At 42.5% G+C, this 72,089-nt stretch overlaps 1 protein-coding gene across 1 annotated transcript; it reads right to left on the minus strand.

The window, feature by feature from the left end:
* Window positions 1–2,830: 2,830 nt before the first annotated feature.
* LOC139381740 (golgin subfamily A member 7B-like) lies at window positions 2,831–50,334 on the minus strand. Its single transcript, XM_071125483.1, has 5 exons — window positions 50,258–50,334; window positions 25,361–25,486; window positions 24,742–24,894; window positions 7,746–7,847; window positions 2,831–2,975 (listed from the first exon to the last, which is right to left on the minus strand). The coding sequence occupies exons 1-5, from the start codon at window positions 50,267–50,269 to the stop codon at window positions 2,892–2,894; spliced, it is 477 nt and encodes a 158-aa protein (XP_070981584.1). The 5' UTR covers window positions 50,270–50,334; the 3' UTR covers window positions 2,831–2,891.
* Window positions 50,335–72,089: the final 21,755 nt, after the last annotated feature.

Genomic DNA, 72,089 nt, shown 5'->3' on the forward strand with positions numbered 1-72,089 from the left:
CTGTGAACCACATCTGTCTAAATAAGCTTTATACAGGCCTCGTTTGGAGCGACGAATAATCTGCAATTAGCCAGGCAGTTTAGCAGTGCTACAGGCCAGGGCAGGGACTAGCATGGCTATATTAAAGGGATGGAGGTTTGCTTGTGATTCCAATGAGCTGAGACCACAGAGAACACTGCTTGGCTGAGTTTGTGGGAGAGAGAGAGGGAGGGGAGAAGGAGAGAGAGCGAGAGAGAGAGACAGAGAAAGAGAGAGTACAATGCATTCGGAAAGTATACTTTTTCAGCCTCATTCTAAAATGGATTCAATCGTTTTTTCCCTCATCAATCTACACACAAACCCAATAATGACAAAGCAAAAAAAGCAGAGTTTTAATCCATTTTTGCAAATTTATATTAAAAAAATAATTTTGAAATATCACATTTACATAACTATTCAGACCCTTTATTCAGAACTTAGTTGAAGCATTTTTGGCAGCGATTACAGCCTAGAGTCTTCTTAGGTATGACGCTACAAGCTTGGGGAGTTTACAAGCTTTGGGGAGTTTATCCCATTCTTCTCTGCAGAGCCTGTCCAGCTATTGTCAGGTCTCTTCAGAGATGTTCAAATGGGTTCAAGTCCGGGCTCTGGCTGGGCCACTCAAGGATGTTCAGGGACTTGCCCCAAAGTCCGTGCTGCGTTGTCTTGGCTGCTTAGGGTCGTTGTCATGTTGAAAGGTGAACCTTCGCCCCCAGTCTGAGGTCAACGATCTCTGTGTTCTTTGCTCCGTTCATCATGCCCTTACTCCTGACAAGTCTCTCATTTCCTGCCGCTGAAAAACATCCCAACAGCATGATGCTACCACCACCATGCTTCACTGTAGGGATGGTGCCAGGTTTCCTCCAGACGTGACGCTTGGCATTCAGGCCAAAGGGTTCAGTCTTGGTTTCATCAGACCAGATAATCTTGTTTCTCAAGGTCCGAGAGTCTTTAGGTACATTTTGCCAAATTCCAAGCGGGCTGTCATGTGCCTTTTACTGAGGAGTGGGTGGAGTGCTGCAGCGATGGTTGTCCTTCTGGAAGATTCTCCCATCTCCACAGAGGAATCTGGAGTTCTGTCAGAGTGACCATAGAGTTCTTGGTCACCGCCTTTCTCCCCCGATTGCTCAGTTTGGCAGGGCGGCCAGCTTTGGGAAGAGTCTTGTTGGTTTCAAACGTCTTCCATTTAAGAATGATGGAGGCCACTGTGTTCTTGGGGACCTTCAATGCTGCAGACATTTTTTGGTACCCTTCTGCAGATCTGTGCCTCGACACAATCCTGTCTCTGAGCTCTATGAACAATTCCTTCAACCTCATGGCTTGGTTTTTGCTCTGACATGCACTGTCAGCTGTGGGACATTATATAGACAGGTGTGTGCCTTTCCAAATCATGTCCAATCAATTGAATTTCCACAGGTGGACTCCAATAAAGTTGTAGAAACATCTCAAGGATGATCAATGGAAACAGGATGCACCCGAGCTCAATTTTGAGTCTCATAGCAAAGGGTCTGAATAACTTTGTCAATAAGGTATTACAGTTTTTCATTTTTAATACATTTGCTAACATTTCTAAAAAACACTTTTTGCTTTGACATTATGTGGTATTGTGTGTAGATTGATGAGGGAAAAAAATATTTAATACATTTTAGAATAAGGCTGTAACGTAACACAATGTGGAAAAAGTCAAGTTCTGAATACTTTCCTAATGCACAGTATGTGCCTGTGTGTGTGTATGTGTGTGTATGTGTGACCTGAGACCACATGGATATGTGGCTGCCAGGATATTGTATGCAGGAACTCAAGGCCAGTGGCCACAGGTGTGTGTGTGTGTGTGTGTTTGCGCATTTGCCTGTGTGTGCATGTGTGTGTGCGTGAGTGTATGTTTGCATATGCGCCTGATTGTATGAGTCTGTGTGTTTTGCACATGCGGCTGCGTGTGTGAGTGTAACCTTCAGCTGCGATGTGGATCATCAGCACCCAATGCTCTGAATGAGCATTAATAAATAATCCAAGGTGTTTCAGTTTGAAGTCCCAGACAGATACATGTAATATTACCAAGAATAACTAGCAGTCCTTCACAAACACACTGAAAGCTGAAGCAGTAGGTCCAAATAGAACAGGGCAGGACATGTCAACATTCACAATGCACTGACCTCGTTCTCGCACTGCCTGAAATTAAGCGTCTTTTCCAGAAGATTACCAGTAAGTTGCCAGCATTCAACGTGATAGTTATACTACTGCTGTAGTTATAATGTTGCTTCAAAATAGTTAATCCTAGTGATAACAATTGTTTCTTCCTGCTCATGAACGCAACTGAGGATGACAGTGATGTATTGGCTATGGCATAATGATCAGAATTAAACTCATGGAAACACAGGGAATGGTGAAAAAATAGAATGGTCATGGGTAAAGGAGTAGATGGTTGGGAAAGTGTGCAGAAATATGAGTGTAAGCATACTGTTAGATATTCAAAGATGTGTGTTTAGAGTGTTTGACTTGGTGTGTGCCTGCTTGAACATTATATCATTGCATGTGTCAGCTCCTGGCCTCATGGTACTTCAGTTTCCTGTTGAGAGTAGCCTACAAATCCTGGCCTTTCTCTCTCTCCTTCCTGACTCAGAACTATAGATAGTATATACATTCAATATCTATTTCCTGTATCACATATACATCTATACTCAGAACAATAGATGGTATTTTGATTACATACACATCTATACTCATAACTAGAGATAGTATATTGATTACATATACATCTATATTCAGAAGCGTGTGCTCTCATGTTTCAGCATGCGGATGTTGGTGAGGGATCCGCTGCCTCTGTGGTGGTGGTGGTGTTGTTGGTACCCATATCCCTGGTGCTGTTCCTCCAGTCACCGCTGGCTGATTCCAGACGACACATTGCTGCTGGGGCTAGAGCCGCTCGAACCGCGGTCTTCAAACACACTCACCTCGATCTGGAGGGCACAGGGGTTAAGGAGTGGGAGGGAGGGGGTAATATATGTACACAGATTGGGGATAAGGGGTATACTCTAGGCCAGGGGTAGGCAAATAGATTCAGCCATGGGACAATTTTATTCTGAAAGAATGGTCGGGGGGGACGGAAAATCATTCTAATAATTTGTACACTGCAAATTGACCAAAACTAAGCCAAATAATAGATTGTATTTTAAAATAATAATAATTTCATACCTTGATTACATTGAGACACGATCACATATGTCTCTTTTTTTGTGGGAATACTTGGGAACAGATTTCCTAAATCAAACACATTTTTGCTGTATTCCTGGTGATTTAAGTCTTCATTTATTTTTATTATTTTTATTTTTTATTTTTTTACCTGTAGGCTGCCACTCAAAATAAAAATAACAGTAAGAAATAAATACAGCATTTAGGTAATAATACATTCAGTATAAACAGGAAAAGAAAACATAAAAAAAATTGGGCCTCCACCATCAAACTCCCATTCAATTCCCCCAACCCCACCCAGCACATGTCTCCATCCAGAAGTAATTACAGTGCCTTTAGAAAGTCTTCATCCTTTTAAAGAAAGGGTAACCCATTTTGAATGTTGTATTGCTTTTGCCTCCAGTATTTATGCTGCAATGGTTTATGTATCAGGATGCTAGAGTAAGTTTATTTTATTTTTATTTTATTTCACCTTTATTTAACTAGGCAAGTCAGTTAAGAACAAATTCTAATTTTCAATGACAGCCTAGGAACAGTGTCTGGAGTATTTTTCCTGTGTTATCCGTTGTCCTGTGTGAATTTAAGTATGCTCCCTTTAATTCTTTCTCCCTCCTCTCCTGGAGGACCTGAGCACTGGGACCATGCCTCGGGACTACCTGGCCTGATGACCCAATCCACCTGGTCGTGCTGCTGCTCCAGTTTCAACTGTTCTGTCTGCCTGCCTATGGAACCCTGACCTGTCTCTAACTCTGAATGCTCGGCTATGAAAAGCCAACTGACATTTACTCCGGAGGTGCTGACCTGTTGCACACTCTACAACAACTGTGATTATTATTATTATTTGACCCTGCTGGTCATCTATGAACGTTTGAACATCTTGGCCATGTCCTGTTATAATCTCAACCCGGCACAGCTAGAAGAGGCCTGGTTCCTCTCTAGGTTTCTTCCTAGGTTCCTGCCTTTCTCTGGAGTTTTTCCTAGCCACCGTGCTTCTACACCTGCATTGCTTGCTGTTTGGGGTTTTAGGCTGGGTTTCTGTACAGCACTCAGCTGATGTACGAAGGGCTATATAAATAAATTTGATTTGTATAGCACTTTGTGACATCAGCTGATGTAAAAAGGGCTTTATATATACATTTGATTGGTTGATTTGATTTTTGTGCATCTCTGAGTGATATTCTATTGATTCCCTGTGTAAATATTTGTTTTCATGTGTATCTGAGTTATTGGTGTTCAAGCAGGCAGAAATCCGGTCGGTATTACGTAGCACTGTGATAAAGTCGCCTCACTACACTGGAAGTTAATAGGAATACAACTTTTAGATCGTGAAAACGTCTTTCATACAGATTTCAATACTCGGGAGGATGTCTTTTCTCAAATGAGCCATTGATCATATTTTTGCAATATTCCTATCTCAAGAAATGTGTAATTTAACGGAGGGTCTAGAACATTTTTCCTATGAGTCTGCTTTTTTAGTCCAGGGTGCATTGCATGTTGGATTTGTCAGAGATATTATAGGAAGGAGATAGGAATCCAATGAATGAAGGAACGTATACAACCCATCCAGCAGACTGTCGACCAATTGCGTCCACGTTGTCATGCTGCGTCATGCAGTTGCAAAGCTAATCGCCACGCAATCCCTTCTCATACAGTGTATACTGTATGTTGAGAAACATGCTTATTTTCCTCGAAAGTATGTAATGTCATGATTCCAAAGCTGTATGATACAGCAAATTAATTATCGCACATCTCAGAAAATATTTGTAATATTGTACTTCTTGTTGACGAAATTTGTGCTAATGTTTAATGTTTGGTCTAATGCCCAATAGACTCCCATTTACTCCTTGAAGGATAGAGCTCCTTGTCCCAGAATCACCGTTGTGAATGTTAGACTACACTCTGTAAGTCACATCGATCTACAGGTTGAACATGGCGAGATTGTAAACTCCTAAATTGATAATGCCGTTTGTTTAGGCAATTTTACAGCTAACTAGCTACGTTACATGCTGATATAGTCTTTTGAATTATTGTGTGTAGGTATGTTTGCTATATATCTAGCTAGCTAGCCAGTCAGACCATAGAGAGCATTGAACTGTGGATTTTGTAGTTGACATGAGCTGAAACAGATTTCCACAGTGATTTTCCATGTTGCTACCAACCTTATTATAACGCTAAAATGAAACATTTGTTCACAAAAAAGTTGGTGTCATTTAACACTGTAAATTAAAGGAATTAGTGGTTTTGGGTGGATTTATCCTTAAACTTTGTCACGACTTCCTTCGAAGTCGGTCCCTCTCCTTGTTCGGGCGACGTTCGGCGGTCGACGTTGCCGGTATTCTAGCCATCGCCGATCCACCTTTCATTTTCCATTTGTCTTGTCTTGTCTTCCCTCACACCTGGTTTCAATTCCATCAATTACATGTTGTGTATTTAACCCTCTGTTCCCCACATGTCCTTGTCCGGTATTGTTTTTTGTAAGTGCTTATGCACGTTATGTCTGGGGTTTTGTCCCATTGTTTATATGTTTTTTGTTACACAGTGATTTTTATCATTAAACTGCGCCGTTGTAACACAGTCTTTGCTCTCCTGCGCCTGATTTCTCTACCGCCAGTATGCACGCTTTACAAACTTATTATACATTTTGTTGTGTTACATCCTGAATTCAAAATGTATTCAATGGATTGTTTTCTCACCCATCTACACACAATACCCCGTAATAACAAAGTAACAACATGTTTTTAGAAAATTTTGCACATTTAAAAAAAATTAAATACAGAAATATCTAATTCATATAAGTATTCACACCCTTGAAACAATACATGTTAGAATCACCTTTGGCAGCGATTACAGATGTGCTTTTCTGGGTAAGTTTTTGCAAACCTGGATTGTACAATATTTGCACATAATTATTTAAAACATTCTTCAAGCTCTGTCAATTTGGTTGTTGATCATTGGTACACAGACAGTTTCAAGTCTTGCTATAGATTTTCAAGCCTATTTAAGTCAAAACTGTAACTAAACCACTCAGGAACATTCAATGTCGTCTTGGTAAGCAACTCCATATTTGGTGTGGTGTTTTAGGTTATTGTCCTGCTCAAAGGTGAATTTCTAGGATTTTGCCTGTGCTTCGCTATATTCTTTTTATCCCCCAAAAAATCCCTAGTCCTTGCCAATGACAAGCATACCCATAACATGATGCAACCACCACCATGCTTGAAAATATGAAGAGTGGTAATCAGTGATGGATTGTGTTGGATTTTCCCCAAACAAAACACTTTGTTTTTAAAACATAAAGTTAATTTCTTCAGCACATTTGATGCAGTTTTACTTTAGTGCCTTATTGCATGTCACGTTCTGACCTTAGTTCCTTTATTATGTCTTTGTGTTAGTTTGGTCAGGGTGTGAGTTGGGGTGGGTAGTCTATGTTCTTTTTTCTATGTTGTATTTCTGTGTTTGGCCTGGTATGGTTCTCAATCAGAGGCAGCTGTCGATCGTTGTCTCTGATTGAGAATCATACTTAGGTAGCCTATTTTCCCCATTTTGGGTGTGGGTGATTATTTTCTGTGTCAGTGTTTGCTCCATACGGGGACTGTGTCGGTTTCCATTTATTCTCTTATTCTTTTGTTTTCTGTGTTCAGTTATATTTCATTTAAATTATATTATGAACACTTACCAAGCTGCGCATTGGTCCAATCCTTTCTACTCCTCCTTCTTTAGAAGAGGAGGACTAAAATTGTTACAGTACAGCAAGTTAGTATAGGCTACCATTCGTCTGATCTCTCATTTAACTGGACCCAAGTCACAGTAGTAAATAGATAAGCTAATGTAGATTCAGCGAAAAAAAGTGGATGCAAAACATTATTGCATTCAAACGATCTGTTTACAGGTCCACAACTATTTGCAATTGATTTTGTCTTGCAGAAACGGTCAGAAACAGCAAATGTCACTTAAAAACATTCTGCCGCCACAGATATTTTATAAAGTTCGCCATTACTATTTCCCCTAGATACTGTATTGCCCTAATTCCAATACTTTCAAAGTATACAGCAAATAAGGGCATTATTTGTCACCATAAAAGGTGAATTATGGGTGTTATTCAAGTGGAATTATAATGTACGACAGGACTTGATTTATAACGGGCACGTGTATGTACGGGGTGCGACAAGTTTATAAAACTCAATATTTTTGTGCGTGCGCAGTCTTTTCAGAAATGTACAGTAGTGTTACATTTATGCAACGGTTATAAATTAGGCCTAAGAGGAGAGAGCAGGGCCAAGGGGGAGAAAAGGAGGAAGAAAAACAAGGTCTTAATAAAACTAAAACTATCTTTAGTGAGCTACAACCACACTGAAGTCGCCCTAACCCTCTAAACTTTTACTCTACGAGGCTTTGCCTAGTCACTTTAATCACCAGCAGTCAACTTTCAGGAAATCTATGTCTTGTAAGACACCTAACCCTAACCTCTATAATCAAATCGCTAACTTTTGGTAAGAAGACCTGCGGTGACAATAGATCAATGTATTGCTCAAAAAGGATACGACTCTCATGCCTCTCTCAACAGGATCGGTCAGTAGCAGACCTCTGGGAGCGTAGATCTTCTCATTCTGTTCCTGGATATACCCTGAGATCTTCTTCAATACCTGATAGAGTGAGGGGAGAGAGAAAGAGGCAGAGGGAGAAGAGGGAGATAGAGGAGAGAAAGATGAGGGAGAGATGGAGAGGATGTTGCTTAGAATAAAATATAAGATGTGAAATGAGGACAAGGCTATAAATCCCTGCCCCTTGCTTTTGCATTTGCACCCCTCTTTACCCTCCCCCCTCATGTGCCCCACAGAGTGGAAGAAATTATAGATGGAAGAAATTACTTGCACTAATTCTTTCTGTCTATGTCTGCTTGTCTTTCTGTCTACAGCTGCTTGTCTCTATCCAGTCTAAAGCCCAAACATAAGCAAAACCCAGTGTATTTCTATTATGCTCTAAGGATACTACGTTAATCTAACACACACTTCCAAAGAACTCATGTTGAGTGAGACCCAATGAGTTAGATAATTCAGAATTGAAGACTCAAGAGTTTTTCACCGTTTGAACTTTTCTAAACATTTCTCTCTTTTCCATTTAAAAGCTTTGGTCCATAATTTGGAGACATTGGTTGGTAATTGTTGAGATGCCCTTTTTTCAGTGTAATTCCCATTTTTGGATGAACTGTCTGCAGTGTTTGGTTGAACTTCCTGGGCCCTGCTTCCTGTCCAAAGGGTGTACTTGTACATCAGCTGCCTCACGCTACAGAAACAGGAGATAAGCTCCTGCTCCTGCCAAGGCTTGTGCAAGGCTAGTTACTGGGTTGTTAAATCAAATCAAAATCAAACAAATGTTATTTGTCAGATGCGCTGAATACCACAGGTGTAGTAGACCTTACAGTTAAATGCTTACTTACAAGCCCTTAAACCAACAATAGAGTTTTAAAGAGATAAGAATAACAAATTATTAAAGAGCAGCAGTAAATAAAACAATACCGGGGCTACATACAGGGGGTACCGATACAGAGTGAATGTGCAGGGGCACCAGTGTCGAGGTAATATGTACATGTAGGTAGAGTTATTAAAAGTGACTATCCATAGATAATAACAGAGAGTAGCAGCAGCATTCCATGCAAATAGAATTGGAAGCCATTTCATTAGCTGATGCAACCCGTCAGGATGCTCTCGATGGTACAGCTCTAAAACCTTTTGAGGATCTAAGGACCCATGCCAAATCTTTTCAGTCTCCTGAGGGGGAATAGGTTTTGTCGTGCCCTATTCACATCTGTCTTGGTGTGCTTGGATCATGTTAGTTTGTTGGTTATGTGGACACCAAGGAACTTGAAACTCTCGACCCGCTCCACTACAGCCCCGTTGATGTTAATGGGGGCCTTTTTGGCCCTCATTTTCCTGTAGCCCACGATCAGCTCCTTTGTCTAGCTCACATTGAGGGAGAGGTTGTTATCCTGGCACCACACTGCCAGGTCTCTGACCTCCTCCCTATAGGCTGTCTCATCGTTGTCGGTGATCAGGCCTACTGTTGTGTCATCAGCAAACTTAATGATGGTGTTGGAGTCATGTTTGGCCACGCAGTCATGGGTGAACAGGGAGTATAGGAGGGGACTAAGCACACACCCCTGAGGGGACCCAGTGTTGAGGATCAGCAATGGGCGATAATTGTGCACCTTATTTCACAATTGAATTTAAATTAGGCCTAACTGAATGATAAGGAGGGTGAAGAGGTTGACTTAATTTAGAACGACAATAGTGTAATGATGAGTTTGTGTTATGCCTATTTATCAGCAGCAAATAATTTGACTGCGCGTCATGGCGGTTGATACCATTCTCTTTTACATTTTACTTTGTACAAATAAGCTGTTAGTGACTGTTTTATTTACTATAACTCTATTACTAATCAAATGTATTGTAAGGGAAACAAAAACATGCTACATTTTGCAGTAGGCCTTTAGAAGAATGCAACACATATCATTGACTCTATCCAGCGAAGGGAACGATGCTAGCCCACTGAATGAATAACAAATGGATGGATGGGCAATAAATGTGCAAGTTACTTTACAATCTAATTTAAATTAGGCCTAACTGAATGATAAAGAGGGTGAAGAGGTTGATTTAATTTAAAACAACAGTAGTGTAATGATGAGTTTGTGTTATGCCTATTCATCAGCATTGGCGCTCATGTTAATAATTTGTTTTATTCACTGTAACTTACTCATTTAATTTAAAACATGCTATGTGTTACAGTAGGCCTTTAGAATAATGCAAAACATACTGTATCCTTGACTCTATCCAAAACACATTTCACACATAATAAGAGTTAGCCTAGAGACAAGATTACATGGACATAATCTAATGGGTGACACTATCAGGCCTATCAAATTGTATATGAAGAGATCTGTAATTTACAGATGCAGGGAAAGGATCATCACTTTATCGAATCACATGCAGGTAAAACATTTTGATTTCAATATAGTACCAGAAAGAGCATATTCTGCAGTTTCTATTACATACCTTAGTCAAATAATCCTCATAAGTCAAGAGGTGCAGCTCTATTTCCAAATGTAACTTGTTTAAAGAATATCCAAGCTGTCCATGCATTCAGCACATGACCACTCTGGCTATTAAGCAAAAACGAGTAAATTAATAAACATAAAATTAAAATATGCTATTTATTTTCTAAAATCATCCTTTAAAATTGTTTATGCACTGGTGGTTTTATTTAGGAAAACAGCAAATCATTTCAACTGTCCACCTGGCTAGTTATATTATTATATTATTATTTGTTTCAATTTGTCAAAAGAAGCTGTAACGGGATATTTTGGAATATATTTCCACAAATATTTCAAATATTTATTTTTGCCACAACTTTGGAAGTATGCTTGAAGTCATTGTACATTTGGAAGACCCATTTGCGACCAAGCTCAGGACTGATGTCTTGAGATGTTGCTTCAATATATCCACGTAATTTTCCCCCCTCATGATGCCATCTATTTTGTGAAGTGCACCAGCCAATCCTGCAGCAAAGCACCCCCACAACATGATGCTGCCACCCCCGTGCTTCACGGTTGGGATGGTGTTCTTCGGCTTGCAAGCCTCCACCTTTTTCCTCCAAACATAACAATGGTTATTATGGCCAAACTGTTCTATTTTTGTTTCATCAGACCAGAGGACATTTCTCCAAAAAGTACGATCTTTGTCACGATGTGCTTTTTTATGGCGGTTTTTGAGCAGTGGCTTCTTCTTTGCTGAGCGGCCTTTCAGGATATGTCAATATAGGACTCATATTACTGTGGATAGAGATACTTTTGTACCCGTTATCTCCAGCATCTTCACAAGGTCCTTTGCTGTTGTTCTGGGATTGATTTGCACTTTTCGCACCAAAGTACATTAATCTCTAGGAGACAGAACTTACTCCTTCCTGAGGGGTATGATGGCTGCGTGGTCCCATGGTGTTTATACTTGCGTACTATTGTATGTACAGATGAACGTGGTACCTTCAGGAATTTGGAAATTGCTCCCAAGGATGAACCACACTTGTGGAGGTCTACAATTTTTTTCTGGGGTTTTGGCTGATTTCTTTAGATTTTCCCATGATGCCAAGCAAAGAGGCACTGAGTTTGAAGGTAGGCCTTGAAATACATCCACAGGTACAAGTCAAATTGACTCAAATTATGTCAACTAGCCTATCAGAAGCTTCTAAAGCCATGACATCATTTTCTGGAATTTTCCAAGCTGTTTAAAGGCACAGTCAAATTAGTGTATGTAAACTTCTGACCCACTGGAATTGTGATACAAGTGAATTATAAGTGAAATGATCTGTCTGTAAACAATTGTTGGAAAAATGACTTGTGTCATGCACAAAGTAGATGTCCTAACCCGACTTGCCAAAACTTGCCAAATTTGTGGAGTGGTTGAAAAACGCATTTTAATAACTCCAACCTAAGTGTATGTAAACTTCCGACTTCAACTGTATGTTTGCTGCACCTTGCGGGTTGATATGCATCTGATGCATACTGTATGCTAAAGGGGACACCCGGCAACATTCTCTAGTGGGTACTTATAAAGTGAAAGGCTAGGCTGTTCTAGTGTAAACACACACAGATCATGCATGCACGTACTAGCTCATAGACGCACTCACACACACACAGTAAGTATTCCTGGCTGGGTATACATTATCTTTATCATCAGTCATCTGTCATTTACTGAGATTTTATCAAATCTAGTATAAATAAACAACTTTCCTCACATGGCCAATATGATCTCGAGATCTCCATGTTGCACATATCTTATCTGACAAATATATTATCTTACAATGACATGTAAGGAGAGCACAGAGCACACTTCTGCTTGGCTCAAACCTGAATGGCAATGCATCTAGTGTGTCTTGATTCCCTTCCAGTACTTTTGCATGGTTTTGATCCAAAAATGCTTTAAAAAAACAAACAGAAACATACATAGAGATGAATTCTGTGTGTCTCGATTTGCTGAAAGAACGTTTATGAGAACATTACAGAAACATGGAGATGAAAGTTGTGTGTGAGAAATAGCGAAGAGGGGCAGGCTGGGACTTTTTGATCTCTTAACGTCTTGCTCTGTCTGACCTACTAACACACACACAAACACACACACACATGCACACACAGCTGAGGAGAGGATGAATTAGTGTGTGTGTTTGTGTGTGCATGTGACCGTAGGGGCATCAAGAGAAAGATTAATCCCTTCATCAGTTGTGTTTGTGCCTGTCATTCGCTTAGACGGAACACACACAAAAGCCATGTTATGGTTGGAAGGGCTGTCCATGCCCACCGGCACCCAGGTGCCAGCTGTATGACACACACACACACACACACACACACACACACACACACACACACACACACACACACTAGCACAAGCACAAAGCAGTGGACAGCTGAAGTCAACATAGTGTATCAGAGGCTCAATCAGACCTTATCACAGAGCCTTTGGCTGAATGTGTGTGTGTGTGTGTGTGTGTGTGTGTGTGTGTGTGTGTGTGTGTGTGTGTGTGTGTGTGATGTATACGTGTGTCCAGCTGATAAGAGGCCACACACCAGTGAGCATGTATGAGTGGACAGATTCCCAGGACTACCCACGGTCTAGATCAACATCTTTGTCATCAAAGCACACTGATTACGCATAGCGTGTCAGAACAACTACAAAAAACAATGTTCTCTCAGCCGACACTCATAACTAATTCAGGTTATTGAACCAATTCAGTTTATTTCCCTGCGTCAAATGGCAGGTTTCCAAACTGGTATTGGTAACCAGTCAAACCTTAGTACACGTGCTATCTTAATTTGACCAGTTTCTCACAGCAGGAAAATATTCATGCAGCAACAGAAATTGTGAATTATATGTGGATTATAATAAATGTATATTTTTGTATGGGGTGAATACAATTTTAGTTAGGATATATCAAGTCTGACATTTTAAAGTGGAAATTACACACTTGAGAAGCTTTTTTAAACCTTGAATACTATAAATTCCATTTCCTGCTGCAACAAAGTGATCAAATTAAGATAGAACACCTGTAGGTGGACGTCACAATAAAACTTGCTTACTTTAAGAGTCAGCAATTGCTGTGCACTTGCACACTGCAAACTAGCCATACAGACAAATGCAGAATGTCAGAACAGTTGTAATTCAACTGTATACTTCACCATGCCACAGTTCACACCTCTGAAGAGGTGAGGCATTTCTGACACGTCCATCCTGTGATCCCTACCCCTTTCTCTTTGGCAGAATGTCTCAGTGTTTCATGTGAACTTCCCATGCCCATAAAATACCAGCCTTTAGACCAACTGTTCTTAGTGTCACCCAATACTGACGCTACATTGGCACTCTCAATGTCAAATTAGTTCAAATAATCTTGCTCCTCACAAACACAAGGCTACCAGTATGTGTGTATTTTCGTGTGTGAGTGGGGTGTGTGTGTGGGTGTGTGCGTGTGCGTGACAGAACCTCTCTGATCAACTCACCTTGGTCTCACAGTGTATATAAAACCCCATAGAGCCTGATCAAACTGTGACATTGTTAGATTGAAGTCAGCAGAAGCATGGCCCATCAGCATTGTAACTGTCCACAGGAGCATGGAGTGCTGCATAAGCAATCCAGCCGCTGTGATTGATGTTAGGTTAGCGTAGCATGTTAACGAAGATGCTACGCTAAGATGCTACGCTAACGTGACATCAATAACAGCATGGAATTAAAAAATATATATATTTCACCTTTATTTAACCAGGTAGGCCAGTTGAGAACAAGTTCTCATTTACAACTGCGACCTAGCCAAGATCAAGCAAAGCAGTGCGACAAAAACAACAACACAAAGTAACACATGGGATAAACAAAAGTACAGTCAATAACACAATATAAAAATCTATATACAATGTGTGCAAATGGAGTAAGGAGGTAAGGCAATAAATAGGCCAATAGTAGCAAAGTAATTACAATTTAGCAAATTAACACTGGAGTGATAGATGTGCAGAGGATGATGTGCAAGTAGAAATACTGGTGTGCAAAAAAGAGCAAAAAAAGTAAATCAAAACAATATGGAGATGAGGTAGGTAGTTGGATGGGCTATCTGCAGATGGGCTGTGTACAGCTGCAGCGATCGGTAAGCTGCTCAGATAGCTGATGCTTAAAGTTAGTGAGGGAGATATAAGTCTCCAACTTCAGCGATTTTTGCAATTCGTTCCAGTCATTGACAGCAGAGAACTGGAAGGTGTTGGCTTTGGGGATGACCAGTGAGATACCTCCTGGAGCGAGTGCTACGGGTGGGTGTTGTTATGGTGACCAGTGAGCTGAGATAAGGTTGATCCTTACCTAGCAAAGACTCATAGATGACCTGGAGCCATTGGGTACAAAGCATACAGGTCGTAGTGGTAGGTGGTATATGGGGCTTTGGTGACAAAAAAGGATGGCACTGTGATAGACTGCATCCAATTTGCTGAGTGGAGTGTTGGAGGCTATTTTGTAAACAACATCGCCAAAGTCGAGGATTGGTAGGATAGTCAGTTTTACGAGGGTATGTTTGGCAGCGTGAGTGAAGGATGCTTTGTTGCGAAATAGGAAGCCGATTCTAGATTTAATTTTGAATTTTCTAAGAACCGTCCAGAGTAGTGATGCGAGACGGGTGGGCAGCGATCGGTTGAAGAGCATGCATTTAGTTTTACTTACGTTTAAGAGCAGGCCACGGAAGGAGTGTTGTATGGGATTGAAGCTCGTTTGGAGGTCTATTAACACAGTGTCCAAAGAAGGGCCAGTTGTATACAGGATAGTGAGATCAAGGTGAGCTGGATCAAGGAATCACCCGCAGCAAGAGCGACATTATTGACATATACAGAGAAAAGAGTCGGCCCAAGAATTGAACCCTGTGGTGCCCCCATAGAGACTGCCAGAGGTCCGGACAACAGGCCCTCTGATTTGACAAACTGAACTCTGAGAAGTAGTTGGTGAACCAGACGAGGCAGTCATTTGAGAAACCAAGGCTGTTGAGTCTGCCAATAAGAATACGGTGATTGACAGAGTCGAAAGCCTTGGCCAGGTCGATGAAGACGGCTGCACAGTACTGTCTTTTATCGATGGCTGTTATGATATCATTTAGTACCTTGAGCGTGGCTGAGGTGCACCCGTGACCAGCTCGGAAACCGGATTTCACCTCAGAGAAGGTACGGTGGGATTAGAAATGGTCAGTGATCTGTTTGTTATCTTGGGTTTCAAAGACTTTAGAAAGGAAGGGCAGGTTGGATATAGATCTGTAACAGTTTGGTTCTAGAGTGTCACCCCCTTTGAAGAGGGGGATGACCGTGTCAGCTTTCGATACGAAAGAGAGGTTGAACAGACTAGTAATAGGGGTTGTAACAATGGCGGCTGATAGTTTTAGAAAGAAGGGTCCAGATTGTCTAGCCCAGCTGATTTTCATGGGTCCATGGGTTTTGCAGCTCTTTCAGAACATCAGCTATCTGGATTTGGGTGAATGAGAAGCTGGGGAGGCTTTGACAAGTTGCTGTGGGTGGTGCGGAGCTGTTGGCTGGGGTTGGGGTAGCCAGGAGGAAAGCATGGCCAGCCGTAGAGAAAGACTTATTGAAATTCTCGATTATCGTGGATTTATTGGTGGTGACAGTGTTTCCTAGCCTCATTGCAGTGGGCAGCTGGGAGGAGGTGCTCTTATTTTCCATGGTGCAGAGCCGGAGCGCACTGCTTAGACCACTATGCCACTGCAGTTCACAATGTTCTAGCAAGCCGTGAGAATACTTGATGGTAATAGCGCATCGTTTTTTATTATTTTGTTAAGACCCCTAGATCTTGACATTGTGTGAAGTTGAGGCGATTATGAACGACAGACCAATTACAACTGTAACAAATGACCCTAATGATCTAGAACCCCTGACTCCGAACCATCTGCTCCATCTGAAAGCAAAGCCAGTCCTGCCACCAGGACTATTCCAGAGAAGCAACCTATACTCACGAAGGAGATGGAAGCAAGTACAATATATCATTGACCTCTTCTGGAAGAGATGGATCAGGGAGTATCTTCCACTCATGCAGGACCGGAACAAGTGGAACAAAACTAAGAGAAACTTCAGTCCTGGTGACCTTGTTGTCATCGTCGATGACACCACCCCAAGGAACTCTTAGCTAATGGGGCGTGTGGTGGAGGCTTTGCCAGGGGTCAATGGTCTTGTCAGGAGCGTCATGGTTAAGACCAAGACCAATACCTTACAGAGACCTATCAATAAACTCTGTCTGCTCCTTGAGGCGGTGGAGTGAGATACACACACATACATACACACACAGTGCTCCATCTTTGAATCATGTATCCCTTCTTATTCGTGCATGTCGTACTCTTATATTCTTTGATGTCGTAGTCATACATTTTTGGGCGTCAAACTCTTTACATTTTTGGAAGTTGAACACCTGAACACTTCAACTCAGACTGAGATCTATGGACTCCTTTCCTATATGGGACCTTGTATATTTGTATATAGCTATGAACTGTAATAGTTATCTGGTGTAGAATGATTTGTTGTGCATTAAGTGCAGTTAACAATTAGGGGCCGGTATGTTAGAGCCGATTTGGACATATTTGTATAAAAGACAGAACATACAGAGCTCCCATGTACGTTTGTGTAATAAATTAAATATGAATGTATATGATGAAATATTAGGTACCTTTATGATTTATATTTACCTGATTGAGATGTATTCATTTGTTGTTAGTGTAACTTTGTTTCTGGCCCCCCCTCTTGCCCATTCATTGTACTGTGGTAGGTGTGTTAAAGGCAGGAAGTTCAAATCAAATCAAAGCTAATTTGTCACGTGCGCCGAATACAACAGGTGTAGTAGACCTTACAGTGAAATGCTTATTTACAGGCTCTAACCAATAGTGCAAAAAAGGTGTTAAGTGAACAATAGGTAAGTAAAGAAATAAAACAACAGTAAAAAGACAGGCTATATACAGTAGCGAGGCTATAAAAGTAGCGAGGCTACATACAGACACCGGTTAGTCAGGCTGATTGAGGTAGCATGTACATGTAGATATGGTTAAAGTGACTATGCATATATGATGACCAGAGAGTAGCAGTAACGTAAAAGAGGGGTTGGCGGGACACAATGCAGATAGCCCGGTTAGCCAATGTGCGGGAGCAACTGTTGGTCAGCCCAATTGAGGTAGTATGTACATGAATGTATAGTTAAAGTGACTTTGCATATATGATAAACAGAGAGTAGCAACAGCGTAAAAAGAGGGGTTGGGGGGGGACACAATGCAAATAGTCCGGGTAGCCATTTGTTTACCTGTTCAGGAGTCTTATGGCTTGGGGATAAAAACTGTTGAGAAGCCTTTTTGTCCTAGACTTGGCACTCCGGTACCGCTTGCCATGCGGTAGTAGATAGAACAGTCTATGACTGGGGTGGCTGGGGTCTTTGACAATTTTTAGGGCCTTCCTCTGACACTGCCTGGTGTAGAGGTCCTGGATGACAGGCAGCTTAGCCCCACTGATGTACTGGGCCGTACGCACTACCTGTAGTAATTGCTCTGTAGTGCCTTGCAACCAGTCAGGATGCTCTCGATGTTGCAGCTGTAGAACCTTTTGAGGATCTCAGGACCCATGCCAAAACGTTTTAGTTTCCTGAGGGGGAATAGGCTTTGCCGTGCCCTCTTCACGACTGTCTTGGTGTGTTTGGACCGTTCTAGTTTGTTGTTGATGTGGACACCGAGGAACGTGAAGCTCTCAACCTGCTCCACTACAGCCCCGTCAGTGAGAATGGGGGCGTTCTCGGTCCTCCTTTTCCTGTAGTCCACAATAATCTCCTTAGTCTTGGTTACATTGAGGGATAGGTTGTTATTCCGGCACCACGCGGCCAGGTCTCTGACCTCCTCGTCTCGTTGTTGTCGGTGATCAGGCCTACTTTTGCCTACTTTTGTGTCGTCTGCAAACTTAATGATGTAGTCGTGCCTGGCCATGCATTCATTGGTGAACAGGGAGTACAGGAGGGGACTGAGAACGCACCCCTGTGGAGCTCCAGTGTTGAGGATCAGCGTGGCAGATGTGTTGCTACCTACCCTACCACCTGGGTGCGGCCCGTCAGGAAGTCCGCGATCCAGTTGCAGATGGAGCTGTTTAGTCCCAGGATCCTTAGCTTAGTGCTGAGCTTTGAGGGTACTATAGTGTTGAACGCTGAGCTGTAGTCAATGAATAGCAATCTCACATAAGTGTTCCTTTTGTCCAGGTGGGAAAGGGCAGTGTGGAGTGCAAAATAGATTGCATCATCTGTGGATCTGTTTGGGCGGTATGCAAATTGGGGTGGGTCTAGGGTTTCTGGGATAATGGTGTTGATGTGAGCCATTAAAGGCATTTCAAAGCACTTCATGGCTACGAACATGAGTGCTCCGAGTCTGTAGTCATTTAGGCAGGTTGCCTTTGTGTTCTTGGGCACAGGGACTATGGTGGTCTGATTAAAACATGTTGGTATTACAGACTCAATCAGGGACATGTTGAAAATGTCAGTGAAGACACCTGCCAGTTGGTCAGCACATGCCCGGAGCACACGTCCTGATAATCTGTCTGGCCCCGCAGCCTTGTGTATGTTGACCTGCTTAAAGGTCTTACTCACGTCGGCTATTGAGAGGGTGATCACACAGTTGTCCAGAACAGCTGATGCTCTCATGCATGCCTCAGTGTTGCTTGCCTCAAAGTGAGCATAGTGATTTAGCTCGTCTGGCATGCCCGTGTCACTGGGCAGCTTGCGGCTGTGCTTCCCTTTGTAGTCTGTAATAGTTTGCAAGCCCTGCCACATAAGACGAGCGTCGGACCCGGTGTAGTATGATTCAATCTTAGCCCTGTATTGATGCTTTGCCTGTTTGTTGGTTCGTCGCAGGGCATAGCAGGATTTCTTGTAAGCTTCCGGGTTAGAGTCCCGCACCTTGAAAGCGGCAGCTCCAGATCCATGGCTTCTGGTTGGGGTATGTACTTACAGTCACTGTGCGGTCCTCGATGCACTTATTGATAAAGCCAGTGACTGATGTGGTGTACTCCTCAATGCCATCGGAAGAATCCCGGAACATGTTCCAGTCTGTGATAACAAAACAGTCCTGTAGTTTAGCATCTGCTTCATCTTACCACTTTTTTTATAGAGTCACTGGTGCTTCCTGCTTAAATGTTTGCTTGTAAGCAGGAATCAGGAGGATAGAGTTGTGGTCAGATTTACCAAATGGAGGGCGAGGGAAAGCTTTGTATGCGTCTCTGTGTGTTGAGTACAGGTGATCTAGAATTTTTTCCCTCTGGTTGCACATTTAACATGTTGATATAAATTTGGTTGAACTGATTTAAATTTCCCTGCATTAACGTCTCCGCCTCTGGGTGAGTGGTTTCCTGTTTGCTTCTTTCCTTATACAGCTGACTGAGTGCGGTCTTAGTGCCAGCATCTGTCTGTGGTGGTAAATAAACAGCCACGAAAGGGCCATCGGGTGGGGGGAGGAGTCTTAGCTAGACGTGGGAGCGGTATAGTATTTTTGACCATACAGACAGGTCATATTATGTATTTTCCATGTCAAGTAATCTATGATTTAAGTTGATTGGAGAATCATTTTTTTGTTAGATATAAGAAGAATAAACCTTTTTGTTGCACCATATCCCTGGATCGCATTGAATGTTTTTGCCGTTTGGAAACCTTGAGTGTGGACTGTATGCGTACGAAACAATCCCGCTTCAGGATAGGGCAGTGGCTATGGTAAAGAGGAAAGGAAGCCACTACAACTCCCTTTATGTTAACAAGGCCCAACTTCAGAAACGTTATCTAACTTTGCTGTTGAAGTATAGACACCTGAGTTGCCTAATCCGTTCACAGGATTGGTTAACTCTTTGTAACAGACGCAGGGACTCAGGATGCAGGTGCAGTTAGTGAGTTTAATAATAACGAACATGGCGCGATACAAAACAAGAGAAGCGTCTGACATAGAAACAAAAACAATACCATCTGGGACTGATAACAAAATAGTGCTATATATAGGGTAAGTAATCAATGGAGTAATGAAGTCGAGGTGTGACTGATGAGACGCAGGTGTGCGTAATGATGGTTGCCAGGTGTGCGTAAAGATGGGTTGCCAGGACCGGTGATTAGTAGACCAGTGAAGTCAAGCCCCGGAGCGGGAGTGGACATGACACTCTTGCGGTTCCTAGGATCTCCACGGAGCTAGGCAAATCTTTATTGAAAATATATTTAATCTTTATGTTCTGGTGCTGTTCAGGCAATTTAAAGTAGGTAGGCATTCCGGAGGTCAAGTTTAGTAAACACTGTGACACCATGGAGGGGGGCAAAAGCAGCACTGATAAGTGATAAGGGATACTTGTTCCTGACAGTGATGCTATTCAATCCACGGAAGTCTATGCATGGCCTCAGTGACTCATCCTTCTTCTTGACAAAGAAAACCCCAGCTCCCACCGGAGAAGAAGAAGAAGAAGGCCTGATATGTCCGACAGCCAGGGAGTCCTGGATGTATTCTTCCATGGCTTCTTGCTCGGGGCGATAGAGGTTATACAACCTGCTACTAGGGAGAGGAGCTCCAGGCTGAAGCTCGATAGCACAGTCGAAAGGCCAATGAGGCTGCAGAGATGGGGTGTGGGGCTTACTGAATACAGGAGCTAGACTGTGATATTCTGGAGGAACAGAAGACAGTTGGGTCTGGACACTGTTTCATTCGATTCACCTCTGGATGCCAACGCTGTCAATGGAAAGCTACTCTTCCGTGTTTTGGAGAGAACTGTCCCTGTTATCCTGTGTCTCTCTGGAAATCACCAGGAAAAGATCAGTTTTCACATAATCGACTGTTCTCACTCATCTCTGGTTCTGGGTCATCCATGGTTAAAGCTACACAACCCACAGTTTGACTGGTCTACCGAAAGGGTAACTACTTGGAGTACATTTTGTCATTCTAATTGTCTACAATCTGCCCTTCCTCCTGCCTTGTCTGCACCCCAGTCCATTCCAGAACCCCCAGTCCTAACGAACCCTCGGTCCAGAAAGCTCTCGTCGGCACCTGAATCGATGAGAGCAGGCAGAGGAAAAGCCTGATTCTGCCACACAAGATTGGCCTCAAGCAGGGGTCTGGGAGATGATGGGAAGGCGATTTGGCTCAAAAGTATATTCCCCACTACTGCTGAGCCCCCTCTTTTGCTGGACACAGGGAACAAGTGGAGTCCAGGTAACCAACCTGGCCATAATATAGACAGCTCCTAGTACTGATACGCCGCTACCTCTCCTCTGGAGATAGACGGGTTCGGCCGAGCTGCATGGGTACAGGATTAGAACATGCCTGGAGGCACTGAAGCAGATATTATGGGACATGCAACCCTACCTCCCCTCTCCCTCCGACGCTCACAGAGACGGTTGTCAATGCGGATAGTGAGAAAAAGGAGTTCATCAAGTCCATCAGGCTCCTCTCTGGACACCAACTCATCTTTGAGGGTCTCAGTGAGTGCATTCCGGAATACTCCCTGAAGGGCCTCGTCATTCCAGCCGCTCTCTGCAGCGAGGGTGCGGAACTCACATGCCATTTCGGCCACACTCTGGGAGCCTTGCCGAAGGGACAGAAGTCATTTAGCGGCATCCTTTCCACAGACAGGGTTGTCGAAGACCTTCCTCATCTCATCTGTGAATCCACCTTACGAGAAGCAGATAGGTGACTGTCTCTCCCACAAGCAGTGGCCCAGGAAAGAGCTGCTCCACAAAGGCAGCCAATCAAAAAATACATCTTGGCTCGTTCACTAGCATAAGAGTAGGGCTGTTGCTCAAATACTAGTGAACATTGCACAAGAAAGGCTCTGCAAGCACCAAGATTACCATCATAGCGCTCAGGAGTCGGAACAAAAGGCTCTCGGGGTGGAGAAGAGGGACTTGAGACGGTTGTTTGTGAACTCTGGGCGGAGGTTTGGACCTGTAGGTCAGACAGGGTCCGTGAAAACTCCTTGATGTTCTCCAGTAGGGCTTTCAGGGCTTGGTCATGTTGCTCAAATAGGCCGCCTTGAGCAACAATACTTTGGTGAAGAGTAGTGGAGTCTGCTGGGTTCATCTCTGGGCCAGATCGTACTGTTAAGCGGAGCGACACAGGGGAACACAAGAGCAGACTCAGATGAGGAAATAGGGATGAATGAACCAAAATATTTATTGTTACACTGGGAGATATGGAGTGCAGATCCGGAGAAGCTTGGATGAGTTGCAGAAAAACCAGATGTAGAGACGGAGGTTGGAGTTAGCTGAGTAGAAACGGGGTAAACAGGTTCTGAGGGGAATCCAAGGCAGTGGTGGTGAGTAAAATCCAGAGCAAGGTAGTTGGGTGGTGAGATGTGGAAGAGGAGACAGGAGCCAGAGACAGAGCGGTAACTGCAATGAGAGGATAAACGGTGTCAGGCAGGGAAACAGGCACAGCAGAGTAACAGGATCTTGAATAATCATAAATGGCTAGAATCGTGAACTGACTGAGCAGAGATTACGATCTGGCAGAGGGGAAGTGGCAGGACTGAGTATTTGAAGAGATCTTGATTATGGAATGAGTTGCAGCTGGTAGGGATCTGCTCTGACTCCAGCACACCTGGCTCCAACCACACAATCACACAGAGAGGGAGAGTGTACAGGGGGAGTAACTGCAGGTCAAGAAGACCCCGGATGAACACCAGAGGGTGTAGCAGGAGCAGATGTGACAGTAACTGAGCCAGGTTTGTAGGCCTCATTGCTTGCAAATTTCTGCCCACAAATGTTCTATGGGATTGAGGTCAGGGCTTTGTGATGGCCACTCCAATACCTTGACAACTTTGGAAGTATGCTTGGGGTCATTGTCCATTTGGAAGACCCATTTGCGACCAAGCTTTATCTTCCAGACTGATGTCTTGAGAAGTTGCTTCAATATATCCACATAATTTTCCTCCCTCATGTCGCCATCTATTTTGTGAAGTGCACAAGTCCCATAACATGATGCTGCCACCCCGGTGCTTCACGGTTGGGATGGTGTTTCTCGGCTTGCAAACCTCCCCCTCTTTCCTCCAAACATAACAATGGTCATTATGGCCAAACTGTTCTATTTTTGTTTCATCAGACCAGAGGAAATTGCTCTAAAAAGTACGATCTTTGTTCTCATGTGCAGTTGCAAACGGTAGTCTGGCCTTTTTATGGCGGTTTTGGAGCAGTGGCTTCTTCCTTGCTGAGTGGCCTTCCAGGTTATGTTGATATAGGACTCGTTTTACTGTGGATAGAGATACTTTTGTACCGGTTTCCTCCAGCATCTTCACAAGGTGCTTTGCTGTTTGCTCACTTTGCTGTTGTTCTGGGATTGATTTGCACTTTTCGCACTAAAGTACGTTCATCTCTAGGAGACAGAACGCGTCTCCTTCCTGAGCGGTATGATGGCTTGGTGGTCCAATGGTGTTTATACTTGCGTCCTACTGTTTGTACAGATGAACGTGGTACCTTCAGTAGTTTGGAAATTGCTCCCAAGGATGAACCAGACTTGTGGAGGTCTACCATTTTTTTCCTGAGGTCTTGGCTGATTTCTTTTGATTTTACCAGGATGTCAAGCAAAGAGGCACTGAGTTTGAAGGTAGGCCTTGAAATACATCCACAGGTACACCTCCTATTGACTCAAATTATGTCAATTAGCATATCAGAAGCTTCTAAAGCCATTACATCATTTTCTGGAATTTTCCAAGCTGTTTAAAGGCACAGTCAACTTACTGTATGTAAACTTCTGACCCACTGGAATTGTGATACAGTGAATTATAAGTGAAACAATCTGTCTGTAAACAATTTGTGTCTTCACAAACTACTTGTGTCATGCACAAAGTAGATGTCCTAACCGACTTTCCAAAGCTATAGTTTGTTAACCAGAAATTTGTTAGACTGGTTGAAAAACAAGTTTTAATGACTCCAATGTAAGTGTATGTAAACTTCTGACACTGTATATACAGTACTTAGTCAATGTGCAGGGGCACTGGTTAGGTAATATGTACATGTAGGTAGAGTTAAAGTGACTATGCATATATTATAAACAGATAGTTGCAGCAGTGGAAAAGAGGGGTCTGGATAGCCCTTTGATTAGCTGTTCAGGAGTCTTATGGATTGGGGGTGCGGTAGCAAAGAGAACAATTGACAATTTTTAGAGCCTTCCTCTGACACCGCCTGATATAGAGGTCCTGGATGGAAAAAAAGCTTGGCCGCAGTGATGTACTGGGCCGTACGCACTACCCTCAGTAGTGCCTTGCGGTCGGAGGCCGAGCAGTTGCCATACCAGGCAGTGATGCAACCAGTGATGCTCTCGATGGTGCAGCTGTAGAACCTTTTGAAGATCTGAGGACCCATTCCAAATCTTTTCAGTCTCCTGGGGGGAATAGGCTTTGTTGTGCCCTCTTCACGACTGTCTTAGTGTGTTTGGACCATTCTTGCGTATGTCTATGTCTGGTGTGTATGTGTGTGTGTGTGTGTTTGGTACCTTTTCATAGCGTGTCTCCATACAGAGGAAGATGAAGTAGGCTGTAGCGCACGCCAGACATCCCTCCATGTAGGACTGGCCTCCGACCTTCTCTGCCTCCGCATAGTAGGTGTTCAATGTCTTTACTGTGTCCTCAAACAGAGTCCGCTCGATCTACACACACACACACATCCACGTAGGCGCACACACACACAGTTAGCAAATCAGCACTATTAGAGTGAATGCCCCATCTGTCAGAAGACTGCAACACAAACATACACACACACACACACGCACATACACGCCCACGCCATATGTATACCAGCGTGAGGCTTTTATGTGACACTGTGTGAGCCATGATACACAAGCTGTTCTTCCACCACCTCAGGACACAAACACACACACACACACGCAAGCACACACAAACACACAAATACACACACCACCAGGCACATTCTGTTCTCCCAAAATACCCTTTATTCTATCGATTTAGAAATACATGCGTCACTTGTGGCATTCAAGGATGGACAAAAGAACCTTGAAAGGCTCCAATTCTAGGAATGTGAAAACAAAGTGAAGTCATTTGTCTGTGTCTGTCTCCTTCGTGTACCTGCCTGTGTGCATGTGTGTGTGTGCTCACCCTGCTGCCCAGCTCAGAGGGGAACTTGATCTGGAATCGGCAGACGGTTCCTTCGCTGTAGTCTCTCTGGATGAACACCTTGGTGGCTAGAGATGGACTCTGCCTCAACTCCTGAAGGTTATGGAACTGTGGAGGAAGAGAGAGAGAGAGTAGTACGAGAGATATGGAAGAGGGGGGGGTGTCAGAAAAAAAGGTGGGAGGGAGATACAGAGAGAGGAGAGAAATAAAGACATGGGAGATACAGAGTGAGGGGAGAAAGAGAGAGATGGGAGAGACAGGAGGAAGGGGAGGAACAGAGATTGTCAAGGATCAAGGAACAACAAAACACACTGACAAAAATTGAAATTGAGAAAATACTGCAATGTTAGATCGGTCTTATACTGCCCTTCAGCCATTGAATGAAAATAGGTGGGTAAAATAATTTCTCTGAAGCACAAAGAACTGAAGCCAACCAGAAGAGTCAAGCATACTTACAGTATTGGAAGAAGGATTGGTATATCATATTTCTACGGCAGTTTCACTGAACTGTGTGGTATTTTATATTATAAACCAGGTAGTTTGGTTCCTGGATGCTGATTGGCTTATATAGCATGTCAGCCCTATGTATATCAGAAAATATACCACGGGGATGACACAGAAATGATTGTTTACTGTTCTATTTATGTACAGTTGAAGTCTATATACACCTTAGTCAAATACATTTAAATTCAGTTTTTCGCAATTCCTGACATTTAATCCTTGTAAAAATTCCCAGTTTTAGGTCAGTTAGGATCACCACCTCATTTTAAGAATATGAAATGTCAGAATAATAGTAGAGAGAATGATTTATTTCAGCTTTTGTTTCTTTCATCACGTTCCCAGTGGGTCAGATGTTTACATATACTCAATTAGTATTTGGTAACATTTCCTTTAAATTGTTTAACTTGGGTCAAACGTTTTGAGTAGCCTTCCACAAGCTTCCCACAATAAGTTGGGTGGATTTTGGCCCATTCCTCCTGACAGAGCTGGTGTAACTGAGTATGGGTTTGTAAGGCCTCCTTGCTCGCACACACTCTTTCAGTTCTGTCCACACATTTTATATAGGGTTGAGGTCAGGGCTTTGTGATGGCCACTCCAATACCTTGACTTTGTTGTCCTTAAGCCATTTTGCCACAACTTTGGAAGTATGCTTGGGGTCATTGTCCATTTGGAAGACCCATTTGCGACCAAGCTTTAACTTCCTGACTGATATCTTGAGATGTTGCTTCACTACATCCACACCATTTTCCCTTCTCATGATGCCATCTATTTTGTGAAGAAGTGCACAAGTCCCTCTTGCAGCAAAGCACCCCCACAACATCGGTGTATGCTAGCTAAAACACTTATTTACAGCAATCATATGCCAAAGCACATCCCAGAAAGACCCTCAATCCCTAGCAGGTACCATATAGCCACACATTAATAAATTAGTGATGTACAGCAAACTTGTACACATTGTCAAATAAAAAACAGTATTCACAATGTGACCTACCCCTTGCATCACATTTTCAAACTGGGAAGACCTGACGTTCGCGATCTCCCCCCTATCTGCAAGCGGGGCCAATCACAACACACCTTATTGTCATCAGAGTTGAACCAACCAATAAGAATGCTTGAACATTAAATACACCTTTCTTTAGAGGCAAGTGGAAACATTTTTTGAAACATTTTATTTCACCTTTATTTAACCAGGTAGGCTAATTGAGAACAAGTTCTCATTTGCAGCTCCGACCTGGCCAAGATAAAGCATAGCAATTCGAAACATACAACAACACAGAGTTACACATGGAATAAACAAAACATAGTCAATAATACAGTAGAACAAAAGAAAACAAAAAGTATTTTTACAGTGAGTGCAAATGAGGTAAGATAAGGGAGTTAAGGCAATAAATAGGCCATTGTGGCGAAGTAACTACAATATAGCAATTAAACACTGGAATGGTAGATGTGCAGAAGATGAATGTGCAAGTAGAGATACTGGGGTGCAAAGGAGCAAGATAAATAAATAAATACTGTATGGGGATGAGGTAGGTAGATAGATGGGCTATGTACAGGTGCAGTGATCTGTGAGCTGCTCTGACAGCTGGTGCTTAAAGCTAGTGAGGGAGATATGAGTCTCCGGCTTCAGAGATTTTTGCAGTTTGTTCCAGTCATTGGCAGCAGAGAACTGGAAGGAAAGACGACCAAAGGAGGAATTGGCTTTGGGGGTGACCCGTGAGATATACCTGCTGGAGCGGGTGCTACGAGTGGGTGCTGCTATGGCGACCAGTGAGATGAGATAAGGTGGGGCTTTACCTAGCAGAGACTTGTAGATTACCTGTAGCAAGTGGGTTTGGCGACGCGTATGAAGCGAGGGCCAACCAACGAGAGCGTACAGGTCGCAATGGTGGGTAGTGTATGGGGCTTTGGTGATAAATCGGATGGCACTGTGATAGACTGCATCCAGTTTGTTGAGTAGAGTGTTGGAGGATCGGTAGGATGGTCAGTTTTATGAGGGTATGTTTGGCAGCATGAGTGAAGGATGCTTTGTTGCGATATAGGAAGCCAATTCTAGATTTAATTTTGGATTGGAGATGCTTAATGTGAGTCTGGAAGGAGAGTTTACAGTCTAACCAGGAACCTAGGTATTTGTAGTTGTCCACGTATTCTAAGTCAGAGCCGTCCAGAGTAGTGATGCTGGACAGGCGAGCAGGTGCGGGCAGTGATCGGTTGAATAGCATGCATTTAATTTTCCCTGTGTTTAAGAGCAGTTGCAGGCCACGGAAGGAGAGTTGTATGGCATTGAAGCTCGTCTGGAGGTTAGTTAACACAGTGTCCAAAGAGGGGCCAGAAGTATACAGAATGGTGTCGTCTGCGTAGAGGTGTACCAGAGAATCACCAGCAGCAAGAGCAACATCATTGATGTATACAGAGAAGAGAGTCGGCCCGAGGATTGAACCCTGTGGCACCCCCATAGAGACAGCCAGAGGTCCGGACAACAGGCCCTCCGAACATAACCAACCCTGTTACACAAGGATGAACCAAACTTGTGGAGGTCTACAATTTATTTTCCTGAGGTCTTGGCTGATTTCTTTTGATTTTCCCATCATATCAAGCAAAGAGGCACTGAATTTGAAGGTAGGCCTTGAAATACATTCTCAGGTACACCTCCAATTGACTCAAATGATGTCAATTAGCCTATCAGAAGCATCTAAAGCCATGACATAATTGTCTGGAATTTTCCAAGCTGTTAACCTCTCTGGGATCTTTCAGATGCAAGCGTCCCACCTCGCCAACAGCCAGTGAAAGTGCAGGGTGTCAAATTGAAAACAACAGAAATTAAAATTCCTCAACCATACAAGTATTTTACACCATTTTAAAGATACACTTCTCGTTAATCCAACCACAGTGTCTGATTTCAAAAGGCTTTTCGGCAAAAGCAGAACATATGTTAGGTCAGCAACTAGTCACAGAAAGCATTCAGCCATTTTCCAACCAAAGAGAGGTGTCACAAAAAGCAGAAATATAGATCAAATTAATCACTAACCTTTGACGATCTTCATCAGATGAAACTCCCAGGACTCCATGTTACACAATACATGTATGTTTTGTATGATGTATGATAGGCAATCACTTAAATGAAACTACAAATCTCAGATTTCCCACTTGCTGTTTGGATTTGTCTCAGGTTTTACTCACAGACATCATTCAAACAGTTTTAGAAACTTCAGAGTGTTTTCTATCTAATACGACTAATGATATGCATATATTAGCATCTAGGACAGAGTAGCAGGCAGTTTACTCTGGGCACCTTATTCATCCAAACTACTCAATACTGCCCCCCTGTCACCAAGAAGTTAAAAGGCACAGTCAATTTAGCGTATGTAAACTTCTGACTCACTGGAATTGTGATACAAGTGAAATAAGTGAAATAATCTGACTGTAAACAATTGTTGGAAAAATTACTTGTGTCATGCATAAAGTAGATGTCCTAACCGACTTGCCAAAAGAATAGTTTGTTAACAAGAAATTTGTGGAGTGGATGAAAAACAAGTTTTAATGACTCCAACCTAAGTGTATGTAAACTTCCTACTTCAACTATAGGTAACCAGTTTATAATATCAATAAGGCACCACGGGGGTTTGTGGTACATGCCAATATACCACGGCTAAGGACTGTTTCCAGGCACTCTGCTTCGTGCCGTGCTTAAGAACAGCCCTTAGCCGTTGTATATTTAAGCAATAAGGCCCGGGGGGGTGTGGTATATGGCCAATATACCACGGCTATGAGCTGTTTTCATGCACGATGCAACGCGGAGTGCTCGGATACAGCCCTTAGCAGGTCCCATAGGGCTAGGGTCAAAATAGTGCTCTATATAGGAAATAGGGTGCCAATGGAGCGCAGTTATATACTTCAGGTTTGGAGAGGGTGAGTGAGCCAAAGTCAGCTTGTCCCGTGAATATTACAAGATTATTACCCTCTCTGTGAAGAGAGGAGTCAGAGACAAGGGGTCCACAAAGTTTATATTCATAGAAGAACACAAGGACAGCAATCTAACATGAGTGTGTGTAATTTTTACCTAAATTCCAAAGTGTTTCCTTGACACAAGTGTTGACGTTTATATATTATATTTGACAAAGTATTACTGTGTGTTTTTTTTGTTTTGCCAAGGACTGATGATTATATTGATTCTTGCCAATATATTGGGAGTTGCTAAGGCTAATGAATCTAACAACAATGATGTAGCATAAAAATACGTGACCTTAGAATGAACATTTGAGCTTCGACATTCACTATCTGTTCTACACTCTGAGAAATAAGGATACGGTTAGGGTACCGTATTGTTCCTGGGGTTACAAAAACATCAAACTACACAAAATGTACCTTCAGAGGTACACATACAATCTCATGTGGTACTGTTTGGTACCTTTAAAGGGTACATGTGCAGATAATCTAGTATAATGGTAAAATGTCTTACCCAATGTTCTGAATATAAAAGGTACAATCATCACACACTCTCAAAAACCACATCCATCCTCATCATATTTTCCAGCATGCTCTATTGCAAGTAGATTTTTAGAATTGTTTGTTTCAATGTGTGTCTTTGCATGCATATTGATTGATTGATCTTATGCTACACAAAGATAAATAACATCCCCACTGGGCACAAACTGGTTGAATCAACGTTGTTTCAAAGTCAGTAATGTAAACTGTTGTTTTGAAGGATTATGTCATCATGGTAACCAATTTTCAACAGACAAACCTTGTATAAAATACACTGAAATTGTACCTTGAAAGAACGTCAGATCTTACATTCAGTGTTGCTATCGAAGACATTCCAAAGGGTAAGTTTAATAGAACAAATTAAATATAACCATACTTTATATGTCATATTTCATAAATTATACTATTTAGGCCTATATAGCATTTGCGATGTCATCAACAGCTATTGTTTCAATTCAACCCCAGGGTTCAACTACAAATAGACAATACATATACAGTAGGCCCAGGGTTTCAAGCTTTGGTTGATTTAAAATGTAATCTTCAAGTTAATAATTTATTCAGTTCACGTCTCCATCGCAACCAAAAATCTAAGTTAAATAATAGGACTAAATCAAATCAAAATTTAAAAGTGCATTTAAAGTTTGAATTGATTTAATTTAGTCCCATTCTTTAATTCAGATTTTTGACAGACAAAATGAGAAGAAAAAAAACAGAAAATCACATTGTAGGATTTTTAATTAATTTGCAAATTTTGGTGGAAAATAAGTATTTGGTCACCTACAAACAAGCAAGATTTCTGGCTCTCACAGACCTGTAACTTCTTCTTTAAGAGGCTCCTCTGTCCTCCACTCGTTACCTGTATTAATGGCACCTGTTTGAACTTGTTATCAGGATTAAAGACACCTGTCCACAACCTCAAACAGTCACACTCCAAACTCCACTATGGCCAAGACCAAAGAGCTGTCAAAGGACACCAGAAACTAAATTGCAGACCTGCACCAGTCTGGGAAGACTGAATCTGCAATAGGTAAGCAGCTTGGTTTGAAGGGGGACCTAGTGAATGACCTGCAGAGAGCTGGGACCAAAGTAACACAGCCTACCATCAGTAACACACTACGCCGCCAGGCAAATCCTGCAGTGCCAGACGTGTCCCCCTGCTTAAGCCAGTACATGTCCAGGCCAGTCTGAAGTTTGCTAGAGAGCATTTGGATGATCCAGAAGAAGATTGGGAGAATGTCATATGGTTAGATGAAACCAAAATATAACTTTTTGGTAAAAACTCAACTCGTCGTGTTTGGAGGACAAAGAATGCTGAGTTGCATCCAAAGAACACCATACCTACTGTGAAGCATGGAGGTGGAAACATCATGCTTTGGGGCTGTTTTTCTGCAAAGGGACCAGGACGACTGATCCGTGTAAAGGAAAGAATGAATGGGGCCATGTATCGTGAGATTTTGAGTGAAAACCTCCTTCCATCAGCAAGGGCATTGAAGATGAAACGTGGCTGGGTCTTTCTGCATGACAATGATCCCAAACACACCGCCCGGGCAACGAAGGAGTGGCTTCGTAAGAAGCATTTCAAGGTCCTGGAGCCAGTCTCCAGATCTTAACACCATAGAAAATCTTTGGAGGGAGTTGAAAGTCCATGTTGCCCAGCAACAGCCCCAAAACATCACTGCTGTAGAGGAGATCTGCATGGAGGAATGGGCCAAAATACCAGCAACAGTGTGTGAAAACCTTGTGAAGACTTACAGAAAACGTTTGACCTCTGTCATTGCCAACATACCTTAAGGGAACATTTTGGCATTTTGTGTATGATTAGTGAAAAAGTCCATATTGCAAATGTACGGTCCCTTACTAGACGTCCGAAATCTTTTGTAAAATTTGCGGTCGGCGTCGGGCCGTGCGGTAGGGCCGGACCTACCGGGAAGTCATCAAATGAACTTTGTCGGACATTCGGTTTTCTTTTTTATAAAATAAACAATTTTTTGACCATTTTTCCGCTATCCCGGAAATTCCCACAAGAGGGCATACGGAATCATATGGCAATTTGGCAAAACATCACGAATCACGACGGGGCCTTATCTCGAAAACGGAAAATATTTCGAAGCCGAAACTTGGTGAGCGTAGGTTTGGCATAATGGGCAGTTGGCCCCGAACAAGATGGCGTCTAGGCCTCAACGGTTTTTGAGTTATGGCCATTTTTCTGGGATTAAAGGTCCAAAATGGAAATAGAGAAATTATTTTTCCACTTCAGGTCAAAGTCAAGGAGCCTCCGGTGTCAATAAAAAAAGAACCAGCCATTTATCTATCGTCATTTAAGAGAAACGGAACAATGACAACTTGGTGATGTTCACAAATAGGCAGGATTTTTTTTCAACGGTTACAGATCCAGTTGCAGGGTGTTCATACGAATCTTTTTAAAGTGTGCTGCGGAGCTCTGCGAGATTTCTGTGATTTTCTATGATTTTCTGAAATAACACACACATACTAAACCCTCCGTAAATAACTCAGTTCTTAACGTAAAGACTTAAAACTCAGGATTATGTAAAGGCATACCCCAATCAGGATATGAGTTTATTTATAGCTTCCTGTGCCAACCGGAAGTGCCTTAAATGGTGTCTCAGGGGCTGTTTCGAAGGGTTAAAAAAGTCAGATCTGTCCAAAACTTCATATATGTGATTAGGCAACCCCCATGAACTGTATATCAGTCATTTTCCCCAAAAAAATCAAAGGAAAAAAAAATCACACTAAAACACAACTTGGATGGAGGGACGTATTGGGGTGCGTAGAGACAGACAGTGGCTGCAATAGTTAGCTTTGTTGGAGCTAAAAAAGAACCGTCAGACCTAGAGTTCCGAAACTTTAGAAACCTGTTCTAGACCTCCGGTCGATGGTGCGTGGTGAGTTACGTGGCTCTAGACGGTTCTCGGACCGAGAAACAGCCTCGTACATTTGCAATACCTTCAATTCATTTTGACCATTACGAAAATGACGACGTTTAGAAAAGTCTCAGAGACGCAAGGCTAGGTGCATTGAAACCGGCTCGGCCCATAGAGACGGACCCCAACGTTTCTGTCCGATAGCTCGTTCAAGGACCCCGTAGCAAGGCATGGAAAAAAGTGGATTTTCAGCACCAATTAGGGTTTTTCTCGGACACCAAATGACCTATTGAGCCGAAACTCGGGATTCGGGGTCGCCTCACATAGGCCTTCACATAATGTCCGAACTGGACCCGCAGCTAGAACGTAACTATGTGTTTTACCTTTTTATTATGTTTTAAACTGAAGGCGCTGTGAATTATGGGCCTCAACACAAAAAATGGCATCACCATAGTCTCCAGACTGTGCCGAGTTCAACGAGATGCCCCGCTTGACCGTAGCTCGTTCTGAGTGCAGCGAACTTGAAAAGAAGAAGGCCCAAAATGAAGCCTGCCCCACAATGTCATTTGATTTTGGGTGGCAGTGAGAGAACCGTTAGGGTGAGAAGCACAATTCGACCTCGGGTACGTTCCTGAGGTCCTCCCGATCCGTGCAAGCCTAACCTTGACCGTGTGGCATTAACCCTTCACAGTAAAAATAAGGTGTTTACTTGAAACAGCTTGCTTTGACTTCTCTCCCCATAGGAATACATTGCCTGCACCTCTAAATTCAACCTGATTCCTATGTGGGTTATGAATGCCTTATGAACCTGTCTTCTATGACAGTCCATCAGGCCACTATGAGGTCTACCTGTGTCGAATCTAAGCTTCCTGGAGCAACCGGAAGTGGTTAAAATCACCCTAAAAGTGTATACCCATACACTGCCTGCAGTTTGATAGACATAGTGCATTCAACCCTGTGTAGATCAGTCAATTCTTAACGTAAAGACTTAAAACTCAGGATTCTGTGGCTATGTCAATCAAGATATGTGTTGACTTATAGCTTCCTGTGCCAACCGGACGTGCCATAATTGGTGTCTCAGGGGCTGTTTCGAGGGGTTAAAAAAGTCTGATCTCTCCAAAATTTCATATGTGTGACTAGGTAACCCTTCTGAACTGTAAATCAGTCATTTCTCCCAACAGATGTCAAAGAAAAGCTCCCTCACACACACACAGGAAGGATGGAGGGACGTAGTGGAGTGGTGATAAAGTGCGGTGCTTAAAGACACAGAGAGCAGGAAATGGCATTACCATAATCCCTAGGCCGTTCAAGGACCCCGTAGCAAGGCATGGAAAAAAGTGGATTTTCAGCACCAATTAGGGTTTTTCTCGGACACCAAATGACCTATCGAGCCGAAACTTGGGATTCGGGGTCGCCTCAGCTAGGCCAACACATAACATAAGAAATGGACCCGCAGCTAGAACGTAACTACGTGTTTTATGGTTTTTTTATGGTTTGAACCGAAGGCGTTGTGAATTTTGGGCCAGCTCTGAAGTATGTAATAGTTGGCTACTAAACGAGTTGGAAAAAGTGGGTTTGGTGTCAGTTTGTATCAGTTTGGTGTCAGAATGATATCTAATTGACTGATGGACTCTTGTCCACTTGACTCTTGTACATTTGCAATATGTTTAAACAGTGAGGTACCATCACCAAAAGTGACATTCTGAAATCTACCCTAACGAGCGATTGAGATGAACCAGAATCACTGCAAAGCCATCCCGAGTTCATCGGGCCAGTCAATTTCACATTCCTGCAGGATTTTTATAGCATGACAAATTCGTGATGGTACCTGCCCATTGAAACATATTGCAAATGCACAGTGACTTTGAAAAAGGAAACATAAACAAATGGACATAATGAAATCAACATTTTTTTATTTTTGGGTGACCAGTTGCACATGCATTTGCAATATGATTCCATAGTGAAAAAACATCACCAAATGGACATTCTGAAATCAACACTAACGAGCGATTGAGATGAACCAGAATCACTGCAAAGCCATCCCGAGTTCATCGGGCCAGTCAATTTCACATTCCTGCAGGATTTTTATAGCATGACAAATTCGTGATGGTAAATGCCCATTGAAACATATTGCAAATGCACGTGCATTAGCAATATGATTCTATAGTGAAAAAACATCACCAAATGGACATGATGAAATCAACACAACGAGTGATGGAAATGAACAACTATCACTGCCCGGCCGTCCCGAGTTCATCAGTTCAGTCAATTTTGGCCCCAAAAAAATGGACTTTTGACTTTGACTTTTGACTTCCTATGAAATCATATTGCAAATGGACAAATCATATTCCTTATGCACAAGTAAAAAAAAAAAATTATGATAATAACATTTTACAAAAGTATATTCATACACTTCTTACACATGATTAATTGTCTTAAAATCGAAACAATTTCGAAAAACGGTCCAGAAAGCACTTTTTTTTTGTTTTTAAAGTTTTTAAAAAAAATCACATTTTCGACTTTTGACATCCTATTAAATCATATTGCAAATGGACAAAACATATGCCTTATGCACAAGTAAAAAAAAAATAAAAAAAATAATGATAATAAAATACGAATAAAGTATGTTGATACAGTTCTTATACGTGTGTATTTTTGACTTTTGACTTTTGACTTCCTATGAAATCATATTCCAAATGGAGAAAACATATGCCTTATGCACACAAGTAAAAAAAAAAAAAAAAAAGATAATAAAGTATGACTAAAGTATGTTGATAAAGTTCTTATACATGTGTAATTGACACAAAAATCGAAATAATTTTGAAAAACGGTCCAGAAAGCACTTTTTTAAGGATGTGTGAAGTTTTTTACCAAATTTTGACATTTTTGACTTTTGACTTCCTATGAAATCATATTGCAAATGGACAAAACATATGTCTTATGCGCATGTAATTAAAAAAAAAAATATGATAACAAAATTGGACAAAAGTATATTCATACAGTTCTTACACATGTGTAATTGACAAAAAAATCGAAAGAATTTCGAAAAACGGCCCAGAAAGCACTTTTTTAAGGGGTGAAAAGTTTTTGAAAAAAAAATCCTTTTTTCAAAATTTTGCTTTTGGATGTTGACTTGGGTTGCATTTCCAATATGAAAAACCCCGGTGGAGCGCACTCGCCCCCTGTTGGATTTTTGAAGTGTTACAATTGGCAATTGCCATATGGCATTTGCCATATACTTTGCACGAATCAACGCCGCTTTGGGTGGTATTGGACATCGTGTATATGGTTTGTCCAATGCCAATATCTTGCCATTCATTTTTGTCCAATTCAGGGGGGTATTCCCTTACAAAGGGTATATAACAAAGTATTGAGAAACTTTTGTTATTGACTAAATAGTTATTTTCCACCATCATTTGCAAATAAATTCATAAAAAATCCTACAATGTGATTTTCTGGATTTTTTTTCTCATTTTGTCTGTCATAGTTGAAGTGTACCTATGATGAAAATTACAGGCCTCTCTCATCTTTTTAAGTGGGAGAACTTGCACAATTGGTGGCTGACTAAATACTTTTTTGCCCCACTGTAAATGATTAACTTGAAGATTTGAAATCAACCGAAGCTTGAAACCCTAGGGCTATATATATTGTCTATTTTTAGTTGAACCCTGGGTTGAATGGAAACAATAGCTGTTGATGACATCGCAAATGCTATATTTTTAAACTGGATATTGAATTATGTTTGATTGTCAACGCATCCAAATATCAACATTTGAAGGACATAAGCAGATTTTTGTTTTAAGGCTATCCCAAACCTTAACCCTTACCTTAACCATTCGTAATGAATGCAGGCCCTTAAGATCTTGACGTTAAAACTGCTTAAGGCAAGGGGGCACTATTTTCACGTCCGGATGAAAAGTGTGCCCAAAGTAAACTGCCTGCTACTCAGGCCCAGAAGCCAGGATATGCATATTATTAGTTAGTAGATTTGGATAGAAAACACTCTAAAGTTTCTACAACTGTTAGAATTATGTCTGTGAGTATAACAGAACTTATTTGGCAGACGAAACCCCAAGGACAAACCATCCAGGAAAATTATTTTTTGAGGTCACTCTCTTTTTAATGAATTTTCTATGTGGATCTAGATTTCAAAGGCACTTGCTTGAAGTTCCTATCGCTTCCACTAGATATCAACAGTCTTTAGAAATTGGTTGATGTTTTTCCTTTGAGAAATGAAGAAGTAGGACAGTTCAGAACGAGGGTTGAGTCTAGTGTACTGTTGTTGTTGGGGCGCACGACCTGAAAGCTCACTCCACTTTGTTTTCGTCCGGTATTGAACACAGTTTATTATTTCCGTTTAAAAATACCTAAAGTTGGATTTGGAAAGTTGTTTGAAATGTTTGGATCAAGTTTACAGGTAACTAACTATATTAGATACTTTGTAGTCATGTAGCGCAAGTTGAAATCTGTGTTTTTCTGGATCAAATTGACATTTTGGAGACATAACGACAGAATTTATCGAACAAAGAACCATTTGTGATATTTAATGGACATATTGGAGTGCCAACAGAAGAAGATCTTCGAAGGTAAGGCATGAATTATATCATTATTTCAGACTTTTGTGTCGCGCCTGGCGGGTTGAAATGTGATTTTCATGTGTTTGTTTGATGGGGTGTTGTCCTCAGATAATATCATGGTTTGCTTTTGCCGTAAAGCCTTTTTGAAATCTGACACTATGGCTGGATTAACAAGAAGTTCATCTTTAAACCGATATATAACACTTGTATGATTCATGAATTATTATTATGAGTATTTCTGTTTTTGAATTTGGCGCGCTGCTATTCCACTGTGTGTTGTCAAATCAAACCCGTCAACGGGATTGGCGCTCGAAGGGATCACTAAGAAGTTAACGCCTAAACCTAACCCTAAACACTTCGAAATTTGACGTCTGAAACAACTTTGAAATTTGACGTTTGAGGTTTGAGAAACATGGATGAACGTCTAATTCTGACGTGTGACTGTGAGAGCTACAGTAGTTGGTCTTCTTACTGGAACCTCCCATTTCACCACCTTCATCTAAAACAGGCAGGTGAAAGCATCCAAACACAATACAGTACAGTCCCTTTATTGTCTTGATCTCTCAGACGCTAGGGGTAATATCCCCCGTCTGTCTGTCTGTCTGTCTGTCTGTCTGTCTGTCTGTCTGTCTGTCTGTCTATCTGTCTGTCTGTGTTGGTACCACAGAGTGTTTCAAAACAGAGAGCAAACATATCGGTATGTTCCAATCACAGTTACTTATATCACACACACACCCATCCATTAAAACACACACCCATCACAAATCTTGTTGACAATGACATAACATTATTGTGCTACAATCATTGCAACAGATCAAACTCAGTGATCAAGACATCAAGACATCATTAAGACCTTATTAATAGTGATGTAATTACCATGGTAATTACTTCGTCCTACACTGTTGCTAGGGGAAGCATGAAATAATATGTCCTAACAGCAACGGAAACAGGCCTAAATACAGAGATAGAGATGGAGAGATAAAAATAGAGAGAGCGGGGGGGAAGATAAATAATTAAGAGACGGAGCAGAGAGAGAGAGAGAGAAAGAGAGACAGAGATGACTATGGGCTTGCAGGCATACAGATATCAGTACCTTCTATATTCCTAGAAACACAAAGCTCTGTACAGTCATATCAATATCGACCATAGAACTGACGTGCAGACAGCCTGCTAACAAACTTTCTCCTCATTGCCATAGGTTTACAAAGAGTAACTTTACATGCTGTTACAACACAAGACATTACAAACAGTCATTGCAGAATGTGTAAGTGATCTCTCTGTGAATTATACCAATGACCTTAGCGCTCTGCTCCTACCAACTGAGCTAAACTAGAACCTCTAATGTAGCAGAGGTGGTTCGGTGAACTACGCTCGCATGACTAACATTGCCTTAGGTCTGAGGAATCATGTTAGCTCACAAAACATTGTTAGGTGACTGGGGCTCAAAACCATGTTCGTCATATTCATTGGAGACCATGTAATCTAAACAGTAGGCTAAGTAGGTTTGGCCTACTTTTGAACTGACAACAGAAGCATACACACACACACACACTTTCTGTGCTCAGCTAACCGCCCAGGAGGAAAGCTGCATTTGTGCATCCGTAAGCATGCCACTAATCATGAACACACACACACATACAGTAGATGCCTCCAAGGCCACTACTCATGAATTTATAATCTCTGCATTATTTCTCATGAAATTCCAGAGGGGAAAGGGGGAGAGAGAAAAAGGGAGCCAGGCTCCGGCAGTCTTCAATTAGTCCCATGAGATTAGTGTTTTTTCTCTACCTCAGGTTATTCCTCCTTCCTTCTTTTTTTCTCTCCATCCTTCTGTTGCTTGTTTACCACAACAAGCGTTATTTTTTCCTCAATGTTGCCTTTTTGAGTGATGAGGTAGCTACAGGAATTTGAATAGCATGAAATACAAAGATGTTATGAAGCTTGAAATTGAAACTATAAATGGTATTGTCAAGCTGCATATTATAGATATATTTCATGTACTTGATCAGGGGTACGGTTAACGCAGAATATCGCGTTTTTCCTCGCAGAAAAAAATATATACAATGCATAAGAAATATCTTGCTACGTTTTGTAAATGCAGATCTAAAATGTGTCTAATCGTAATTTCTGCTTGGCATCAGACCAATTTTGTGCTTCAATTGCACTTTTCCACTCCCATGAGAATTCACGAACATCTGAATCATACGTAGCTACATTTCTATGGTGCTCTTCTCGGCGTAGCCTACTTTTCTTTGGTAAAATACAAGATTAACTTCAAGCAAAACATGAGGAAATGTACACTACATGACCAAAAGCATGTGGACACATGCTCATCAAACATCTCATTCCAAAATCATGGACATTAATATAGAGTTGGTCCCCCCTTTGCTACTATAACAGGGCTCCCGAGTGGCACAGCGGTCTAAGGCACTGCATCTCAGTACTAGAAGAGTCACTCCAGACCCTGTTTCGATCCCGGGCTGTATCACAACCGGCCGTGATTGGAGTCCCATAGGGCGGCACACAATTGGCCAAGCATGTCAAATAAAGGTTAAATAAAAATAAACGGCCTCCACTCTTCTGGGAAGGCTTTCCACTAGATTTTGAAATATTGCTGTGGTCACTTTCTTCCATTCAGCCACAAGAGCATTAGTGAGGTCGGGCACTGATGTTGAGCGAATAGGCTTGGCTCGCAGTCGACGTTCCAATTCATCCCAAAGGTGTTCGATGGGGTTGATGTCAGGGCTTCGTGCAGGCCAGTCAAGTTCTTCCACACCAATCTCGACAAACAATTTCTGTATGGACCTCGCTTTGTGGCAAAAATCATGCAGAAACAGGAAAGGGTTTTCCTCAAATTGTTGCCACAAAGTTGGAAGGACAAAATCGTCTAGAATGACATTGTATGTTGTAGCGTTAAGATTCCCCTTCACTGGAACAAAGGGGCCTAGCCAGAACAAAGAAAAACAGCCCCAGAACATTATTCCTCCTCCACCAAATGTTTTAGTTGGCACTATGTGTTTGGGCAGGTAGCGTTCTCCTGGCATCTGACGAACTCAGATTCATCCGTTGGACTGCCAGATGGTGCCGCGTGATTCATCACTCCAGGGAACACGTTTCCACTGCTCCAGTGGCGAGCTTTACACCACTCCAGCCGACGCTTGGCATTACGCATGGTGTTCTTAGGAGTGTGTGCGGCTGCTCGCCCAGGACCATTTCATTAAACTCCCGATGAACAGTTCTTGTGCTGACGCTGCTACGAGAGTCAGTTTGGAACTCGGTAGTGAGTGTTGCAACCGAGGACAGGAGATTGTTACGCGTAATGCGCTTCAGCACTCAGCGGTCACGTTCTGTGAGCTTGTGTGGCCTACCACTTCACAGCTAAGCCATTGTTGCTCCTAGATGTTTCCACTTCACACTAACAGCCCTTACAGTCGACCGGGGCAGCTCTAGCAGGGCAGACATTTTATGAACTGACTTGTTGGAAAGGTGGCATCCTATGACAGTGCCATGTTGAAAGTCACTGAGCGCTTCAGTCAGGCCATTCTACTGCCAATGTTTGTCTATGGAGATTTCATGACTGTGTGCTCGAGTTTATACACCCGTCATCAATGGTTGTGGCTGAAATAGCAGAATCCACTAATTTAAAGGGGTGTCCACATTCTTTTGTGTATATAGTGTAGCTGGCTACATTCTTTCTATGATAAACGTTAGAAAAATGATGGCCATACTTTTTCTTTGTAAGCTTGTGTGGCTGCCAGCCTAATAGTGTTGCACTTCTGTTGTCATCTGATGAAAATGAAGCTATTTTCTGCCAAATGTGTTGCACTAATGTATTATTATTTTGTGAAGGAAAACTATAGTTGCATACCCCTGATCACTCTATTGAATAAAAATAATAAAAAACACTTGACTTTCAAAAAAAAAATGCAGGTGAAACAGTTTAAAATGCTGGTTTCTGAATTCTAGTGTGACCCCTGTTGGTAATAGGAATCCATGTACTGTTTTACTTCAAAGTATAAAGACATGCGTTCACTCATAATGAACACAGAATAAGGTTCTGATCTTCTCATTGGCTGAGATTCTTCCTTAGCCAATTTCTAATAGAAGTTACAACACATACTGTATGCACAACACTTGTCTTAAAAACCTCTGAGCGGTTCTGGACTGACATTCTGGTGTACAAAGCGCTCTGTGAACGTTGTAGGATCCCGTCCCTTATAGTGCCAGAAAGACCCATCTTTCTGCTCTCCGCACCCACTCTCTCAGCGGAGCTGACTTGAAGTGTCAGGTTTCAGACCCCACATTTGTATAGGGAATGAAGTGTCAAATGTTCTGACCTATCCAGACAAATAATCAATTTGCTCTTCCTCTGAGCGACTGAGCCAAGCCTGTGTGATGGCATATAAACAGTGACAGTCCAGCCTGTGATATTCTCAGCCGGATCCAGAGCTCTCAACATGCAAACATACTAAATAATTTCTTAGAATTTAAACAAGACCATTTTCTCTTGGTCACAGACAGACAAAATCACCTTGTGCTTAAAGCTGAAGTTGTAACGAGTCTGCACACATTGAATGGTGTCTCTGCGCCGCTCAGTGGATGCTTAGGAGAAAATTCTCTGTTGTAAGTTATATGAAATGGTGCCAATATTGTACTGTCCCTTTGTATAATCATATTTATTTTAGTTATAAAAAATGTAAAATCTTATAGTAAGTCGTTTATAATTTATTGTTACTATATTTAGAAAGCATCATTTGTCACGCCCTGATCTGTTTCACCTGTCTTGGTGATTGTCTCCACCCACCTCCAGGTGTCTCCTGTTTCCTGTCTCTCTGTGCCAGTTCGTCTTGTTTTGCCAAGTCAACCAGTGTTTCTCCTAGCTCCTATTTTTCCCAGTCTCTGTTTTTTCCTAGCCCTCCTGGTTTTGACCCTTGCCTGTCCTGACGCCAAATCCGCCTGCCTGACCACTCTGCCTGTCCTGACCTTGAGCCTGCCTATCCCCTGGTACTGTTTGGACTCTGACCTGTTCACTGAACCCTTGCCTGTCCTGACCTCGAGCCTGCATATCCCCTGGTACTGTTTGGACTCTGACCTGTTCACTGAACCCTTGCCTGTCCTGGCCTCGAACCTGCCTATCCCCTGGTACTGTTTGGACTCTGACCTGTTCACTGAACCCTTGCCTGTCCTGACCTCGAACCTGCCTATCCCCTGGTACTGTTTGGACTCTGACCTGTTCACTGAACCCTTGCCTGTCCTGGCCTCGAACCTGCCTATCCCCGGGTACTGTTTGGACTCTGTCCTGGTTTATGAACTCTTGCCTGTCCCCGACCTGCCTTTTGCCTACCCCTTTAGGTGTAATAAATATTGGAGCGTAACCATCTGCCTCCTGTGTCTGCATTTGGGTCTCGCCTTGTGCCCTTATATAATTATGTTTGGGTATGTCTATTTAGGCAGAAATCAACATTTTGCCCTATTGTATCATTCAAGAGGAACAGGCTGCTTGGAAACAACAAAAACACAGACTATTTACAGAAGAAACCAAATGTGCAATACTTTTATTTTCTTGTTAAAATGTTACAAATGAAAAAAAACAGGCTAGTTACACAACAGTAACTGCACGCATTCACACACACACAGTCATACACACACACACACACACACACAAACACAAATTACATTATTCCTTAGAGGGGACTGATTGGAGAGAACAATTACTAGATCATTACACATCGCTTCTGTTTTCTGTCTCACTGTATGGCTCGCTCTCTCCCTCCATGCCTCTCTCCTTTCATCCCTTTTCATTGGCCTCACCTCCATCTCTCCTCTTTCTTCCTCTGTAAGCAGATCTCTCTATCTACTTCAGTCTGTCTGTCTGTCTGGGTCTCTCTTCCTCTCACTCGGTCTGTCTGTCTCTCAATCTCTCGCCTGTGTAGTACTGTGATCCTCTCTTCAGTTCATCAGTGTGACAGTGTGCCTCAGTGTTGTCTCAGACATGGTGTGGCCCCTGTCAGCAGGGTATACAAGCCCCCCCACACAAACTGTGTGTGAAACATTCCCTGACAGTCAGCATACAAGGACCTTGTACAGAAGGCACCCTTTCCTTCTCAACAACCAGCTTGGTATGACTGTTTTCCTCTGGATGTAGTACCCTGCAATTCTTGTCAAATTGCAAGATATAACAAACAATATATTATTATTATGACCACAGAACAGCCATTGTCATTTTATCTCAGAGTTCTATTTAATCAAACTAGTCTTCAGTTGTGGTCTAATAGGAAACAACTCAGCATTTATTCTTGACTCAACATTTAGAAAAGATTGTTCTAGGCCACTGACTCAGGCCTATATGAGACTGTGTGTGCGTGTGTGTGTGTGTGTGTGTGTGTGTGTGTGTGTGTGTGTGTGTGTGTGTAAAATGTGCTGTTCATTTGAGACTCCAGTGGCTGATGGTAACAAACTGCAGCAGCCTGTTCACATTAAATATGTCATGGATAATTGATGGGCTTGGACATGATATGTGTCGCCAGTGTGTGTGTGTGTGTGTGTGTGTGTGTGTGTGTGTGTGTGTGTGTGTGTGTGTGTGTGTGTGTGTGTGTGTGTGTGTGTGTGTGTGTGTGTGTGTGTGTGTGTGTGTGTGTGTGTGTGTGTGTGTGTGTGTGTGTTTGCGTGTGTGCTTGCGTGTGTGTGTGCTTGCGTGTGTGTGTGCTTGCGTGTATGCATGCACATGATTGATGGAACTTGGACAAGACTGCTGGCAGACCACCAGAGAAAATCAGCACAGCTCTGCCATCGACTCCAAGGCCTGGAAACACAAAAGATCAATCTGACAGCTCAGCACTTAGCTCCACTGCCTTACTTACAGCTACACATGTTCAGACACACATGCACCCGCTCTCACACACAGACTACACAAACTGTGCTCCACTAACCAGTGGGTCTGAGAGAACACACACACACACTCACAGTCTGACAAGGGCAACAATTGTGCTCATTAAAGACAGCAAAGATCTTAACACATTATGCCTCATACACACACACACACACACACACACACACACACACACACACACACACACACACACACACACACACACACACACACACACACACACACACACACACACACACACACACACACACACACACACACACAGTGGGCCAGGCCAGACAGTGAGATTCCCTGAGGCGAAACACTGAGTCACTGGCCTCAGCTGAGGCCTCACAGACATACAGTACAGTAGACTGTGACAGCTCTGAGCCCCACCCATCTATAGAGGATAGAGGAGTCAGAACAACACCCAAGGACACTAAGTCTGTGTCCAAAATGGCAACCTATTCCTTAGTGCCTGCGTTGCAGTAAAAACAATCATGTTGGTGTGAGTTTATCCACGCACTTCTATGTGCATGTGGATTTGTTGGTTAGAGCATGGCGGTAGGAACTTAAAAATTAAGGGTTAAATTCCTGCAAGAATTACACTAAAAATGCATACATTTACTGTACTGTTTGGACAAAAGTGTTTACAAAGTGGCATGTTATTGCTTTAATACATTTTCTAAACAATGATTTGTCTAACAGGGTAATATAATAATAAAATATGCCACTCAGCTAACCCACTTACCAGCAACAAGCTGCACAGTGAGTGGATAGATTTTTACAGTAAGTACAGTACCAGTCAAAAGTTTGGACACCTACTCATTCAAGGGGTTTTCTTTATTTTTACTATCTTCTACATTGTAGAATAATACTGAAGACATCAAAACTATGAAATAACACAAATGGAATCATGAAGTAACTAAAAAAGTGTTTAACAAATCAAAATATATTTTACATTAGAGATTCTTCAAAGTAGCCACCCTTTGCCTTGATGACAGCTTTGCACACTCTTGGCATTCTCTCAACCAGCTTCATGAGGTAGTCACCTGGAATGCATTTCAATTAACAGGTGTGACTTGTTAAAAGTTAATTTGTTGAATTTCTTTCCTTCTTAATGCGTTTGAACCAATCAGTTGTGTTGTGACAAGGTAGGGGTGGTATACAGAAGATAGCCCTATTTGGTAAAAGACCAAGTCCATATTACAGCAAGAACAGCTCAAATAAGCAAAGAGAAATGACAGTCCCTCATGACTTTAAGACAAGGCCAGTCAATACAGAAAATGTCAAGAACTTTGAAAGTTCCTTCAAGTGCAGTCGCAAAAACCATCAAGCACTATGATGAAACTGGCTCTCATGAGGACCGCCACAGGACAGGAAGACCCAGAGTTACCTCTGCTGCAGAGGATAAGTTACCAGCCTCAGAAAATGCAGCCCAAATAAATGCTTCACAGAGTTCAAGAAACAGACACATCTCAACATCAACTGTTCAGAGGAGACTGTGAATCAGGCCTTCATGATCAAATTGCTGCAAAGAAACCACTACTAAAGGACACCAATAATAAGAAGAGACTTGCTTGGGCCAAGAAACACAAGAACTAGACATTAGACCGGTGGAAATCTGTTAATGGGTCTGATGAGTCCTAATTTGAGATTTTTGGTTCCAACTGCTGTGTAGTTGTGAGACGCAGAGTAGGTGAACGGATGATTTCCGCATGTGTGGTTTCCACCATGAAAAATGGAGGAGGTGGTGTGATGGTGCTTTGCTGGTGACACTGTCTGTTTTATTTAGAATTCAAGGTACACTTAACAAGCATGGCTACCACAGCATTCTGCAGCGATACGCCATCCCTTCTGGTTTGTGCTTAGTGGGTCTACCATTTGTTTTTCAACAAGACAATTACCCAACACACCTCCAGGCTGTGTAAGGGCTATTTGACCAAGAAGAAGAGTGATGGTGTGCTGCATCAGATGACCTGGCCTCCACAATCACCCGACCTCAACCCAATTGAGATGGTTTGGGATGAGTTGGACCGCAGATGGAAGAAAAAGCAGCCAACAAGTGCTCAGCATATGTGGGAACTCCTTCAAGACTGTTGGAAAAGGATTCCAGGTGAAGCTGTTTGAGAGAATGCCAAGAGTGTGCAATGCTGTCGTCAAGGCAAACGGTGGCTACTTTGAAGAATCTCAAACATAAAATATATTCTGATTTGGTTATTACATTGGTTAACTTCTTATGGGCAGCGTCTCACCTGGCCAACATCCGGTAAAATTGCAGACCGCAAAATTCAAACTACAGAATTATAAATATTTAACTTTCATAAAATCACAAGTGTAATACATCAAAATAAAGCTTAACTTCTTGTTAATCCAGCCGCTGTGTCACATTTCAAAAAGGCTTTACGGCAAAAGCACACCATGCGATTATTTAAGGACAGTGCACCGCATACAAAAGCATGAAAAACATATTTCAACCAGGCAGGTGCACCACGAAAGTCAGAAATATCGATATAATACATGTCTTACCTTTGAGGATCCTCTTCTGTTGGCACTCCAAAAGGTCCCAGATACATCACAAATGGTCCTTTTGTTTGATTATGTCCTTCTTTATATCCATAAAAACTCAAGATTAGCTGGCGCGCTTCAGTCAATAAGCCACCCAGTTTCTCTCCATCAAAATGCACACAAAATGAATCCAAAAGTTACTAATAAACTTTTCCAAACAAGTCAAACAACGTTTATAATCAAACATTAGGTACCCTAATACGTAAATAAACAGTAAAATGTAAGACAGAGAATCTTTACGGTCTTTACCGGAGAAAAATAACAAAGAACACGCTCTCTTCCACGTGCTTGGTAACACTACAGCCAAATTGGGAGCCACCTAGAAAAACTATAATTTCTGGCAATTTTCTGCATGAAACTCTTTCTAAAGACTGTTGACATCTAGTGGAAGCCCTAGGAATTGCAATCTGGGAGGCTTTCGCCTTATAATAAAAGTGACAGCCATTGAAAACAGTGGTAGGCTGAAAACATTTTTCTGGGGATGGTTTGTCCTCTGGGTTTCACCTGCCATATCAGTTCATAATTTTAACAGTTTTAGAAACTTTAGAGTGTTTTCTATCCAAATCGACTAATAATATGCATATCCTAGCCTCCTACCCAAGAGAGGTTAACACCTTTTGATTACTACATGATTCCATTTGTTATTTCATAGTTTTGATGTCTTCACTGTCATTCTACAATGTAGAAAATAGTAAAAATAAAGAAATACCATTGAATGAGTAGGCGTGTCCAAACTTTCGACTGGTACTGTTTGTATCATGTACCCTTCTTGGAATTGAACCCACGACGTGACTAGTGCCGTGACCTTACCAACTGAGCCACAGAACCACACTGAGAAGGAACATGTGCTTTGTGTATAGAAATCATCACTGGGCAGTACTTCACCTTGTAACATAAATTAATAGTTACAACCATGCCAGTCACCCTGTCACATAGTGACATCAGCCCTGCTGGCCTCAGCACTGCTAAGCATTACAACCTGCTATAACACAGACACACACAGCCTCTCTCTCCGTCTCGCTCTCTCTCTCACACACACACACACACACACACACACACACACACACACACACACACACACACACACACACGTTGATGCTGTTAGAGGAAGCTGTTCGTGATCGAGCGTGCAAGCATGTGTGTGCATGTGTGTGTGTTGCTGTTAGTTAGATGAAACAGCATCACAGCACATCCAGGCTACGGAACATAGGCCGTTACAATCCTGTACAGATTAGAAATTGGAAATGAGCATTCAAATCCTATTTAGTTGCTATGTGTGACCAACCTGGTGTCGAACACAGATTAGCATCTCAGTGTAAGCCCACTGAGCAAAAGGCAAGGTATCACAAGTCTTCAGATCTTTGGCAAGGTTACTCATTAGGTGAGTATACTTCGCCTAACCAACTCCGCTACAATTGGAAACCATGCAGTTCTCAAACCCTGTCCTGATGGATGCTATATGGAAACAGTGATTGTCATATATCCTTGTTGACATCTTGTTAGTACAGTGACCATGACTGCTACTGTACTTGTTGGAGGCACAGCAAGGTGACAGTCAGATGCAAACTTCTCTACATCTCTAACGATCCACTGAATCTCATTTAATATTCAGCAATCTCTGCATAGCAATGTATTGAAATTCTCAAAGAATGTGTGATGAGAAATATGACCACACGCACACACACGTACACACACAGCTCTGCCGCTGTCCATGGTGCTGATCATGATACAGTGGAGTAACCTCTAGGTGCGTGCCCGCAAGCAAATTGGACTGACTCACATTCTAGAGCAAGATGCATATATTATTACCAAACAAAAATATAAATGCAAAATACAAAGTGTTTGTCCCATGTTTCATGAGCTAGAAAAAAAAGATCCCAGAAATGTTCCATACGCCAAAAAGCTTATTTCACTCAAATATTGTACACAAATTGGTTTACATCCTTATTAGTGGGCATTTCTCCTTTGTCAAGACAATCCATCCACCTGACAGGTGTGGCATATCAAGAAGCTGATTTAACAGAATGATCATTACACAGGTGCATCTTGTGCCGGAGACAATAAAAAGCCACTTTAAAATGTTCAGTTTTGTCACACAACGCCAAGTTTAGAGGGAGTGTGCAATTGGCATGCTGACTGCAGGACTGTCCACCAGAGCTGTTGCCCGAGAATTGAATGTTAATTTCTCTACCATAATGTTGTTTTAGAGAATTTGTCAGTACTTCCAACTGGCCTCACAACCACTGACCACGTGTAACCAAGCCAGCCCAGGACCTCCACATCCGGCTTCTTCACCTGCGGAATCGTCTGAGACCAGCTTCCCAGACAGCTAATGAAACTGATGAGTATTTATGTCTGAAATAAAGCCCTATTGTGGAGAAAAACAAATTCTGATTGGCTAGGCCTGGCTCCTCAGTGGGTGGGCCTATGCCATCCCATGCCCACCCATGGCTGTGCCCCTGCCCAGTCATGTGAAATCTATATATTAGGGCATAATTTATTTATTTCAACTGCCTGATTTCCATAAATGAACTGTAACTCACTAAAATCGTTGAAATGGTTGTATTTATATTTTTGTTCTGTAACGTTATATATGCTTCGTGGATACCGGAATTGACAGTGACTCTTTTTGTGACATTCAGTACATACTCTAGGCTATGCAACCGGTATGTGTGTGGATGAGAAAGCCACCATTATATTTGGTCGATCGGTAAAATATGATGTTTGATGCAGTTTGCTTACAGGACTGCCTCCTTGCTCTTGAACCCCGTTTTCCGTCGTGTTAAAACGGGCCTCCCGCCACGGAATGATACAATAAACCGTCTGTCCGTCGTTCATTCCAACAGCCCGTTTCTCATCGGTTGAATCAAAGGCACAGCGAGGATAGACTGCATATCGCTACAAAATCAACCTACCATTATATTTTTCTCACAAGGAGAAAAATGTATACATTTCCACTACACACGAACGAATAAGATGTTAAATTAGCCGAAAGTCTTACCTCAGTCGCCATGTTGCCATGAGACGGTGAAGGATTCTGTCCTGTGCTGAAATAGGTGCTGAAATCGTCTGCTCGTGGGACAGCGTAGCTCCAGCTTCGGGGGGGTGCACTTGCCAAGCTCGAGCGTGTGTGTGGGGAGGGAGGGAGCAATGACTGTATGTATGTATGTATGTTTGAGAGAGAGAGAGATGCTCTGGGGTGAGGGGGAGGTTGGTAATTACAGACTAGGCTAGTTTATAATTATATGGATGGAAAAGAAAGAAGACAAGTTCTTAGATAGTAAACTGGAGGACAGGAGTCTTCAGAGGTATGCTGTGTAAACATACACTGAATAAAAATATACATGCAACATACAACAATTTCAAAGATTTTACTGAGTTACAATTCATAAGGAAATCAGTCAATTGAAATAAATAAATTAGTCCCTAATCTATGAATTTCACACGACTGTGAATACAGATATGCATCTGTTGTCACAGATACCTTTAAAAAAAAGTAGGGACGTCATTTGCCTCATGCAGCGTGACACATCTCCTTCGCATAGAGTTTATCAGACTGTTGATTGTGGCCTGTGGAATGTACTCCCACTCCTCTTCAATGGCTGTGTGAAGTTGCTGTCCTACACGTCGATCCAGAGCTTCCCAAACATGCTCAAATTATGACATGTCTGGTGAGTATGCAGGCCATGGAAGAACTGGGACATTTTCAGCTTCCAGGAATTGTGTACAGATCTATGTGACATGGGGCTGTGCATTATCATGCTGAAACATGAGGTGATGTTGGTGGATGAATGGCACGACAATGTGCCTCAGGATCTCATCACGGTAGCTCTGTGCATTCAGATTGACATCAATAAAATGTAATTGTGTTAGTTGTCTGTAGCTTTAGCCTGCTCATACCATAACCCCACTGCCACCATGGGCATTCTGTTCACAACCTATAAAATCAGCAAACCGCTCGCCTACACAGCGCTTTACATGCTGAAACTGGGATTCATCCGTGAAGAGCACACTTCTCCAGCATGCCACTGGCCATCAAAGGTGAGCATTTGCTGAACTGCAGTCAGGTAAAGACCCTGGTAAGGATGATGAGCATGTAGTTGAGCTTCCCTGAGACAGTTTGACAGTTTGTTGAGAAATAATTTGGTTGTGCAAACCCACAGTTTCATCAGCTATCCATGGCTGGTCTCAGATGATCCCGCAGGTGAAGAAGCCAGATGTGGAGGTCCTGGGCTGGCGTGGTTACATGTGGTCTGTGGTAGTGAGGCCGGTTGGACGTACTGACAAATTCTCTAAAACGACATTGGCGGCAGCTTATGGTAGAGAAATTAACATTACATTCTCTGGCAACAGCTCTGGTGGACATTCCTGCAGTCAGCATGCCAATTCCACGCTCCCTCAAAACATGAGAAATCGGTGGTTTGTGTTGTGTGAAAAAACTGCACATTTCAGAGTATCCCTTTATTTTCCCCAGCACAAGGTGCACCTTTGTAATGATCATGCTGTTAAATCAGCTTCATGATATGCCACACCTGCAAGGTGGCTGGACAAAATTAGAGCAAAACAAGCCTCTTTTTTTTGTGTGTGTATGGAACATTTAGGGGAAAATCTTTTATTTTAGCTCATGAAAAATGAGACCAACACTATTCATGTTGCGTTTAAAAAAAAAATTGGTGTAGATGAGTGATTTGGCTGTGCAAAAACCAGAGTTCATTTTTCTTTTAAACTTTGGGGTGCAACTTCACTGGGGACAGGGGGAACATGACTCCCCCACATTCTAAAGTTGCATTTTTGTCTCCCCCAGTTTTATTATTGCACTGTAATACCGAATTAATGGCATCAGTGTGGTCGGGCAAACTCAACAACAACAAAAAATATAGATGCATGCCAGCAAAGCCACTACACAACCCAATGCAACACTAAACAATACACTATAACGTGACAAACATTGCCCACAAACTGTTAGGGCCTACATAAAGCTATCCGAACAGCAGAACTTTCTTTTCAGCACCATGTAGTGAATCCTTACGTCTGTCTGTTCACTGAGGTCTCGTTGGCAAATTATAGTTCTTAGGAACCTGTTTTCAGTTCCTACCGCTTCCACTGGATGTCACCAGTCTCTGGAATTTGGTTGAGGTTATTCATTTGTGCAATGAAGAAGTAGGCCATCTAAGAACTGGGTAACACAGTTGAGAGTGCGTAAGACGTGAAAAGTAGCATAGTTTGTTGTCTTCCTGTATTGAACACAGATTGACCCGTCTACAATTTGATCGATTATTAACGTTTAAAAATACCTAAAGTTGTATTACAAAAGTAGTTTGAAATATTTTGTCAAAGTTTATAGGCAACTTTTGAAATATTTTGTAGTGACGTTGCGTTTTTTGGAAGCTGTTTTTTTTCTGGATGAAATGTGTCGAATAAATGGACATTTTGGATATATATGGATGGAATTAATCGAACAAAAGGACCAATTGTGATGTTTATGGGACATATGGGAGTGCCAACAAAAGAACCTCGTCAAAGGTAATGCATGTTTTATATTTTATTTCTGCGTTTTGTGTAGCGCCTGCAGGGTTAAAATATGCTACCCTCTTTGTTTACTATTGTACTATCATCAGATAATAGCTTCTTATGCTTTCGCCGAAAAGCCTTTTTAAAATCTGACATGTTGCCTGGATTCACAACGAGTGTAGCTTTAATTTAGTATCTTACATGTGTGATTTAATGAAAGTTAGATTTTTATATCATTTTTTTTAATTTGCCGCGCTGCATTTTCCCTGTTTTTTGCCCAAAAGGGACGCAACTGTCCCCTATCCTAAAGAGGTTTTAATGAGCGAACTAGGACGGACGTAGTCAATATAAATAGTTGTTCATCACTTTTGAAATGTACAGCAACAGAATTCTTACAGTATTCTCCCTGTCAGAACCGTAGGATAAATAAAGGGGGCAAATAAAGGGGGCAAATAAGCAGACAATGAAAGCTCTTACAATATTCAATTACATTTTTCTAAAGCAGGCTATAGGCTACACATGTGCACGACCAGGTCAGAACATTAGGCAGAGGCACATGTGCTACGAACAGCTTACTACACAACATACACTTAGTATTACTTTCTTTGCTACAGTCTACATATCTCCCTGGCATATTGTAATTTATGCAGCAGCATACAATACATGCTCCCTTGAACAGGAACAGGAAAGTGGAACGGCGGTCCTTCTTGTGGGCTCTAGAAAGAGGGCCGAAATCCGACTTGGAATTCCTGAGTTGAATGACCATTCAAAATTATTAGACTTCCGGCAGAAGTCATGCTGGATTGACAGCATGGTCAATGTATTCCAACTTCTCTGGCCCCTTTTTCGTGATATCCAATTGGTAGTTACGATCTTGTGTCATCGCTGCAACTCCCCTACGGACTCAGTGAAGGTCGGGAGCCAAGCAGCACCAATGTGTCAGAGGAAACACTGTCGAACCGAGGACCGAAGTCAGCTTTCAAGAAGTCGCTAGAGCACGATGAGACAAGACCAAACCCTCCCCTAAACTGGACGCTGATGGGCCAATTGTGCACCGCCTGATGGGTCTCCCGGTCACAGCCGGCTGTGACAAAGCCTGGGATTAAACCTTGGGCTGCAGTGGCGCCTTAGCACTCATTGCTGAATTTGCGATTTCCAACTTGTTTAATGTTTGTCCAATTTCCGATACGTTTTATCTGTAATTTCTCTTCATATGACAAGGTTTGAAAAGAATTTGCCAGTAGTTTGCCGACTTGATGCATGAGTATGACTGCTTGTTTAGCTTGCTAGCTAAGATTGTGAATGTATGATGTTGACATGATCAGTCCAATCAAAGCTATGGTAGATATAACGTGATTTATCATAAGGTCATTGGCCAAAATTGAGCCTTCTTGGATAGGCACTTCTAATGTAAATCTATGGCAGCACCCAAGGGGGCTTGAACTTTCTAGCTCTCCCTGTAGATTTTGCGGTGATGTAGTGTCCCCATGAGTGACAGAACACTGAGCCAATCATGGCGCAACTAGAGCAGATTACCAACCCCTACGCTCTGTATTTTCCGCTGGCTTCCCCTCTACCACAGAAAACACTGAGCTAGGCTTAAACACCTGCATTTTGGAGCTGCCTTAAGAAAGCAAAAAAGAGACCATGTTTGTATGCAGTTTTATTACCTATTTTATTTTATTTTTTACATTGTTTGCAAATTGATATGTGACATATCAATGCTAAACAGGCTCTGCCCTACCTCTCCTGAATGACGTGTCGCCACTGAAAAGCAACCAGAGCAGAAATGGGCTACTCTTCATTTGACTGATGTAGCTGTCAATGTAACTGCTGTTTGACTTAACAGAACAATTGTATTTATTCCCAGTGCTGAGCTAGTAGTGTAAGTGACATTTAACATTGGCTAATGTTTTATCCCCTCTCAACTGAAATTCTGTCTGAAGAGAATTAACTAGCAAGCTAGTTAGTAGCTACCACAGCCAGTTCAGCTCTAGCCTTTAGCTATCTGTCAGACAGCAGTATTTAACAGCTGTTTTGTGTATGGAAATGTTTTGTAGCCTTTTTGTCCCGTTTCAACAAAAGTAAAATAACTTAGCTAGTTTTCACCAGTTGATGTACCATTAGAGCTAGCTAGTTCACTAACTTTATGTATTATTTTTGCCTCAAACACACTAGAACTGACTCAAATGATGGGGCGGCAGGTGGTGGTTAGAGCATTGGACTAGTAACCGGAAGGTTGCAAGTTCAAACCCCGAGCTGACAAGGTACAAATCTGTCGTTCTGCCCCTGAACAGGCAGTTAACCCACTGTTCCTAGGCCGTCATTGAAAATAAGAATTTGTTCTTAACTGACTTGCCTAGTTAAATAAAGGTAAAATAAAAAATACTAGCAGCCAATCGGTTAAAGACTGATATTCTGACGTTTGACAGCACAATGTGGTGGTGAGTTAAGACAATCATGATGTCATGACTGTCCTGCTCGGCTCAGGTTACCAATGACCACAATCCTGCAGAGAGATTTCACCCCCACCAGAGGAGAAGGTTCGATCTCAAGGGATAGGTAGATGGCGAATGTTATGACACCTCACACTCATTGTAAATCTAAGGCAGGAGACCAAATTATTTTGTACTCTCACTATGCATGCAATAATTGGACTTTCGTCAGCCACAATGACGATAGATGACGATAGATGGAATATGAAAATTTAATATGAATATGAATATGAAAATTAATGTCAGTTTTGTTATGTTATTAAAACTCAAAGAACGACGTTATAACAAAAACATTGTAACTTTAAGAGTTTTACTAATATGTGCTCTAAATTGAGTAAAATCCAGACCTTGCCTTGAAACTTGTTACGCCCAGAGAATTGCGGTTACGCCCACTTCTGAACCTAGCATTTAAGACATGTGAGTTAAGAATGACCATATCAGACTAAGTGACCCGAGCTGCAGCCAAGGTCTGAGTAGTCAACGAACCCAAAACGCAACACAAGGTTGAAGACAAAGGAACCCTTTTCTACCCATGCTACAGATGAGTAGCTGCGTCTAAGCGGGTGAATTCAAGCCAGACCACCCGGTCTCCACTCCCCATCCAATCGTGGTATCTACACTGTTTTCATTCCTACGGGTTACAGGGCTGGCTGTCCTCAGAAGACCCAATTTAGAACAAGGTCGAGGAATCAGACCACTAAGCCAAAAGGACACGGACATCGCGAGGACAACCAGAGAGTTGCACCAGAGAAGTGCGGCATTGAGTATGGCATCACTTCAGCGAGCAGGCCTTTCTAATCGACCTGGCCGGGGTATCCTGGAAGGATATTGATCTCATCCCGTCAGTAGAGGATGCCTGGATATTTTTTTTAAATGACTTCCTAACCATCTCAAATAAACATGCCCCATTCAAGAAATTTAGAACCAGGAACAGATATAGCCCTTGGTTCTCCCCAGACCTGACTGCCCTTAACCAACACAAAAACATCCTATGGCGTTCTGCATTAGCATCGAACAGCCCCCGTAATATGCAGCTGTTCAGGGAAGCTAGAAACCATTATACACAGGCAGTTAGAAAAGCCAAGGCTAGCTTTTTCAAGCAGAAATTTGCTTCCTGCAACACTAACTCAAAAAAGTTCTGGGACACTGTAAAGTCCATGGAGAATAAGAACACCTCCTCAGAGCTGGTCATGGGTGCACCTCAGCCAAGCTCAAGGTCCTAAACGATATCTTAACCGCCATCGATAAGAAACATTACTGTGCAGCCGCATTCATTGATCTGGCCAAGGCTTTTGACTCTGTCAATCACCACATCCTCATCGGCAGACTCGACAGCCTTGGTTTCTCAAATGATTGCCTCGCCTGGTTCACCAACTGCTTCTCTGATAGAGTTCAGTGTGTCAAATCGGAGGGTCTGCTGTCCGGACCTCTGGCAGTCTCTATGGGGGTGCCACAGGGTTCAATTCTTGGACAGACTCTCTTCTCTGTATACATCAATGAGGTCGCTCTTGCTGCTGGTGAGTCTCTGATCCACCTCTACGCAGACGACACCATTCTGTATACTTCTGGCCCTTCTTTGGACACTGTGTTAACAACCCTCCAGGCAAGCTTCAATGCCATACAACTCTCTTTCCGTGGCCTCTAATTGCTCTTAAATACAAGTAAAACTAAATGCATGCTCTTCAACCGATCTCTACCTGCACCTACCTGTCTGTCCAACATCACTACTCTGGACGGCTCTGACTTAGAATACGTGGACAACTACAAATACTTAGGTGTCTGGTTAGACTGTAAACTCTCCTTCCAGACCCATATCAAACATCTCCAATCCAAAGTTAAATCTAGAATTGGCTTCCTATTTCACAACAAAGCATCCTTCACTCATGCTGCCAAACATACCCTTGTAAAACTGACCATCCTACCAATCCTCGACTTTGGCGATGTCATTTACAAAATAGCCTCCAATACCCTACTCATCAAATTGGATGCAGTCTATCACAGTGCAATCCGTTTTGTCACCAAAGCCCCATATACTACCCACCATTGCGACCTGTACGCTCTCGTTGGCTGGCCCTCGCATCATACTCGTCGCCAAACCCACTGGCTCCATGTCATCTACAAGACTAGGCTAGGTAAAGTCCCCCCTTATCTCAGCTCGCTGGTCACCATAGCATCTCCCACCTGTAGCACACGCTCCAGCAGGTATATCTCTCTAGTCACCCCCAAAACCAATTCTTTCTTTGGCCGCCTCTCCTTCCAGTTCTCTGCTGCCAATGACTGGAACGAACTACAAAAATCTCTGAAACTGGAAACACTTATCTCCCTCACTAGCTTTAAGCACCAACTGTCAGAGCAGCTCACAGATTACTGCACCTGTACATAGCCCACCTATAATTTAGCCCAAACAACTACTTCTTTCCCTACTGTATTTTAATTTATTTATTTATTTTGCTCCTTTGCACCCCATTATTTTTATTTCTACTTTGCACATTCTTCCATTGCAAATCTACCATTCCAGTGTTTTACTTGCTATATTGTATTTACTTTGCCACCATGGCCTTTTTTTTTGCCTTTACCTCCCTTCTCACCTCATTTGCTCACATCGTATATAGACTTGTTTATACTGTATTATTGACTGTATGTTTGTTTTACTCCATGTGTAACTCTGTGTCGTTGTATCTGTCGAACTGCTTTGCTTTATCTTGGCCAGGTCGCAATTGTAAATGAGAACTTGTTCTCAACTTGCCTACCTGGTTAAATAAAGGTGAAATAAATAAAATAAATAAATTGAGAAGCAGAAACGGTCCACGAGGAGACTCCCATCGGAGACCTTCAACACGTAATTATATCATTATATTCATTATACCCATAAGAGCTGCAGTTCGGGGCAAGGCTAGAGTTAAAATAAGCATAGCTGACAAATACACCCAAATGTATATTTCTCTTGTGTACTTTCTCTCTTTTAAATCCCCATTTTGGGTAACATGCGCCAGAGTGGTTTGGACCGTCGTACTAAGTTCTAACCAATCGCCTAGACTGTGCTTTTGTGTATTTTTTATTATCATTTTAGCTGTCTAGTAAATATATAATCAACTAATATTGGTGTGGTACGAACTCACTGGTGGGACTCGGGTTTGTGCAGATTCCTGGATTATGCGACATTCAGAATGAGACTGTAGAGGAAATTGATTAATTAGCGACTGTTGTAAAATCGATATTCTGATATTCTTTGAGTTAATTTGGGAAATAGATACTCAGTAAAACTAATTTTCCCATGGTGCCCCAGGTTAATGAGTTAATAATTACCTGATTAATTTAATCACGCAATTATAAATCGTTAATCATTCGATGAGCAGCAGTCGTCACATTAACTAATACAATGTCACCACAATGAATACTATCGGAGATCCCCAAATGGGCACATTCATAGGCATTTGCGTGCAGGCCAGGTAGACTAGTCCTACTTCTATATGCCTAATCAGGTCCTTACTCAACATTGACAAAAGCTTTTCCAACAGAAGATGATGAATAAATTGAATAGAAAACTCATAAATGAAATTAAATAAACAATTCATGTTTCATTCCAGAATGTGCTCTACTGCCATTTCATGGGTATTCATTGTTTCATAACTTCATTGTGTGCATTGTGTGCTGTGTCTATCAATTCCCAATTACATCACCAGTAGTAGCTTACATTTATCTTTAATTCCCATAGTTAATCTGAAATGTTTGTTCGGTTATGTTAATTTCTGTTAATGCATTCAATATAGTAGTATTACTGTTTTGTTGTATAAATTATTGGAGACAGGAGCAGGAATACGTAATCGGTGGTTTTAATACTCCACCCAAAAATACAACCTGCCATAAAAGGCAAACGGATTAAGCCCAAAACAAACACGTGTACAAAAACACAGGGATGTAACCCAAACAAGAGAACGTGGTTAAAACCTCTAATAAATACATGGGACAAGACCCGTAATAACATGTGCACAACAATACATGGGACGAGACCCGTAATAACGAGTGCATGAAAGCCAACACACTAAAGCACAGGTCCAACGGACATGGGAACATTAACCGACCAAACAATAGTGAACAGAGGGCACATATATACAATTATTAATCAGGGGGAAAGGGAACCAGGTGTGCATAATGAAACAGTTCAGTGACGCCTAGAGGCCGGTGACGTAGACCTCCGGACAGAATGAGCAGCAGTATGGGGAAATCCATGACAATTACAGTCATTTACTGTGTTTTGCAGAAATCACAACCTATGCTACACTTGTGATGAAGAAGTTTCTGTCCGGAGAAAAGACTACTCTTGGTGGACCAAGATTTTTTTTTAGTAGAAATGCAGGAAATTAGCTTTAGATACCCCAAAAAGATCTAAGCAAGGACCCCTGCCAGGTTATTGCCACCCCACTTCTAAAACCAAAGTTGCACCCCTGCTTTGTGTTTTCCCTTAGTTATTAATAATTGTAATGTTATTCATAATTCAGAGGAAATACCTCCCTTTCCATCTGGCTCTCTACATCAGCTGTAAACAACAACATCCAACAGTTAACTCAGGCTGTTTGCCTGATAACTCATTCAAGCCTAAATACTGAGAGAGAAACTTATATATGTGTGTCACAGACTGGTTTTAACTCCACTTTGTCTACAAATTAATAATTGATAACCTATGTTGGATTCACGTCTCCATCTCAACCAAAAATCTAAATTAAAGAATATAACTAAATCAAATCAAATCAAACTTTAAAGGCGCTTTAAATAAACTTTGACTTCATTTAGTCCTATTCTTTAGCTTAGATTTTTGGTTGAGATGAAGAAGTGATTCCAACATATAAATGCTTTATATTTAGACAAACTGGAATTAAAGCCAGAGGTCAGTGGCACAGATGGAACTATCCAAGCAGAAGATACACGTACATCTCCTTCAAATGTTGATATTTGGTTGTGTTTACAACGAAACACAATTCAATATCACTTAATGTCATTACAATTGAAATCAACCAGATCTTGAAACCCGAGGCTATTTTTCGTTGAAACCTTGTCCTGGGTTAAATTGAAACAATAACTGTTGATGGCTTTGCAAATGCTATATGGCCCCGATTCTGACCAGAGTTAAGTATGTGTAAATGGAACTTAATTCCTTTTTATGCACTTTTCACTCTGAAGCATGAGAATAGCATGCTATTCGTTTGGGGTGGAGATCTAAGAAATTAAGGTGTGGTGGAGATAACAATAATCCATATTCTGACCTTGACTTAATTCCCTACATAATTCCACTACTGGTACGTGAGAAGAAACCATGAATAAGGTCTAGCAAACCTGTTGGTTCCAAGTGGAAAAAGCATCTACTTTATTTTTTCTGATAGAAATAACAGCATTCTCCATGCACTGTAATTTATAAATGGATAAGAGCTGTTGATAAAAGGTAGGTAAATTAGTAATCTGTTTGGAGAATGGGATTGTAAATACACACAGCAAATGTTAGATAATTTTTCCTAATGATCCCTGGAGGCAAATATGAAACTAGCCATATGGAAGCAAACTGAAAATCAACATGAAATGTATTGTGGCCCCTTTTTCACAGTGAAATGGGCGATAAATAGCTGTGCTGTCAGAATTTGAATTGTGTGCCCTCATAATTTGCGTGGATGAAAATAGGATACTATAGGCTTCTGTAGAGCTGAAACTGCCAAGTTCATGTACAGTTGAAGTCGGAAGTTTACATGCACCTTAGCCAAATACATTTAACTTCAGTATTTCACAATTCCTTACGTTAAATATTGGTAGAGAGAATGATTTATTTCAGCTTTTATTTCTTTCATCACATTCCCAGTGGGTCAGAAGTTTACATACACTCAATTAGTATTTGGTGGCATTGCCTTCAAATTGTTTAACTTGGGTCAAACGTTTTGGGTACCCTTCCACAAGCTTCCCACAATAAGTTGGGTGAATTGTGGCCCATTCCTCCTGACAGAGTCAGGTTTGTAGGCCTCCTTACTCGCACATACTTTCTCAGGTCTGCTCACAAATTTTCTATGGGATTGAAGTCAGGGTTTTGTGATGGCCACTCCAATACCTTGACTTTGTTTTCCCTAAGCCATTTTGCCACAACTTTGGAAGTATGCTTGGGGTCATTGTCCATTTGGAAGACCCATTTGCAACCAAGCTTTAACTTCCTGACTGATGTCTTGAGATGTTGCTTCAATATATCCGCATCATTTTCCATCCTCATGATGCCATCTATTTTGTGAAGTGCACCAGTCCCTCTTGCAGCAAAGCATCCCCACAACATGATGCTGCCACCCCCGTGCTTCATGGTTGGAATGGTGTTCTTCGGCTTGCAAGCTTCCCCTTTTTTATCCAAACATAACGATGGTCATTATGGCCAAACAGTTCTATTTCTGTTTCATCAGACCAGAGGACATTTCTCCAAAAAGTACCATCTTTGTCCCCATGTGCAGTTGCAAACTGTAATCTGGAGTTTTTATGGCGGTTTTGGAGCAGTGGCTTCTTCCTTGCTGAGCGTCCTTTCAGGTTTTGTCGATATAGGACTCGTTTTACTGTGGATATAGATACTGTTGTACCTGTTTCCTCCAGCATCTTCAAAATGTGCTTTGCTGTTGTTCTTGGATTGATTTGCACTTTTCACACCAAAGTACATTCATCTCTAGGAGACAGAACGTATCTCCTTCATGAACGGTATGATGGCTGCATGATCCCATGGTGTTTATACTTGCGTACTATTGTTTTTACAGATGAACGTGTTACCTTCAGGCGTTTGGAATTTGCTCCCAAGGATGAACCAGACTTGTGGAGGTCTTGGGTCTTGGCTGAGGTCTTGGCTGATTTCTTTTGATTTTACCATGATGTCAAGCAAAGAGGCACTGAGTTTGAAGGTAGGCCTTGAAATACATCCACAGGTACACCTCCAATTGACTCAAATGATGTCAATTAGCTTATCAGAAGCTTCTAAAGCCATGACATCATTTTCTGAAATTTTCCAAGCTGTTTAAAGGCACAGTCAACTTAGTGTATGTAAACTTCTGGCCCACTGGAATAATGATACAGTGCATTATAAGTGAAAGAATCTGTCTGTAAACAAAAGTTTACTTGTGTCATGCACAAAGTCGATGTCCTAACCGACTTGCCAAAACTATAGTTTGTTAATTATCAAGAAATTTGTGGAGTGGTTGAAAAACGAGTTTTAATGATTCCAACCTAAGTGTTTTAATTATAGTCTATGGCCGGGCTTTGAATCGTTATGGAACTCAAACCACAAATAGCAGGTTAAACCTGGAGTCTGGCGCAGGGTTCACGATGACTGGGACATTCTTAGATTAGTGAGAATGAGGGTAGATGTAGTAATTAGTTAATTTCCTCCACAACCTTCATAAGGTAAGTCTGAATACCAACTACTGAGAAGCGTAATTTCCTAAGTCGGAATCGGGCCTTATAAGCCTAAATATAATGGATGACATATGAGTGATAAAGTACAGCCACGCCCATCATGTCTGGTGTGTTTTTGGGTAGCACCCTCCTACTCTCCTGTATGGCCCATGTACCTATCTTGAGCTCCCCCTCTGCTCTCTCTCTCTCTCTTGTACCTACTTTTTTGAACCTGTGTATCTTGTTTCTCTCCGCCTCACTCGCTTTTGCATGCTCTACTGCGTCCTCTAATTCTGTCTGCATATCTTGGAGTTTCCCCCCTGTAGGTGGTCCTCCGCTAAAATAACCTGCTTGTGTCCATCTTATCCGTAATCCTTTCCACACTTTCTCCACTTTCCCATACTGTTTTTTACCTCCCGCTCTATCAATCATACTCTGATCTAAATAATCATTGAATTTTAGTTTGGGCGTGGTAGCTGCAGACATTTTATCTAGTTCGTCTGATAATGTGTATAATGCGTTATTTAGGTATATTCAATCCTTACTATGTGGTGTTTATTTCTATCGTTGTATGCTTAGCCTGTCCCTGGTCGAGACAAAGGGGGTTATCAGTATGTGACGCCCGCCACGTGTCTGTTTCTCCCGTATTTTATTTGAATTTGTTCAGCGATTCGTTTAGGTATTTTCTAAAAATGATTCGGCGATTTCCTTTTGGAACAATATATCAGTGAATATATGCGGTTCTATAACAATTTTCAGAGTAATTCTAGCTCTTTAGGAAATATAGATAGAATTTATAGACAACTAAGAGTTGTTCAGTGAATTATTTAAATACTTTCTGTAAACAATTCAGTAAATTCCTTTATGAACTTATATCAGTAAATTCGAGCGATTCTATAGCAATTGTCAGAATAATTCTATATCTTTAGGAAATATGGATAGAATAGAAAAACCCAAAAATCAGTGTGTAGCTTTTAGCGTCTGTCAAACAAAGTCTGTACTAAGCTCGGCGGCTTATTTATTAAATACTTTCTAGAAACAATTCAGTAAGTTCCTTTATGAACTTATATCAGTAAATTCCAGCGATTCTATAGCAATTGTCAGAATAATTTTAAACTTTAGGCAATATCAACAGGAATGAAAAAAAACGAAAATCAGTATTCCAGCCCGGCTGCTGTCAATCAAAATTGCACGGCCATTCGATACTAAGGTGGCTTTGTGTGCCTAATAGCCCAGTTACGTATCCCAACCTACTCCGCGACAAACGTTTCTTTCAATTTAATTTCCCCCATCTCCAAATCATGGAATGTCAACTCTGGTTCATATTATGTTTATTGTTTGATGTGCAATAGCCACATCATTCCTGATCTCTGTCTTGTGGAAGGCCAAACTTACATATCCTATATCTATTCGACTACACCTCTAACATAACCAATTAAACAGTTTATAACTTATTCAATAGGATCTTTTACATGCAGATTCAGTCGATCTATTAATTAACTAAATCTCTAAACACAACCAATTAAACAGTTTAGAACTTCTTCAATAGGAACTTTTACGTGCATACTACACTAAGCCACAACCAATTAAACAGTAAGCACTTATTTAATAGGAACTTTTACATGCATACTACACTTCTAATAATAGGCCAATTGATAAAAAATAAAAATACAAATAAAAAATAAAAACGAGCAAAACAAGATCTCCCCGATCAATGTCTTAGGTTCTTATGTAAAAATTTGGGCACCGATTCATACTCACGCCCAGTACTTTCTGATCAAAATTTGGTTTAGGCTATAATACAATATGCAGATTTCGATATAACGGGCTCTGCTCACCTTTATATAGAGCGCTCCGATCAGATTTCCTGAGGCAAGATGAATGGCTGGGGAAGTCACTCTTCCGTCTGATTTTTTAGCCGTGATCAGTCTCGTCCTCTCACACTAACTTATAATAGATCGAATTCAAGAACAACCATCCTCTGCTACCAATTCTGTTAGTGTTCAAATACTGGAGAGTTGAGACCAAATCACGGACGCTGGACAGAGTGGATTTCAGTTGTAACAAAAGACAGTTTTAATGAGTCAGAGATATCTTGTCCCGCAGTTTTACGTGCACGGACCTAGTTCACATAACTCGGCAAGGAGCCAGGTGAAAAAGAGACCTATACAATGGTTACATACATTTTTATACATAGAATAAAGTAGGTGGAGTCTTGTCGTTTCGGTCTTCTTGACTGGTCGGAGGGTTGGAGGCGGGCCTTGCTCTAGCCAGAGCGGGCCCCATTGGTGCACAGCAAAAGTTCTTTGCTCTTGGGACCGGCCAGTTAGAGGGAGATGAGATGTGTGTTTATATAAGGAAGAGGGGGTCAGTCTTATGGCTGGGTGTATGTGTTCTTACGACGGAATGTCTTTGTTTATATGAGCTATGTGTATGAATATTTATATAACACTTGCCAAAACTATAGTTTGTTAATTATCAAGAAATTTGTGGAGTGGTTGAAAAACGAGTTTTAATGATTCCAACCTAAGTGTTTTAATTATAGTCTATGGCCGGGCTTTGAATCGTTATGGAACTCAAACCACAAATAGCAGGTTAAACCTGGAGTCTGGCGCAGGGTTCACGATGACTGGGACATTCTTAGATTAGTGAGAATGAGGGTAGATGTAGTAATTAGTTAATTTCCTTGTCACGAGTCCGACCGAGGGTGTTTCCCTTTCCCGGGCAGGTGGCGCTCGGCGGTCGTCGTCACCGGCCTATTAGCTGCCACTGATTGTTTTTCCTTCCCCTCCTTGTTTGTTGAGTGGTAGCACCTGTGAGTGTGTAATTAGTTTGTCTTTATTAGACAGCCGGCCCGCCTGGTTGTTGTGCGGGATTATTTCATTGTAAACCTTCGGCTCTGTGGTATAGGCACGTTGTGTCCCATTTGTACATTTTGATTCCCTGTGTTTTGGGAACGTAACGTTTTGTGAGCACCCTGTGGTGCATTGGTGCGATTAAAGGACGCGCAGCATTGAACTCTCTGTCTCCTGCATGTGACTCCACACCCACGACACCCGGAGCATTACAGAATCCCGCACCTATCAAATTGATGGAGTCAGCAGGAGCAGCGGACAACCCTCTCCCATCGATGGAGGAACGGGTTCTCCACCACACCACCGTCCTTCATCGGATCGGATCCGCGATGGATCAAGTGATGGAGAGAATGGACAGATGGGAGAGGAGTGGGCTCCTCTCTCCACCTTCGGCACCCACGGTTCCGGACTCCCCATCTCCCGACTCCAGCACCCTCCGTCTGACGCTACCGAGGGCTTATGATGGAGCGGCGGCGGGTTGCCAGGGGTTTCTGCTCCAGCTGGAGCTATACCTGGCCACCATCAGACCCACTCCCTCAGGAGAAGAGAGGGTGAGTGTCCTCATCTCCTGCCTCACGGGTCGTGCCCTGGAATGGGCGAACGCGGTCTGGAATGGTCCAGACTCAGCGCGGGAGCACTACCCAGAGTTTTCCCGTCGCTTCCGCGCCGTGTTTGATCACCCTCTAGACGGCCGAGCGGCGGGAGAACGACTATTTCACCTCAGGCAGGAGAGGAGGAGCGCCCAGGATTACGCGCTGGAGTTCCGGACCTTGGCAGCCGGATCTGGGTGGAACGACAGGGCTCTCATGGACCACTACAGGTGTAGTCTCCGAGAGGATGTCCGCCGGGAGTTAGCGTGTCGGGACACCACTCTGTCACTGGATCAGCTGATTGACATGTCCATTCGACTGGATAATCTGCTGGCTGCCCGCGGGCGTTCAGAGAGGGTCCTGTGCGTTCCACCACCCAGCCCCTCCGCTCCCATTCCGATGGAGTTGGGAGGGGCTGCGCCGAGGGGTACCGGAGGAGGAGGCCTTCCCTGCACCAACTGTGGTCGGAGAGGACACACGTCTGATCGGTGCTGGGGGGGTCCGTCTGGGAGTAGAGATGGCAGGCGGAACGCTTCTCGGTCACCCCAGGTGAGTCAGCATCAAACTCACCCAGAACCCCCTGTTGGCCACATGTTTGTCTTAACTTTTTTCCTTCGCTTTTTTCCCTCTTCCCAGCATAGGGCGCTCGTCGATTCAGGCGCAGCTGGGAACTTTATGGATCGCGGACTCGCCCTTAAGTTAGGGGTTCCGCTGGTGCCGATAGATTCTCCTTTCCCCGTGCACTCCCTAGATTAGGGTCATTAGGGTCAGGGATGGTCAGGGAGACCACGGTCCCACTGGACATGGTGACGCAGGGGAATCATAGGGAGCGTATCAGTTTCTTTATTATTGACTCGCCTGCGTTTCCAGTGGTGCTGGGAACTCCCTGGCTGGCCCGGCACAATCCTAAAATTTCGTGGAAACAGGGGGTTCTCCAGGGGTGGTCAGAGGAGTGTTCTGGAAGGTGTTTGGGAGTTTCCATCGGTGCCACGTCGGTGGAGAGTCCAGACCAGGGTTCCACGGTGTGCATTCCCCCCGAGTATGCCGATTTGGCAATCGCTTTCAGTAAAGTGAAAGCGACTAAATTACCACCTTATCGACCGGGAAGGGATTGTACAATAGATCTCCAGGTAGACGCTGCGCTTCCCAAGAGTCACGTGTACCCGCTGTCCCAGGAGGAGACGTTGGCAATGGAGACATATGTCACGGAGGCGCTGGGACAGGGGTACATTCGGTCCTCCATTTCACCCGTCTCCTCAAGTTTCTTTTTTGTGAGGAAAAAGGAGGGAGGCTTGCGTCCGTGTATCGATTATAGAGGTCTAAACGCCATCACAGTGGGGTATAGTTACCCTCTACCTCTCATCGCTACGGCGGTGGAATCGTTCCACGGAGCGCAGTTCTTCACAAAACTGGATCTCAGGAGCGCGTATAGTTTGGTGCGTATTCGGAAGGGAGACGAGTGGAAAACCGCATTTAGTACTACATCAGGCCACTATGAGTACCTCGTCATGCCGTATGGGTTAAAGAATGCTCCAGCCGTTTTCCAATCCTTTGTAGACGAGATTCTCAGGGACCTGTGCGGGCAGGGAGTGGTGGTTTATATCGATGACATTCTGATCTACTCGGCCACTCACACCGCGCATGTGTCTCTGGTGCGCAAGGTGCTTGGTAGACTGCTGGAGCATGACCTATACGTCAAGGCTGAGAAATGCGTGTTCTCTAAACGAGCCGTCTCTTTTCTGGGATATCGCATTTCCACCTCGGGGGTAGTGATGGAGGGTGACCGCATTAGGGCCGTGCGTAATTGGCCGACTCCGACCACGGTAAAGGAGGTGCAGCGTTTTCTGGGTTTTGCCAACTACTACCGGAGGTTTATCCGGGGTTTTGGCCAGGTAGCGGCTCCCATCACCTCACTGCTGAAGGGGGGCCCGGTGCGTTTGCAGTGGTCAGCAGAGGCGGACGGAGCATTCAACAAGTTGAAGGCGCTGTTTACTGATGCGCCCGTGTTGGCGCATCCGGACCCCTCTCTAGCATTCATAGTGGAGGTGGACGCGTCCGAGGCTGGGGTGGGTGCCGTGCTATCACAGCGCTCGGGTACGCCACCAAAACTCCGACCCTGCGCTTTCTTCTCAAGGAAGCTCAGCCCAGCGGAGCGTAACTATGATGTGGGGGACCGGGAGTTGCTAGCGGTGGTTAGAGCTCTGAAGGTGTGGAGACACTGGCTTGAGGGGGCTAAACACCCCTTTCTCATCTGGACCGACCACCAGAATCTGGAGTATATTCGGGCAGCTAGGAGACTTAACCCACGTCAGGCAAGGTGGGCCATGTTCTTCACCCGGTTCCGATTTACTTTGTCTTATAGACCGGGCTCCCAGAACGTGAAGGCTGACGCACTGTCCCGCCTTTATGACACGGAGGATGGGTCCACCGAACCTACTCCCATCCTTCCCGCATCGAAGCTGGTAGCCCCAGTGGTATGGGAGGTGGACTCGGACATCGAGCGGGCGTTACGGGCTGAACCCGCGCCTTCTCAGTGTCCAGCGGGGCGAAGGTACGTGCCGCTTGGTGTTCGGGACAAACTGATTCGGTGGGCTCACGTTCTACCCTCCTCGGGTCACCCTGGGGTGACGAGGACAGTGGGGAGCCTCCAGGGGAGGTATTGGTGGCCTACGTTGGCTAAGGACGTTAAGGGTTATGTCTCCTCCTGTTCAGTGTGCGCTCAGAGTAAGGCTCCTAGGCACCTTCCTAGAGGGAAGCTACAACCCCTCCCTGTTCCACAGCGGCCATGGTTCTTAGATTAGTGAGAATGAGGGTAGATGTAGTAATTAGTTAATTTCCTCCACAACCTTCATAAGGTAAGTCTGAATACCAACTACTGAGAAGCGTAATTTCCTAAGTCGGAATCGGGCCTTATAAGCCTAAATATAATGGATGACATATGAGTGATAAAGTATGGTCACAATTTCTACTAAGCTAAGATATGGAATTGTTTTAAGATGGTAATTGCATGGATCATTTAGCTATTTGATTTTGAATTTTAAGACCCTTGTAGGTATAGCTCATAGAAACACATTGAATAACACATTCATAAATTACAAAACAGTCAAAAAAGAAATCATAAGGAATAAGGTTTTGAAGTATCTGTCATATTGTATTTATTTATTTCACCTTTATTTAACCAGGTAAGCTAGTTGAGAACAAGTTCTCATTTACAACTTGCACCTGGCCAAGATAAAGCAAAGCAGTGCAACACAAACAACAACATAGAGTTACACATGGAATAAACAAGCATAAAGTCAATAACACAATAGAAAAAAAGAAAGTCTATATACAGTATGTGCAAATGGCGTGAGGAGGTAAGGTAATAAATAGGCCATAGTAGCGAAGTAATTACAATTTAGCAAATTAACACCGGAGTGATGGATGAGCAGATGGTGATGTGCAGGTAGAAATACTGGTGTGCAAAAGAGCAGAAAAGGTCAATTAAAACAATATAGGGATGAGGTAGTTAGATTGGGTGGGCTATTTACAGATGGGCTGTGTACAGCTGCAGCAATCGGTTAGCTGCTCAGATAGCTGATGTTTAAAGTTAGTGAGGGAAATATAAGTCTGCAGCTTCAGCGATTTTTGCAATTCACTCCAGTCTTTGGCAGCAGAGAACTGGACGGCAAGGCGGCCAAAGAGGTGTTGGCTTTGGGGATGACCAGTGAGATACCTCCTGGACCGCGTGCTATGGGTGGGCGTTGTTATCATGTCCAGTGAACTGAGAAAAGGCGAAGCTTTACCTAGCATAGACTTATAGATGACCTGGAGCCAGTGGGTCTGGTGACGAATGTGTAGCGAGGGCCAGCCGACTAGAGCATACAGGTCGCAGTGGTGGGTGGTATATAGGGCTTTGGTGACAAAACGGATGACACTGTGATAGACTGCATCCAGTTTGCTGAGTAGTGTATTGGAAGCTATTTGTAAATTACATCGCCAAAGTCAAGGATCGGTAGGATAGTCAGTTTTACGAAGGTATGTTTGGAAGTGTGAGTGAAGGAGCCGTTGTTGCGAAATAGGAAGCCGATTCTACATTTAATTTTGGATTGGAGATGTTTAATATGAGTCTGGAAGGAGAGTTTACAGTCTAGCCAGACAACTAGGTATTTGTAGTTGTCCACATATTCTAAGTCAGAACCGTCCAGAGTAGTGATGCTAGTGGTGCGGGCGGGTGCGGGCAGCGAACGGTTGAAAATCTTGCATTTGGTTTTACTAGCGTTTAAGAGCAGTTGGAGGCCACGGAAGGAGTGTTATATGGCAATGAAGCTCATTGGAGGTTAGTTAACACAGTGTCCAAAGAAGGGCCAGATGTATACAGAATGGTGTTGTCTGTTTAGAGGTGGATCAGGGAATCACCCGCAGCAAGAGCTACATCGTTGATATATACAGAGAAAAGAGTCGGCCCAAGAATTGAACCCTGTGGTACCCCCATAGAGACTGCCAGAGCTCCAGGCAACTGGCCCTCCGATTTGACACACTGAACTCTGTCTGAGAAGTAGTTGGTGAACCAGGCGAGGCAGTCATTTGATAAACCAAGGCTGTTGAGTCTGCCGATAAGAATACTGTGATTGACAGAGTCGAAAGCCTTGGCCAGGTCGATGCACAGTACTGTCTTTTGTCGATGGTGGTTATGATATCGTTTAGTACCTTGAGTGTGGCTGAGGTGCACCCGTGACCAGCTCGGAAACAGGATTGCACAGTGAAGAAGGTACGGTGGGATTCGTAATGGTCAGTGATCTGTTTATTAATTTGGCTTTCGAAGACTTTAGAAAGACAGGGCAGGATGGATATAGGTCTATAACAGTTTGGGTCTAGTGTCTCAGCCCATTTTAAGAGGGGGATGACCGTGGCAGCTTTCCAATCTTTAGGGATCTCGGATGATACAAAAGAGAGGTTGAACAGACTGGTAATAGGGGTTGCAACAATAGCGGCGGATAATTTTAGAAAGAGAGGGTCCAGATTGTCTAGCCCAGCTGATTTGTACGGGTATCGGTGGTGACAGTGTTACCTAGCCTCTATGGGATATAAGTAAGCCCAGGAAATATTTTAGTTTTTTGGAAAATGATTTAACCCCCTTTTTTTGATCGGACAAAACTACCTCCGTACTTCCATAATTTTTTAAAAACTAGATTTAAAAACAGATTACCTTCAGACGAGTCCCTTTTGGGGGTGTCACATGGTCGTAGAGAAACTCCATTGTGTTTGTGAGAGTTTCATCTTTCCATAGAGTGGTCAACATAGGCAGTTGCGGGGTATTGCGATGCAAAAATATGTCTCTAGCTTAAACTGACAGATTTTGGTTGGTATTTTTGTATTATGTTACTTAGATTGATGCACAGGTACGTCAATTGAACTACCTTTGGAATGACTTCGATAACAACAGTGAATCTATTTTGTTTTTTAATTGGAGATCTCGCAACAATCATTCTCATGATACCACATTGGTAATAGTCAGTGACAAATATCAAAGCTAAGCAGGCCTGGGCTTGGTTAAAAACCTGGATGCGAGACCTAAGGGTAGCTGTAGATACAAATAATACATATTTTATACAAGGTTTGTCTATGTTTAAATTTGGTTACCTTGATGACATAATCTTGTGGTTGAAATTTCACCCTCAAAACAACCATTGATGATTTTTTTCAAATCCATAGTATTTTACACATTGATTACACATCACAATACGTTGACAAATTATCAAACAGTTTGTGCCCAATGGGTAGGGTTGAAGGTTCACATCCCGTTTCGCCTGCTAATTCACTGTAGCCATCATACAGTAGTTAATTTATTTGTGTGTGTCTGTGTGTGTGAGAGAGAGGGAGCATGTATGAGTCATAGCACTTGTGAATATAATTCACTACCTGTAGTGAGTGCTTTATTAAACATTTATCATCAGAGTGTGTGTGAGTGCCAAACGGTACAGAAGCAGTTTGGGACCTTTTAG

The sequence above is a fragment of the Oncorhynchus clarkii genome, chromosome 23 (genome assembly GCF_045791955.1).
Source record: "Oncorhynchus clarkii lewisi isolate Uvic-CL-2024 chromosome 23, UVic_Ocla_1.0, whole genome shotgun sequence".
Taxonomy (NCBI): Eukaryota; Metazoa; Chordata; class Actinopteri; order Salmoniformes; family Salmonidae; genus Oncorhynchus; species Oncorhynchus clarkii.

What these genes read in the sequence shown, in the direction of transcription:
- LOC139381740 (XM_071125483.1), bottom strand. An exon ending in CCTCTGAGCTGGGCAGCAGG is followed by an intron (nt 24,895 to 25,360) that starts GTGAGCACACAC and finishes GTGTGTGTGTAG; the next exon opens with ATCGAGCGGACTCTGTTTGA. An exon ending in TTGAGAGAGGCATGAGAGTC is followed by an intron (nt 2,976 to 7,745) that starts GTATCCTTTTTG and finishes TGTGCCCTCCAG; the next exon opens with ATCGAGGTGAGTGTGTTTGA.